The sequence below is a fragment of the Eschrichtius robustus genome, chromosome 17 (assembly GCF_028021215.1).
Source record: "Eschrichtius robustus isolate mEscRob2 chromosome 17, mEscRob2.pri, whole genome shotgun sequence".
NCBI classification, from domain to species: Eukaryota; Metazoa; Chordata; class Mammalia; order Artiodactyla; family Eschrichtiidae; genus Eschrichtius; species Eschrichtius robustus.
In genome coordinates this window covers 45,888,465-45,960,553 of record NC_090840.1, presented here as the reverse complement: position 1 = coordinate 45,960,553, position 72,089 = coordinate 45,888,465, and the positions used below count along the sequence as shown (strand labels likewise).

General features: G+C 37.1%; 1 pseudogene; it reads left to right on the top strand.

Moving 5' to 3' along the window:
- The first annotated feature begins 32,203 nt into the window (after window positions 1-32,203).
- Window positions 32,204-59,025, top strand: LOC137751045 (protein Z-dependent protease inhibitor pseudogene; annotated as a pseudogene).
- The last annotated feature ends 13,064 nt before the right edge of the window (window positions 59,026-72,089 follow it).

Sequence of the window (72,089 nt, the reverse complement as noted above, 5' to 3'; positions counted from 1 at the left end):
GCAAACTCTACCTTCCTGCATGAAAGGGCACTTTGGACCATACGTTTCACACTTGGATGTTATTTTCAGCAGGTCTTAAGCAGGTGAGGGAAGTAATTAAGAGGGAGTGATGTTCACTTATCTAAATCTTGAATACAGTAGGGGAAGGGAGGCAACAAAAAGGAGATGCCTCTTTTTGGTTATGGGAGCTGTGATAGAACAAGGTGTAACAGATACCAGGGACAGAGTAGGTTGATAAAGGGGAGCAGGTGCCAGGATGAGGTGAGGTGAAGTGAGGCATGAGTCCCACAATAGACATGCACACGAGGGGACCTTGAGAGCCTTCAGAGGAAAAAGTGCAAAGATAAGGTTAATTTGAAGCCAGTGGGTGATTTGATATAGAACATGGAAGGAATCAGGTACCAGATAATTTTATCTGAATGTTTTGTTTCAGTGTCGGTGGGCTCCTATGAACCCAATACAGGATCCACAGCTCTTGCCATGAGGAGAAAACTAATAATTGACAATTTGTATACCTAATTAAGAAACATAGCTTTCAGCTACAAAGTGGGAGACAGAAGAGAAGTAGACTCAAAATAGTAGTTTCTGAGGTCAAGCAAAAATTTCATGTGCTAATACACATTGTTCATAACATCTTTTTTTTCAGAACAACACAGACATACATGAGCTCACATAAATTAACATCAGTATCTCCACATACTTAGAAACAAGAAGTTACATGACAGCGTAGGAGAAAGGCAAGAATGTCAGGAGATGTGCTTTTAGAACTTCTCAAGGTATAAATATCTGCCCTTCAGTATAATTTAGAAATTTTTTAAAGTATTTTACATTTTTATTTGCCAATTACACTTCAGTAAACTGGGAGGCCAGGAAAGGTACAGATTAAAGGGAGGAGTTGGGGCCAATTCAGGAAAGCTCTCTGAACTTTCCTGATGTGCCTTTGCCTTATTGGATTGATAAAGTCTGACTGGGGGCTTCCCTGGTGGCGCAGTGGTTGAGAATCTGCCTGCCAATGCAGGGGACACGGGTTCGAGCCCTGGTCTGGGAAGATCCCACATGCCACGGAGCAACTAGGCCCGTGAGCCACACCTACTGAGCCTGCGCGTCTGGAGTCTGTGCTCCGCAACAAGAGAGGCCGCGATAGTGAGAGGCCCGCGCACCGCGATGAAGAGTGGCCCCCGCTTGCTGCAACTAGAGAAAGCCCTTGCACAGAAACGAAGACCCAACACAGCCATAAATAAATAAATTAATTAATTAATTAAAAAAAAAAAACATATACGTCACATTTAAAAAAAAAAAAAAAAGTCTGACTGGGGCAGTTCCTTTTTCTTTTTTTTAAGTTGATTTTTCATTTTAAATTGGGGTATAGTAAAAGCACTCCATGTGATGAAACGTCAGTGGTGATTCTGAGATGTTGAAGAGAAACAATAGCAGGTTCTATGCAGATGAACAGTAGCACAGAATAGTGTTGAGAGAGGAAAATGAGGGAAGAACAAGAAGCAAACAGAACATAATAATGACATGTCTAAGGTCAGAAATAGGAGGAAATGTAAATGTATTATTAGCCACTGCTACTTTAGGGGTTCTGCTAAAGGTCACTGTGTAACAACTGTATTTGAAAAAATCACAAATGATAATATCCCTCATTGAAAAGTTTACTCATTTTAGTATCCCCCTCCTGTAACATTGATCACACTTTATTTAACTTACATGCTTAATGTCCTTCTTCTTTGCTAGGAGCTATGCTCTATGAGGCCAGGGTCCTTGTTGGTTTTGTTCACCACTGTATTTCTGGCCACTGGAACTTTGCCTGACACTGTAAGTGCTAAATAAATATTTTTGGAGGGAGGGAGGATGAAGGAAGGAAAATAGGAAGGAAGGGGGCAAAGAAGGGAAGAGATGAAGGAATGTCATGAAATTTTAAGTAGTAATCAAGGTGCTTAATGTCTAAATAGTATAATTTGATTTAAATAGAGTATGTGGGTTTTTTTCTTTCGCTCCACAAAGCATGCAGGATCTTAGTTCCCTGACCAGGGATCAGACTCATGCGCCCTTCAGTGGAAGTGCAGAGTCCTAACCACTGGATGGTCAGGGAATTCCCCAATAGAGTTATTTTTAAATAATGTAAAATGCATTGCAAAACTTTTGAAAAATAGAAGTTTGTAGGGGATATCAACTTATGATGAATAAGATTTGAATTCTAAGCACTGAGATGAATGAATCACCTGAGTGAATAAACTGCAATGATGTGAAATTTAATGACGATAAATATCAACTATTTTGGTATTCACCCATAATGTAATAGTACTTTCTTATACCTTTGAAGAGTTCTTATAAAAGAGTAAATTCCAATTAAGAATACAGGCCTTGGGACTTCCCTGGTGGTCCAGTGGTAAAGAATCCACCTTCCAATGCAGGGGACACGGGTTCAATCCCTGGTGGGGGAACTAAGATGCCACATGCCTCGGGGCAACTAATCCCACATGCCACAACTATTGAGCTCTCATGCCTCACTCAACTAGAGAGCCCACGTGTCACAAATTACAGAGCCCGTGCACAAAAACTAGAGAGAGAAAAACCCACACGCCTCAGCTAGAGAGAAGCCCGGGGACCACAACTAGAGAGAAACGAGCAGACCACGCACCATAACAAAAAAGATCCCACGTGCCTCAACAAATATCCCATATGCCGCAACTAAGACCTGACACAGCCAAAAAATTAAGGAAAATAAATAAATAAAATAAATATTAAAAAAAAAAAAGAATACAGGCCTTATTTACAATTATCAAGATATGGAAGCAACCGAAGTGTCCATCAACAGATGAATGGATAAAGATGTGAGATAATATATATATATATATATATATATATATATATATATATATATATATATATATATATATATATATGTATGTATATATATATATATATGTATATATATATATATATATATATATATATATATATATATAAAGGAATACTACTCAGCAATAAAAAGGAACAGAATTTTGCCATTTACAATAACATGGATGGACTTGCAGGGTATTATTCTAAGTGAAATAAGTCAGACAGAGATAGACAAATACTGTATGATATCACTTATACATGGAATCTGAAAAATAAAACAAACTAGTGAATATAACAAAACAAGAAATAGACACACAGATACAGAAAACACACTAGTGATTACCAGTGGGGAGAGAGAAGGGAGGAGGGGCAAGATGGGGAAGGGGATTAAGAAGTACAAACTATTATGTATAAAATAAATAAGCTACAAGAATATATTGCACAATACAGAAAATATAGCCAATATTTTATAACTATAAATGGAATATAACCTTTAAAAATTGTGAATCACTATGTTGTACATCTGTAACATATAATATTGTACATCAGCTATACTTATACAATTAAAAATGAAAAAATAAAAAAAGAATACAGGCGTTAGTAAACAATAACTAAAGTACCAGGTCTAGGGCAGTATGGTGTTAGGGTAAAATCATTTGATTCGAGACACTTGGAAGTTTAGTCCTAATAATCTAATATTCCAAATAGGTTTCAATTTCTTCACCTGTGAAATGAAAATAATGAATCTGATTATTTCTGAAGCAGTTTTTTATTTTTTTTTAAATTTTATTTATTTATTTTATTTATGGCTGTGTTGGGTCTTCGTTTCTGTGCCAGGGCTTTCTCCAGCTGTGGCAAGCGGGGGCCACTCTTCATCGCGGTGCACGGGCCTCTCACTATCGCGGCCTCTCTTGTTGCGGAGCACAGGTTCCAAACGCGCAGGCTCAGTAATTGTGGCTCACGGGCCCAGTTGCTCCGCGGCATGTGGGATCTTCCCAGACCAGGGCTCGAACCCGTGTCCCCTGCATTGGCAGGCAGATTCTCAACCACTGCGCCACCAGGGAAGCCCTCTGAAGCAGTTTTGAATTATAAATGTCTTTGATTTTAGGATTAAGTTTTATATTTTCGTGAGAATGCCAGTAAAACAGCTACAATAAATAGTATATTCTCAATGTATGGAGACATTTATAGTACTAATTCTCTGTGTCTGTTAAGGAAAGTTAGCTAGTTTGGTATTTAAAACATAAAAAATGGTTAAACAAAGGCTTTAGCCGTTTTTTTAACTCTTAGTTTTGTATAAATGGCATCACTTTGATTTTTTTCTCCGTATAATTTAAGTAATTTGTCTGCTCAACTACCCAATTGAACCAGAAGTATTAGCTCTGATGAAAGAACTATGTTATCTGATGTGCGGCCTCAGAAAGCAAAATCCCTTAGGCAAGATGGTCGCATGGATGCAGGGGGTTCTCCACGATTACCATAGATAGTACAGTTTGATACCCAGCAAAGAGCTAATGTAGAGTCACACATTATCTTATTTGATTCTCACCACAATCCTTTAGAGTAGAAATTCTTATTTTCATTTTAAGAATAAGAAAATAGAGATGTGGGGAGCTTAAGTGACTTGACTATGGATATGCAGCCAATAAATGGTGGAACTGGGCTGTGAATCCAGGTCTAAGCCTGTGCTCTTAACCAATACTGTATGCTGCCTCCATGCTCTCTCACATGCTCCAGCTTAATGAAGAGTAAAGGAAAAGCCAAAGTAATGGGATCAAATTGTTCTATAAGATCTTTTATGAACTGAATGCTTGTGCCCCCACCCCCAAATTCATATGTTGAAACCTAATCCCCAGTGTAATGGTATTAAGAGGTGGGGCTTTGGGGATGATTAGGTCATGAAGATGAAGTCTTCGTGAACAGGATTAGTGTCCTTATTAAAGAGACCCCAGAGAGGTCCCTCATCCATTCCTCCATGTGAAGACACAATGAGAAGATGTTCATCTATGAACCAGGAAGTAGTCCCACACCAGAGGCCAAATCTGCCAACACTTTGATCTTGGACTTCCAGACTTCAGAACCATGGGAAATAATGTATGTTTTTTAAGTCACCCCATCCATGTTATTTATTATAGTAGCCTGAACGGACTAAGACAAAATCCTTTAACCACTCATAGGCATTACTGATATCTCTAAGTAACATATGTCTATGGGCAGTAGGCATAAGGGCTCACAAAACCACCCCATCAATTGACCCTTCAGATTGAGGTCCGTCATCACTTTCCTGGATATAACCAAGTCACCACAGCAGATAGAAATAGGGTTCTATTAAACTTTCTGTCCTGAAAGTGGCACAGATGACTTTCACTCACAACTCATTGATAAAAATTGATCATATGACCACTAACACCAGGGGCCAAGAATTCAATCTTATCATGGAAGAGAGGAAACCAGAAACATTTGAGAAATCATACTAATGGTTACCGCAATAACTACAACACTGAGTCATGTGAGCTGCAGTCTAAGTGTGTAAAAGTGCTGTGGGAGCATAGAGAAGGAGGAGCAGAGAAGATTCCATACAAGAGGTGACAATTAGATTTGCCCTTAAAATACTGGAAGGATTCGCTTTTTAAAGAAAAGTGTATTCCAGGAGAGGGAAGAGAACTACAAAACAGGCTCCTGCTGTGAAGGTCTCCTGCACGTTCAGGACAGCAAGGAAGTAGTTGGGGAAGATAGAGTAGCAATGCTTAAATTGTATTATGCTTAGGAGTCTCCTGAGGAGCTTGGGGCCCCATCCTCAGATATACTGATTCTGCAGATTTTGAGCAGGACCTAGATACATCCATCTCTACCCTCTATATCTTTCTGTGATTCCAGGGAAGGAGGTCCAAGGACCACGCCATGAGATATACTAAAATAGAAAGTGCGAGGAGAAGGAACTAGTGAAGCTCTAGAAAGGAAGGGCTGGATCCAGAACCTGAAGGTCCCAGTTTTCCTAGCTAGAGAATTGTCCTCACACTTTTGGGAAGAGAAATAATTGGTACCTTTAACCAGTAGAGATTTTTAGAGCTGTTGGTGGCAGTATGAAGGACAGATTGGAATAAGAAGAGAATGAAATGAGAACAACTGCCTTTGGAAGCTACTGCATTAATCTAGCATATAGTTAGTGAAAGCCTGAACTACAGATGCTAACCTGAAGTTTGGATATATGTTATTTTAAAAATCAGTAGCAACAGCAACAATTGTTTAGAACTTAGACTAACAAAAGATTTTTTCAGAGAGAAGTATTTTATCATTGACACTGTTAGGATTGCCAATGCATAGAGATGATAAAAATCAGACTGACTTTTAGTCAGTTTTATTATTATTGTAAATTCTCTCCAGATTATAAATGCCCTTATTGTCTCTACTTTCCAGTGGAGCACTCCAATCAATCTACCTTTGGGATGCCTCTTGTGGACAACCAGATTGCAGTTCAAAAGGAGATTTGACAAATATATACATCCATGAAGCCACCACCACAATCAAAATATGAAACATATTCATCAGCAAATGGTTCTCTGTGCCCCTTCCCCAATCTCCACCCCTGGCCACTGATCAGTTTTCTATCACTATAGATTCGATTTGTCTTATCTAGAGTTTCATATAAATGGAATCATATATATCCTTTTTCGTCTGGCTTCTTTCACTCAGCATACTGTTCTTGAGATTCATCCACATTGTTGCACAAATCAGTAGTTCAACCATTTTAATCCTGAGCAGTATTCCATTGTATAGATGTGCCACAGTTGTTTATCTGTTCACCTGTTGATGAACATTTGAGATGATTCCAGTTTAATGCTATCGTAAATAAAGCTAATTTGAACAAATTTTTGTGTAACATGATTTTTACTTTTGGAGGGTAAAATCCTAGGGCTGCTAAAATTGATGTGTCATAAGCTAAGTGTATGTTGAACTTTACAAGAAACTGCTAAACTGTTTTCCAAAGTGGTACCATTCTGTATTCCCATTGGCAATGTATAAGAGTTCTAGTTGCTTCACGTTTTAGTAGGTACTTGGCATTGTTAGATTTTCTAATTTTAACCATTCTAGTGGATGTAATGATACTTCATTATGGATCCTTTCCTTTGGCTATAAATTTTTCATTAAATTAGGGATTGTACTAGATCATCCTAATTCTTTTTAAATTAGGGACTTGTACTAGATCATCCTAATTCTTTTCTTAACACTCTCTATCCCAGATGTAGCTAAAGGAAAAATTCAGCTGTGACCCTTTATAAGGATAACATATCTCTTCAATAATAATAGGTAGACTCAGGTTTTAATGCTGAAAGAAAAATAAAATTCTATAAACTTCTTTTTGGTCAACCCAACATTTTACTTATACTTATCCAAAAAGTGGATATTCCTGAAGTTCTGCAGCACTTCTTTTTCCTACCTCGTATGTATATGAGGTATATCCTATATAAAGCATTTGCTTTTCTCTATAGAGCTTATTTCTTTTCTGTATTCCACGTAAATTTCATTTTTTTTTGGTTTGAACTAAGAGTAATAGACTTAATTAAACTTAAAAGAAATTTCAGAGAAAAATGAAGAGACACACCACGCAATTATTTTAGATTACAAAGTGGTTTTTTAAGGAAGGCCCCAAACCCAACTGCTTCAGAGTGAGGCAGAAAGCAGAGCTGAAGTGATACTACTGTAAATCGGTTAAGAACATTTTACTTTACCTGGTAACTAACGTAACACCTTCGAATTGTTGAAGAATCACATCCTCAGTTGAAGATGATGATTTGGTTCCTGTGGGAAAACACACCCATGCACACACAAAAGCATGCTCAATACATTCTCAGCTGATGTCACTAAGGTCTAGGTATGGGTTTACACAATTCTGCATTTAAACATCTGGTGAGAGGGGCAAAAATTATTGGCATTGATAATAAAACAATAAGGATAAGCTAATTGGGATATTATTTAATAAGCAGTGTACATATGCAACAGCATCTTTCTTATTTTGCAGCATAAATGCAGGAACTCTTTCTATTCACATACACCTTTCTCCTACCTCTAAGCAGATATATATAATCTTACAAATTTAAAGCTGATGGTTCAGCTATCTAGTCCAACAACCTCATTTTCCAAATTGAAGAAATTGAGGTCAACACCAGTTAAGTGACCTGTCCCAAGTCCCTTCTGTAATTAGTGGCAGAGTTGGATCTAGAACCACTGATGGATATATCTCCACTGATCAATTTACCATATCACCCTGTGTCCCATAACGGTTAAAAGATAGAATTGGATTATTGACCATAGGTGCATGGGTTTATCTCTGGACTTTCTATCCTGTTCCATTCATCTATATTTCTGTTTTTGTGCCAGTACCATACTGTTTTGATTACTGCAGCTTTGTAGTATAGTCTGAAGTCAGGAAGCCTGATTCCTCCAGCTCCGTTTTTCTTTCTCAAGATTCCTTTGGCTATTTGGGGTCTTTTGTTTTTCCATATAGATTGTAAAATTTTTTGTTCTAATTCTGTGAAAAATGCCATTAATAATTTGATAGGGATTGCATTGGATCTGTAGATTGATTTGGGTAGTATAGTCATTTTGATAATATTGATTCTTCCAATCCAAGAACATGGTAGGTATATCTCACCATCTGTTTCTGTAAGCTTTGATTTCTTTCATCAGTATCTTATAGTATTCTGAGTACAGGTCTTTTGTCTCCTCAGGTAAATTTATTCCTATGTATTTTACTCTTTTTGATGTGATTGCAAATTGGATTGTTTCCTTAATTTCTCTTTCTGATCATTATGAAAAAGGAGGCAAGAATATACGTGGAGAAAAGACAGTCTCTTCAATAATTGGTGCTGGGAAAACTGGACAGCTACATGTAAAAGAATGAAATTAAAACACTCCCTAACACCATACACAAAAATAAACTCAAAGGGGACTAAAGACCTAAATGTAAGGTCGGATACTATAAAACTCTTAGAGGAAAACACAGGCAGAACACTCTCTGACATAAATCGCAGCAAGATCTTTTTTGACCCATCTCCTAGAGTAATGAAAATAAAAACAAAAATAAACAAGTGGGAACTAATTAAACTCAAAGCTTTTGCACAGCAAAGGAAACCATAAACAAAATGGAAAGACAACCCTCAGAATGGGAGAAAATATTTGCAAACGAAGCGACCAACAAAGCATTAATCTCCAAAATATACAAACAGCTCATGCCGCTCAATAACAAAAACACAAACAACCCAATCAAAAAGTGGACGGAAGACCTAGACATTTCTCCAAAGAAGACATACAGATGGCCAAAAAACACATGAAAATATGCTCAACATCACTAATTATTGGAGAAATGCAAATCAAACCTACAATGAGGTATCACCTCACACTGGTCAGAATAGCCATTATCAAAAAATCTACAAACAATAAATGCTGGAGACGGTGTGGAGAAAAGGGAAACCTCCCACATTGTTGGTGGGAATGTAAATTGGTACAGCCACTACTATGGACAGCAGTATGGAGGTTCCTTAAAGAACTAAAAAGAGAGCTACCATATGATCCAGCAATCCCACTCCTGGGCATATATCCAGAGAAAACCACAATTTAAAAAGATACATGCTCCCCAACATTCTTTGCAGCACTATTTACAACAGACAGGACATGGAAGCAACCTAAATGTCTACTGACAGGAATGGATAAAGAATATGTGGTACATCTATACAGTGGAATATTACTCAGCCATTAAAAAAGAACAAAATAATGCCATTTGCAGCAACATAGATGGACCTAGAGATTTTCATATTGAGTGAAGTAAGTCAGACAGAGAAGGAAAAATATCATGTGATATCGCTTATATGTGGAATCTAATAAAAATTGGACAAATGAACTTATTTACAAAACAGAAATAGATTTACAGATGTAGAAAACAATCATGGTTACCAGGGGGGAAACAGAGAGAGGGATAAACTGGGAGATTGGGATCAACATATACACACTACTATATATAAAATAGATAACTAATACGCACCTACTGTATAGCAAAGATAACTCTACTCAATACTCTGTAATGACCTATATGGGAAAAGAATCTTAAAAAGAGTGGGTATATGTATAACTGATTCACTTTGCTGTACAGCAGAAACTAACACAATATTGTAAATCAACTATACTCCAATAAAAAATGTTTTAAAAAAAGACAGAATTGGAGCATAAAGATAAAAAATTAGCATACATATTTGTAAAACATTTAAATAAATGTGATTTCCTAATGACTTAGCAAAATGTAAGTAAAATTTCTTTTTAAAATAGAGCTAAAGTTAATTCCAGATGGCATCAATTTATTCCTTTCCCAGTTTCCATGATAGAAAAATGAGGAAGTCAGGGTGAAGAGTTCCCTTTTCTCAAAAAATTACTTGGAAAGGAACTCTACACCATCTCCAACTTTCTAACACTCTTAGCTTAACAAGGAAATTAACTCTTCTTTGCAATCAACAATAGAAAAAAGGTATGATGTTGTTCTTTGCATTCTGGGTGAACTCATGGGTCTTGCCCTCTTGCATTCAAGAATATGTGAGGGTACAAACAGACCAATGTCTTGCAAAACCCTAGACTGACAGATAAAGCAGATATCGGGAAGATCTTGTTTGGGAGGAATTCTCATGAATTTATATATCCTAGACTGCTCCCGCTTTACAGTTTTGGATCAAACAAATGATTCTGAATTAAATGATTTTCTCATGTCTCCTACCTGACATTCCACAGAGTCCAGGTCTCTTCACAATTTGGCTCAAATTTCCTGTAAATTCTGCCAAAATTCAATCTTAGTTTGTGAGTCTTGGCAAAGGATTCTGCTGGCCGCTCCAAGCTACCCCCAGCCAGGAACATGCACTGCCTTCCCAAACTGGAGGATCTGGAGGGCCAGCCTTACTGTGTGTTTGTGTTGGTTATCCTCCCCAAGCCCAGGGTGATGTCTCCTTTCCTGAGTTCCAGGTCTACAATTCCCTAATGTTGATCACCACAACCCAGAGGGAAGATAAAAATCCTGGGGCCATACTAATGGTGAAAAGTTCCTCTGACATGGCCATTTTAGTCTTGGGCTCTGTCCATTGTCAGCCCCCCTGGATAGCACTCTTAACATGGTTCCACCATCCCTTGACATCCCTTTAGGGTGTCGTAAACACCCTTTTAACTACTCTTCCCTTTAACATGTGCCTCACAACACCATGGGTTGATGGAGTTATAGTGTATCACTCCTATTTTATCGTTTGGGGATTCTTGTAATAAGTTAAAATAGTTTTCTCTATAGTATCTCTCCTTGCATGAAGAATTTCAACCAGGGAAATTTCAAAACTTAAACCTAATTCTCTTTTCAAACTTTAAGCTGCTATCTCCTCAAATTAATAATTACATTTAGAGCAATCGCAATTGTAATTTTGTGATTGCATTAAATCCCAAAGTGTCTTTCTAAATGTAATGATTCTAAAATCCACGGTAAATTAAGCAAGTGAAAACACTCAATAAAATTTGGGGTGAGGGAAATACTGATATAACTTAAAAGCATAAAAAAGCTATAACAAGGAGAACATTTCTGTCTTAACATAGAATTCAGTAGATGGACTATGAAATTTTTTAAAAATCCAAGAAAACATAAGAATGTAATAAATATTAAGGGTTAAAACTCAAATTGGAATATTTGTTTATCCAAAGAAAAAGTTATCTCACAGCATACACTAAAATACTTTATAAAGTTAATTTTTTAAAAAACAATAAAAGGGATTTTTTTTTTTTGCTTAACTCAGTCTTTATAAGCAAAAATTATACTCAAAATATAAAAAAGATGAGCTGGTTATGTATGACTTCAAGAGGGTGAGAATAAATAAACTTATGGATGTCAAAATTACCACAAACAAAATATATTGACAAAAGACAAACCAACAAAAACAGAAGTATCTATAGCATATATAATGGCAATGGATATATGTATGTATACATTATAGTTAATATGTAAATGGTTTTTATAAATCAAACAGGAGAAAATTAACATACCAATCAAAAGCTGGTAAAGAATATCTATAGGAAATTCATAAGAAACCACATTAAATTGGTCCATAAACATACAAAATATGTATAACCTAAGAATCAGTGGGTATAGTCTAAAAACCAGTATTTCAAAGAAAAATTAAAATAAGATGCAATTTTTCACCTACTAAATTTACAAATATTAAAGAAAGTACAATGTTGATGGTGATGTAAAAATACTGTAAAAATACCATTCATTACTACTGATTGTTTAAATTGGTAATTTCTGAAAAGCAATCAGAAACATGTATCAAGAGCCTTACAAATGTCACATTTTTTGACCTAGATATTCAAATGTTGGACATTAGTCCTGGGACAATAAAAGAAATTATGCAGAGGTGTGGATACAAAGATGCTCATCATAATAGCATAATTTGTAGGAAAGGTTAGATTTTTTAATGGAAATATATAGGCAAGTCAGTGTCAGGACATAAAGTCAGTAGGTAAAGAATCTTGTTTCTTACAACTATTTTCATTCACACATTTCCACAGGAATGCTGGGGCCAGACATTCAAAGTTGTTAAAAAAACAAAACAAAAACATGTTATAAGGATGGCCCTGATTGAGGCTAGTTTATATGAAAGACCAATAAGGGATTAAGGTTTAAAGTCAATGAAAAAACCTTTACATTAAGATCATGTCAGTTCCAGATCTCTGAGACTTCACATGCCTGATTGGCTTCACAGAAACTGACTGCCTGGAAATATTGGTAGACATTCGCAACCAGGGAAACCTTCTGGGCTCACAAAGAAGTGTGTACCTGTAGTCTACTGAAACTAGGGTGATCATTCTCCCCATTCTGCCTGAGACAGTCTTGGTTTACTCTTATTGTCTGGGTATAAATGTTTAATTTGTTCTCAAAACTTCCCCATTATTTGGATGATAAATTATATGTCATCCTAATGACCCATTTATTTTAAGTAAATAAATTCCACTCATTTTAATTAAATGGTGTTTTAACACAATGGAACGTATTGAAGAGCATTAAATGAAATAGCTCTCCTCAGGTAGGTTTATTCCTAGGTATTTTATTCTTTTTGTTGAAATGGTAAATGGGAGTGTTTCCTTAATTTCTCTTTCAGATTTTTCATTGTTAGTGTATAGGAATGAAAGAGATTTCTGTGCATTAATTTTGCATCCTGCTACTTTATCAAATTCATTGATTTGCTCTAGTAGTTTTCTGGTAGCAACTTTAGGATTCTCTATGTATAGTATCATGTCACCTGCAAACAGTGACAGTTTTCTTCTTTTCCAATTTGGCTTCCTTTTATTTCTTTTTCTTCTCTGATTGCCGTGGCTAAAACTTCCAAAACTATGTTGAATAATAGTGGTGAGAGTGGGCACCCTTGTCTTGTTCCTGATCTTAGAGGAAATGGTTTCAGTTATTCACCATTGAGAATGATGTTGGCTGTGGGTTTGTCATATATGGCCTTTATTACAGTGCTTTGTGACCACGTAGAGGGGTGGGATAGGGAGGCTGGGAGGGAGGCTCAAGAGGGAAGGGATATGGGGATATATATATACATACAGATGACTCACTTTGTTATACAGCAGAAACTAACACATTGTAATTATACTCCAATAAAGATGTAAAAAAAATAATAAAATAAAATTAATAACAGATGTAGTCAAACTAATATACATTTTATTTTGGAATCAATACGTATACGCATTGCTTATGTCTAATTATCTCCCTCACCTAAATATATGTGTGTATGTGTGTGTGTTTTGTGTGTGTATGTACATATCCCCATACATGCTGTACATTTATTTCAAAGCTGTTTTATATTCTCCTATCTCATTACTGACTAAGGTCCTTTACCATAATACTTTGATTTACTTCTAGTAATGTCTGTTTGCCACAAGGCATTTAAGAATGTGAAACCTGAAAAGGAGATTAATTTGAAGTCATGTAATGCAGGCTAATAAAATGTACATGAAATTGCCTTGAAAACAATAGTGAAAAGATTTTCTATAGATGAGTACATACATGGAAAAAAAAAAAAAGAAATAGCTCAATGTAAGTCATTACAGTATTTGCCAAGGGTGCTGTCCATTATATTACGTTGTTCTTCTCTTTGAGAACTCGTGAGAGGTATTTCTCTCTGGACTCATTGACAGTGTAGCTATGTTTCTCCTGGGTATCTGGTGTAGTTTTGTCTTCTGGACTCAACTGTAGAACTGGTCCTGTTTCCCACTTTGCATTCAGACATTGCTAGATGCTTGGAGCCAACCATGATATTCACCTTCAGTCCAATCATGGCCCTAGAGTTCTGGGAGATAAATTATTAGGTCTAAAATTTAGACCTAATGTTTTACCTTCCCTTCAAACTGCAAATACTTGTTTTTCATTTTAAGGGTTTAAAAGTAGCAGAAATATCATTCCAACCACCCACCATTAAACAATGTTTTCCAAAAGATACATATTACCATAAGAATGTTATAGGTGTCAGCCAGCATACATTGTATTTGTCAGGTCACCCTTCAAACAGCCCATGTCTTACCATTGCTACATTAATGAGGTACTCCCAGAGTGCAGTTAAGAAAAAAAAAAAAAAAACACAATGGCTTATGCTATGATCAGGAGTTGATTGGGGAGTTTATTCCTGTAACTAGTATCTCCCTCCTGTTCCTTTATTTAGGTCAGTTTTATTGGTTCTGCAGCCACAGAAAGCTTTCACTCCAAATGGCATCTGGCAACTTAGTCTCTGGTCGGTGTAAGGATATGATATAATTCTTCCTCCAATATCTAGAAGGTAATAGAGGCAGCTATTGACAGAGCTTCAAGTAGCAGGGCAAGCCTAGAATTGACTACTGCCATTTTTAACACTGGTTGGCAGAATGTAGGGACTTAAAATAGAAAATAGAGGGTTTAGGCAACAACATGCTCAGATTTTGTTTTCCTTCCTGGTATCTTTGGACTAAGCATCATCATTTCCTCAGCTATAAAGACATATTTTTAAAAAGACATGGTCGTACTATCTTTGCAACTTTTCTGCAAATCTAAAACTATTCTAAAGTAAAAAGTTTATTTTAAAAAAAGGACAGTTGCCAACTACAAATTGGTACTCGCCATCTACCTCTACAAGGATTAAATCATGAGCTGCTGCAGCTGCTGACCTTCAACACCCCCTGAAAAAAGTTCAGGGTGGAGATCAGGAATGAGGCGCTCTATGCCCGGGGAAAACTGGCAGAACAGGTTTTCAGATAGTTCGATATTTTCAGAAGATGTTATGAGCCCAATTCTTGCATCTCCTCTTATCTAGAAAAGCACTAAAATCCTTCGTGGTGACCTCTGCTCCTCGTGACTAGCAGTAACCTTCTGCAAAAAATATGTGCTTGGTTGCATGTACTCCCCCTTCACCAAAATCACACATATACTGACCTTCCCCCCTACGTCTTTGGAGCAGTTTCTCAGAGCTAACTGAAATGCTGTCTCTGGGCTATAGTCCTCATTTTGCCCCAAATAAAACTTAACCCACAACTCTAATGTCAACACAGTGTATTTTTTTAAAAAATTATAAACACTCTCTGTGTTAGCTATAATGCTGCTAAACAAATATTTGCAGTTCTTCAAACTCCAGGCACATGGTAAGATTGCACTTTCTGGACTCCTGAAGTTACTAGGGCCATATGACCACCTCTTGTCAATGAATTGGGGCCAGAAGTACCTCCTGGCATTGCAGTTAGGTGCTGTTATAAGACACTGCTTTCTCTCTGGCACAGTGATTGAGAATGTTCTAGCTAGGGGATGTTCCACCACCCTGGGTCTTGAGCAATGATGACAAAGGAGCAGAGCAAAGTCCCAGCTGACCATCGATGGACATGCAGTGTGATATGAACCTTTATCTTTCAAGCCACTGAAATTTGAGGGCTGCTTTTTCCCACAGCATAATTGAGCATTTACTGATGCAACATGCCAGGACTTTAGATAGAATGGCGGAATCCAAGTTTATTTGACTGTACTGTGTGTGTGTGTGTGTATGTGAAGTTTATTAAATGCGTCCTTAAGCACTATTTAGTATAATTATGTTCTTGTTTGTCCAGCAGAGTTCAGGTTAACATCTATTGCCCTGGAGTATCACAAAGTTGCCTTTCATTGTCAGAAGTGTCTCAGTTTACACAACAAATTGTACAGTCATAACAGAGCAACTGCATGTTTCTAGCAAATATATGAGACTTCATAGTATGCATTTGGCACACAAACCTCAATAAAAGCCTCCATTTTATTTTCCTATCTTTATTTTTAATTTCCTTTATTTTTCCAATTTATTTAAAATTTTCTCCATTTTGCTCTAATGTAGTATTTTTAATTTTCCATTGGGAAACAAACTGATATAGTAATGTGTGTAAACAATTTACTTTAATTACTTAGTTTTAAATTAATTTATTAAAAATAATTTTTATTTTTAAACGTGTTTGAAGAATTGTAAATGGCTTTCCTTCTTGGATGGATTCACAGTGTTACATGTTACATGTCCTTCATCTAATATCATTTCCCTTCACATTCCAGTAAAGCAGCCCATTCTGGTGACTGATTAGCCCTGAGATTAACTACATGATGTGCTATGACAGTTGCATCAGTCAGAGCTTTTAACTGCAAGCAACGGAGGTAGATTCTGGCTGAGTTAAGAAGAAAAAGGAATTAAGAAGATATCAGGTAACTCCCAGAATCATTGGAAGATCTTGAAGCTAAGCAGCCATGGAAAATCCCCCCAAATCTAGAACCTTATTCAGTGAGGAAACAGCTTTAGCTGATTGGCCCTGCAGCCATGAAGAGAAGGTTCTTATTCTTTACTTCTTGAGTTACGAGTTCCTGAATCAAATTCTGATGTAGATATCCCTGACTGATATTCTGGGTGCTTGTGTTCTACTGCAGAGAAGGTTGGAAAAGCAAACATCTGGCATTTTCAGCAACTACAGTAAAAGACAGTCTTTGTTCTGTACAAAGATACGTAGTATGGGGAATTAAGTAACTATTCCCTTGGCCTTTTGTTAAGGGTTTAGGTGCTGAATCGGAATAATTGGAGAACCAAAATAAATGGCAAATGTCTGTTTTAGGCAATGAAATTCAATACAGAATTACAAGTGGTCGTTATAGTGTACACACATGTGGCTTTGATCTACTGTTTGGCCAAATATCCACAGTCCTATTTATTCCCATGCACTGAGACCACAGCCACTATTTGAAAAGCCAGATGCATTCATCCACTTTACACCAATTAGAACGTTCTTTCTTCATTAATGACTGCATAGAAAAAAACTAAAAGGAAGGCAAATATCCTTTTCTCTTACCGCAAAAAAGTCTTCAATAACATCTTCATCCACATATTTAGGTGAAGTAACAGCAATTCTTAAGAGAAGAGCTTGCCCCAGAGTTAGGAACAAGCCTACTTGCCCACTGTGAATCCATTTACCCAAGGTCCTAGCTAAATAAACTACCAACATTAAATAAAATGTTACTCTTCAAACTGAAGTTAGAAAACCAGCTCTGCTACTCAGTTACAACATGTCTTTAGATATCCACTGGTGTCATTTTTACCACCCATGAAATGAGGCATCTGAGGGCAATAAGATCCCCAAAGTGTTTCCAGATCTCAAATTCTATGATTCAGTAAATATAAGACAAATAAGCAGGATTGTGGCCAGGTATAGTCTCTGGACCTAAGCATGATATTAATATATGGCAGATACTTACTGAAGGTTGGTTGAATGAATGAATAAATTATGAATGGATGAATTAAGTTAATTAATTATGAATGAACAAATATTTCTTTAATTCTTTGTTGAATGAAACATAACCAGATCAAGGACTACCACTCAATTGAACTCCCTCTGATTATGTTTCCTCTTTTCAACTGATCCATAAGTTTTCTCCTTTTTCTAAACCAACACTTTCACTAAGAACTGCTCAGCTAAAATGCTCTAATTGCACCTTTATTTCTATTTACTTTTTTAAAGTTTAGTTGAGTTATATTTTATACACTATACTATTTACCCACTTAAAGTGTACAGTTCAATGCTTTTTAGTATATCCACATTAGCTGTAAAACCATTACCACAATCCAATTTTAGAACTTTTTAAAATTCTTCCTCCAAAACCCTGATACCCATTAGCAATCACTCTCCATCCACCTCCTACCCCCAGCCGTGGGCCAACACTAATCTACTTTTGGTCCCAATAAATTTGTCTCTTCTGGACATTTCATATAAATGGAATCATAAAATAAGTGCTCTTTATAACTGGCTTCTTTCAGTTAGCATAATATTTTCAAGGTTTGTCCATGTTGTAGCACTAGTCAATGAATCATTCCTTTCTTTGGCCAAATGACATTTACTTGTATGAGTATATCATATTTTATTTATTCATTCATCAGGTGATGAATATTTGAGTCGTTTCCACTTTTTTTGCTATTATGAATAATGCCACTGTGAATATTTAGGTAAGAGTTTGTTTTGTTTTGTTTTTTATGAATGGATGTTTTCATTTCTCTTGAGCATATACCTAGGAATGGAATTGCTGGGTCTTACGGCAACTCTATGTTTAACCTTTTGCAGAACTATGAGACTATTTTCCAAAGTGGCTGCACCATTCTACATTCCCAGAAGCAATTTATGAGGGTTCTGATTTCTCCATCCCCTCACCAACACTTGTTACTATGCCTTTTGATCATAGGCTTCCTAGTGGATGTGAAGCTACATCTCATTGTGGTTTTGATTTACATTTCTTTGATAGCTAATGATGTTGAGAATCTTTTCATATGTGTATTGCCCATTTGTATATCTTCCTTGGAGAAATGTCTATTAAAATCCTTTCACCATTTTTAATTGGGTTGTCTTTTTATTGTTGAGTTGTGCAAGCTCTTTATATATTCTGTGTACAGGTCACTTAGCCGATATATGATTTGAAAATATTTTCTCTCATTCTGTGGATTGTTTTTTGCACTTCTCTATGGTGTCATCTGAAGCACAATTTTTTAAAAATTTTGATGAATATCAGTTAATCTATTTTTTCTTTTGTCAATTATACTATTTCTTCTTTAGCAGTTCCAGAAAATTATGGGTTTCTAGGAATTTAATTTTTGGCATAGAGTTGCTCAAAATTCTCTTTATTTGTGCAAGATCAGTAGTGATGTCCTTCTTCCATTCTTGATTTTTTTGATTTGATTCTTCTCTTTCTGGTATCATTGATTTTCTCTATTGTTTTTGAATAGATCAATGACAATGTCATTGCCTTCTGGCCGGCAAAGTTTCTGCTAAAAGTCAGCTGATAGTCTTATAGGAGTTCCCTTGTATGTATCTAGTTGCTTTTCTCTTGCTGCTTTTAAGATTCTATCTTTATCTAACTTTTGCCATTTTAATTATAATCTGTCTTGGTGTGGACCTCTTTTGGGGTTCATTGTGTCCAAACAGAGGAAGGCTCTCTGTGTTTCCTGGACCTGGATATCTGTTTGCTTTCCCAGGTCAGGGAAGTTTTCATTTATTATTTCTTCAGATAAGTTCTCTTCCCTTTCTCTCTCTCTCTTCTCCTTTTGGGATTCCTATAATGGGAATGTTAGTATGCTTGATGTTGTCTCAGAGATCTCTTAAAGTATCCTCTTTTTTAAAATTCTTTTTTCTTTTTCCTCTTCAGCTTGGGTGATCTCCACTACTCTGTCTTCCAGTTCAGTCATCCATTCCTCTGTATCATCTAATCTACTGTTAATTTCTTCTAGTGTAGTTTTATTTCAGTTATTGTATTCTTCAGCTGTTTGATTCTTCTTTATATTTTCTAACTCTCTGTTAAACTTCTCATTGTGTTTATCTATTCTTCTCCCAAGTTCATTGAGCATCTTTATGATCATTAACTTGAACTCTTTATCCGGTAAATTGTTTATCTCCATTTTGCTTAGTTCTTTTTCTGGGATTTTGTCTTGTTCCTTCTTTTGTAGCATGTTTCTCTATGTCATCACTGTACTTAAGTCTCTGTTTATTTTTATTTTTATATATTAGTTAGGTCAGTTGTATTTCCTGATCGCAGAGAAGTGGCTTTATGTAGGAGACATCCTATGGAGCCCAACAGCACATTTCTCTCTGGTCACCAGAGCTGTATGTTCTAGAGCTAGCCCCTACGTAAACTGTGTGGGCCCTTCTGTTATGGTAAGGCCAACTACTGTGGGTGTGCTGGTGGGCAGGGCTTGGTCCCAGCATGGCTTGTTGCATAGCCCTGCACATCCTGGGGCTTGTGCTGAGCTGCCAGTGGGCAGGGCTGGCCCCAGCCCATTAGCTGCCAGTCTGTGTCTCATGCAGTGGCTGCTGGCCCACTGGTGAACAGGGTCAGGTTTGAGAGATCTTTTTAATTTTTTCTTTCCTTGATTCTCTCTGGTGAGCTTCTAACTGGCTTACAGTTTAGCTTGATGCTTTCATGGAGCTACCAAATTTCTTTTAATTGGTTACCACCACAACCTCCATTGTTTATGAGAGTACAGTTAGGCATGAATTTCCCCATTCTCTGTGTTAAATAGAGTCAGTTACTTTGGGGAGAACTCATAGCTCTCTGCTCTATGGCCTGTCCTCTCCCTGACACAACCTCTGCACCACTGTTCCAGATTGGGTGTGGGGGAACAGTGACCCACTTCTTTAAAATGACACCACTGCCTCATGAGCAGTATCCTAGCCTAAGGAAGCAGCCTCTAGTCTTCTCAGCATGCCTTTTCTAGTGTGTAACCTCCACTCTATAAGCAAGATTGGACAAGGTTCGTCAGGACCCCAGTATTCTTTGCCTGCCATGCCTAGGGTAATTTCCACCTTATGGGCAAGGGATGGGTAGAGGAGGAGAGATTCAAAACCCTCAGTCACTCTTTCTGGGAAAAGAGGCTCTGTAAAGTAGATTCAGGAAGCGGACTGTATCCTTTGAGGCGTGAAATGAGAGACTGCACAGTGTGGGAGGTGCAGGGTCATAGCACAGCCCTCAACTGGGAGCTGAGGGGGCAAGGGAGACCTGTGCTCTTGGCTGTACCCACCTGGAGTACAGCTTCCATCATGATGAGCTGGGAGCAGGGAAGAAGGACGTGGGTTGTGGCTCAAATGCCACAAACTCTTGCTCTTCTTATTGAGGTATAGTTTCTTGAATAAATGTTTATTTATTCATTAAATATAAATGTACTTCTTTCAAATACATTTCTAATTGTATGCCCTTAAGTGAGTTTCCAAACAGATTAACTTTTTTCCATGACTTTTTCCAGTTATGGTTGTTTCATTGGGCAGAGAAAGTTTACAAAGCTCATTATTTCACTGTTCCAGAAATCATCTCTCATTTAGCTTAAATTGTTGTTTAAAGTTCAAGAAGTTTTGATTAGCATGTCATACAGTTTATATTATAAAAACTTCCTGAAGTTAAAGTGTGCTGCCTCCCTTGACATCTTCTTTACTCTCATGCTTTTCATTCTATCAAATAATCAAGTTGGAAGAACCAGAAAAATCAATGAAGATTTTGAAAGGAAAGCCTAAATATATCAAGTAATGACGATGAATAGAATAAAAGTGATTCCTGGGGCATAATGTGTCTGTACATGCCAATTTTGTGCCCATGTAGTTTTCCATTCACATATCTAAATTCAGGAATAACTGGGGTGGGGACAGGCAACCAGTCCATATTACTGTAAGTGGTCAACTTGAGGAATAATTTTCATTCATTTGAAAGGATCTGTAAATTAGTGTCATTCTGTAGACTCTCAAGATGCACACTCAGATCTCATAACAGTATTTTTTTAGTCTGTTTCTGTCAAGCTCATATAAACCACTTTTCCACTTTCATTTAGTTTAGTGCTTTGGTGATAAAGGGTTTTGAGGCCAAAATATTAGTTATTCTGATTTAAAAGCAGCTGAGAACACATAAATGACTAAATTTTCTTTCGAGTCTTAGAACTGGTAAATGTTTTAGCCTTGGAAACCTTCAAATTTAATGTGGTCTAAATCAATGCTACACAAAACATGGTCTGCAGACCAGCCCTGGCTCATGGACTGTTTGTTATAGATCTGTAAAAAGCATAAAAATTGAGAATAAATGTTTATAAACATTTATACCAACTTGACAATGTAGCTTTATTTGAATCTAGTAATAGCAAATTTGGGATTAATGTTTGTATGTCTTTGTGTTTTTGTTTCACTTTTATACTTATTCATTTTCATCATACTTTGTAAAAGAATCAGTCCATGATAGATTGAAAATAAACAAAACAGTGCTTCATGGCAAGTAGTTTGAGATATTTGAGCACACGTCTATGCCTTCTCCTATCTTCTCACCAATTCTCCTATGAGGAATGATGATGCATAATAAATGTAAATGTTCCCATTTACATTTTCCATAAAATATAATCTTATGCTCTGTATCAGTTTTGTATTTTGTATAGCAAATTGCCACAAGCTTAGCAGTTTAAAACAATGTCCATTTATCACTCACAGTTCTTTAGGTCAAAAGGCTGACACACATGGCTGTGTTCTTTACTTAGGGTATCCCATGGCCAAAATCAAGGTGTTGGCTAGACTGAGTTCTTGGCTGGAGGCTAAAGGGAAGAGTAAACTCCTAAGCTCATTCTTGTTGTTAGCAGAATTTAGCTCTTTGCAATGGCAGGACTAAGGTCCCTGTTTCCTTACTGGCTATCAGCCAGAGCCTGCTTTCAGCTCCGAGACTCTGCTCATAATTTTTTGTCACTTGGTCTCTTTCATCTTTAAGCTAGTAACAATACATGGAATCCTTCTGCTTCAAATCTCTGACTTCCTCTTCTGTGACCTAAGCCATGTGGTTAGGTCAAGCCCACACGGATAATCTCTCTACATTAAGGGCAACTATGCCATGTAATATAACCTAATCACAGAGTAAAATCTCTCTTGTTCACATACTCAGGGATTATGTGGCCATGTCCATGGGGAGTTGGGGAGGAAGGGAATATTTGAGGCCATCTTAGAATTCTGCCTACCACGTGCTCTGCTGAATTTCATATCTGAATTTGGCAATTGTTTCCCTTGAATTCTGGCCAATAAAGACTCTTGACAATTAAATAACATTCTTTACATAAATCTACCCTTTGTTTGGAGGAGGTCTTTTTCTGTATAAAATAGGTTAAAATTGTTTCATTTCAATGATCCAAATGATATTCACTAAATACCTCCTATTTAAAAATAAATAGCAACTGCACCTGTGTACTATATATCATAATGTTTAATTTCAATGTCTCAGATTTCACAGAGAGTGAATAAAATAAAATTACTTCTTTAAAAGTTCATTTTTTGTAAACTTTATTCTTTTAAAAAACATTTCCCATTAAGAGTTATTTCGAAGGAACGCCTGTGGTTTCTGCTAACTTATTATAGATCCATCCTTTTATGACATAAACCACGGACTGTGTGATAAAGCATACCAGTTAGAACTATAAACAGATATGTTATAGATAACTTAAGTAATGTTTTTCTCTCCTGTGAATACAATTTGTGTCACTTAAAAGCTGGAATCAAAGGAAGTTTATTTTTAGAGATATTTAGAGTTAGGAGATGTAGCAAGCAATAGCAACACTAGCTAATTAAATCAAATACCATCCATGGTCTCTGTTACCATTTTAGGGTTCAAGATGAAACAAGATGGAAAAAGCGTAGGATCCCTTGATAAGTATAACTTGCAACAAGCTGGCAAACTGCTAGGAATTAAAAGCCAAAAATAGCAGTTTTGCTGTGTAATTTTTTTTTTTTTGCAATGACATTATAGCTCCACATCCCAGCTTGCATTACTCATTTTGTAAAATAAAGAGAAAACTATATTTTTTAAAAAACTTATTTTAAATAAATTACCCCACAAAATTGACCAGTTAAAAAGAAAATATTCCATGGGCTGATGGCATCTGAGGTTCTATACAGGAAAAAAGAGAACCAAATATTCTTTGACACTGAGAATAATACAGCCAAATATAAAGTAATAATTGCAGTCGGTGCAACTTAACCTCTGATTAGTATTATGGCTGTTTTTATTAACAGGAAAACATCTAAACCAGTACCTCATTTCTGAATTGTAGTTTAATTTAATTAACATTTTCATTGTTTTTCCATGTTGATGTTTCTATATTAAATTCATCTTAAGCAATGCAATCAAGAGACCAAGGACTATATTTCCCAGACGTAAAAAGCCGACTTCAGAATATGGTAATTCTTAAAGATCGTGCTTCACCATGGAGAAAGATAGATGTGTAAAGACAAAGTAAGATAGCGTCCATTTTTCATTGGATAAGTTCAGGTTCATGATCTTTGCCTGGTGTCTGGATCATGAAGCTTGCTCCAAGAATCAAATGATCAAGTCAGTTCTATGCTTACTAATTCCTTATTCTAATTATGTTTTGTCTTCCCATGCATCTGCAGGTGGGTGGTCCCCAGGAATTTGAATAAACATTTGACCACAGGATGAGCCAAGTACTGGCCAGTAAACAAGAGTTATGAATGTACAAGTTCTGATAACCTCCTATTAACCTTTAAAAAGGGTACTGCACCCGATTTCAATATGTCTGTGTGTAGTGGGGGGCAGGGTGGGGGTTTCCCAACTATCAACAAGCAATGCTCCAACACCAGCTGAGTCTCTCTAAATTCAACTCAATTCTGACGCTATTTACTAGAAAATAGCATCAGATCCCACAGGTTAAGTAAGGGCTCAGTCCTACAAGATTGCCCCCTGCTTCAGATGTCATTCACAAGTCCAGGTTGTTACCTGTGCTTCTGCTTCACTGGCTACCTATTGGAGGTTCCCATGACCCCTTCCTTGGACTTCAGACACAAGTCACAAGTCCAAGTTTTACCTGTATGGACCAGCTATAAATCAGAGGTTCCCACAACCCCCTCTTAGGGTTTAATTAATTTGCTAAAGTGGCTCACAGAACTCAGGAAACCCATTTAGTCACTAGATTACCAATTTATTACATACGTTATTAAAGGATACAAATCAATAGCCAGATGAAGAGATACATTGGGTGTGGTCCTGAGGGTGGAGTTTGGAACCCTGCACAGTGACACATGGAAGCATTCTGGTTCCCCAACCTGGAAGCTCTTCAAATCCCCTCCTTTTGGGTTTGTATGGAGGCTTCATTACATAGGTATAGCTGATTTAATCATTGCCGATGGTGATTGATTCAACCTCCAGCCCCCTTCTCCCCACCCCAGAAGTCAAGGGAGGGGGTGGGACTGAAAGTTCCAACCCTCTATTTGTGGTTGGTTGCCCTGGTGACCAGCCCCCATCCTTAGATGCTCTCCAAAAGTCACTCCATTAACATAAACCCAGTTGTGGTGGAAAGGGACTTGTTATGAATAACCAGACACTTGTTTCACCTTTATGGTTCTAAAGCAATTTCAGGAATTGAAGACAAGAGACCAATTATTATAATAAGAGATGTTCCCTTTGCTCTTATTGCTCAGGAAATTCCAAGGGTTTGGGGAGCTGTAAACCAGGAACTGTGGATGAAGACCAAATATATATGAGAAATATATTTTGGTCATCTGAATGACCAAATACATTTCTTATAAATCACAGTATTGCCACCCTGTTGGTGAAGAAGGTGTGAGATGGCATAACATACAACAATTCTTGGCATTGGATAGATGAGATCAACACCTTAAATGGTGTGAGATGGCTGAACATACAACAATTCTTGGCATTGGATAGATGAGATCAACAGCAGTTGATTAATCACTTGTACTCACAGCCTGGGGGAGGACACTGCATGCCAGGTGGGGCCACGCAGGAGTTGCACTTGGTAATAGGCTAAAGAACCAGGGGCTGTGGGAGACAGGCTATGTAGTATCAAGAGGGTGAGGTGCCCCCTGGTTCCCATGGTCTATTAGAATAATTTTCCCAACTAGCAGGGAAGCAAAGCCTGTTAGGTTGAGGACTGAGTGCACCGCAACTGATATGGCTGATGGAAGAATGAGCTAGGTGAGGAGTCTTTTCCGCTGGGTGGGGGGCATATCTGGTGAAAGCAGGAGAACTCACAGTGAGGCCTTTGGGGCCTTGTCAGTTTCAAATATTTCAAGATAGCCCTTGAAATATCGTCTTACAATACAGCTCAAGTGAAGAAAGAGTTTGAACAAATCAAAACCCCAACCAGCCTTATCAGGACAAGGAGCATACCTTGGCTGCTGCAAATTTTCTCTGAAAATGATAATAATAATAACAACAATAATTCCACAACCTTATCTTAAAGTTCTAGGAGGAAGGACATTCCTTAACCTCCTCCTGCCTAGCTGCTTTATCAACCCTTATGATAACTCTTGATTATAGTTCTCATTATGATATTTATTCAAATATTTGTCTTCCTCACTTTTCCTGCATAAATAATCCCACATTTTTGTCCATGGGCAAGACCAGGCTACTCCAGGAAGTGACTTGGTTCATGTTCAAACTGCTCCTTACTCACTTCCCTCTTGGCACAGAGACTGTCATTTCTATGATGGTTTTTTTTCTGTTTTTTTCCCAGAAAAGTACTATTGAAGTTTTATTTACATGAAGTGATTCATTTCCACCTTTTTTGTCCCCCCTCCCCGGTAGCTTAGAAATTGCCAAAAAACCCAAAGTACCTCATGCTGATGCTGAATCATCTTTAGATGTCCTTGGAGTATGACTCTGAGTTCATGAATGTGCCTGTCACAGGAGAAACTGGCCCTCCACCTCAGCAGACCCTAAATGAAGCTGTCTTCTCTAAACCTGTCCATCACCACCATGGAAAGATGGAGAGTGTGTGCAAGAAATGGAGGGAGGGAAAATGAAAGGGAAAGTGAGAGAGTGGGGTGGGGGGGAGAAAAGGAGAGAGACAGAAAGACAGAGAGAGAATTTTGCAAGAATCAAGTAGATTCCAGAAGGCAGTGCCATTAATAACATGTGTCACCTTTGATGACATTAGGAGCCAAATTCTAGACTTCACAGCCAGCCACCAGGGGAACATTTTACCGGTACAGTCACTACATAAACTCCCACTTGGTCTTTTTTGGTACCCCCTACCCCGCAGGCATCCTGTAAATTTTCTTGACTTTATTTCATAAAATTTCTGAACTTGCACGTCCTCCCTGTACAGTAAGTGCCAGCAAGGCTGAGGTCACAGCAACACCCACTGCTGGAGTTTGGGGGAAGGTGATGGGAAGCAGCTGTTCTGTTCTTGGCTCCTGCAAATCACCTGCTGCCTTATAGAGGATAAAACCCACTCCATAAGAATTCAGCTTCCTTGCTTTTGTGCTACCTTCATTCACTCATCCATTCATTTATGTATTCAAAAACTACTTACTGAGCACCAACTATAGGCCAGGTATTCCTACCACACTGTTTTATCTTGTCTGGATCTGCTAAGGGAAAGAGGAAGAGAGGAAAGATGGAAACACATGTGCACTAATTCCATCCCACCCTCTTTCTTTGCCAATTCAAGTACTGGAGAAAATGGAACATAAATTTTAAAATAGCAGAAGGTTGAGGTTAAATAATTTTTAGAGTGAAGAGTTTTCTTCAGGGCACTATCTATTTAAGTCAACACTAGGTCAAATGGATTCCGGGTTGGAAAATTAACCTTAAATTACAGAAGTCAATTTGGTCATCTCACTTTGATCAGATAGTAGTACTTACCCCTGTGAATCTTATCTTTTAATATATGCAAGTATTTGCTATGGTTTTTCTAAGAACTCTTTCTCCAAGATTGCTATTGATTTTCAAGGTACTGGATCAGATTCTAACTTCCAGCAAACGTATTATTTTTCAAATCTTACACAGGCAAACTATTGGATTCTAAAAGAGGCTGAGGGGAATTTTTTTTCCTAAAATACTAAGAAATAAATAGGTACTAACTGCAAGCCCATATTAAGAAAAGATAACAGAGTCCCCATTGGTTTGAAAGAAAATTGAGTGTTGTTTTCTTCTTCTGAGCAGTATGTTAATGAATGTCCACTTCCATGGTTGATATAATCACATAGCCTGTTGAAAATCCTTATTTTCACACCCTAACCTCAGAAATAAACATTACAATTAGCAAACTCCTGAGTCTTTTGAGAAAAAGTGGTCAGTAAGAGAGCCTGGGAAGTATATGATGAGTCTAATTGTAGGAGATTTATTTTTTATAATTTTTGTAAACTAAGTAAGAAAAACCTTCTTGAAAACCAATTAGATAGTTCATTGTTGATGTGATCATGTATGAAATACACTAAATATTTCAGATGACCCTGAGATCAATGAGAAAAGGCAAGGGTCTTAGCATCTCAATCTTCAGTGGGGTGAGGTCATGAAGTTACAAGAATTTAATTTAAATAAAAACACATGTTCACACACACGCAAAGCATTAGTCTTTTCAAACCTATAAAAAAATTGTGTGTGTGTGTGTTTTCATAAACAGAGGGCATGAGCTTTTAAGTAAGAAGATTAAACCATTGTTCAAGCTGAGGAAAAAGGGAGAAGGATTATGTCTGTTGTTAGGATCAATGCCACAGTGAAGAAAACTGCAGAGAGACTAGAAATCATCCCCATCATTTGAAGATGGTATTTTTCTCTATTTGATAGCCTGAGAGGGGTTATAGAAATGAAGGCTGATTTCCCCAGCCTCCAAATAAGACCCCTGGTGGCCATTAGCTGTACATGAGCCTTGTGAGACCCTGAGCAGAGAACACAGCCAAGCTGCCTGGACTTCTGACCTGCAAAACTGTGAAATAATAAAAGAATTTTGTTTGAAGCTGTGAAATTTGCAGTAATTTGATACATGGCAATTAGGTAAAGCAGGCAATCAAACACTGATTCTCTGCTTCCAAACGAAGTTCCAAATGGACCAAAAAGAGTCACTCCTCCAACCTGCCCTATCTCACTCCCAAAACTCCTGGTCACATCTTTACGTCCTTTTTGCCCATTCCCTACTTGCCATGCCTGTCATATGGGATGCATGGTACTGTTTTTCAAGCTCCTTCCCCCGTGCTCTTGTGTCTCCATCCTGACATCGTATCCTTGGACCCACTTCATATGAAGCCTCTCCCGGCAAAACATTGGACTCCAGACCCTTGGAGCTCTTCTAACTCCCTCTCAGTTTGCCCCAACTGAGAAGGCAGGACCCTTGTAAATTCTTACACAGTTCATCACAATCACAGTTTCTTCATTACAGAAAAATGCTTTCCTGGAGGAAAAAAAATAGATGGATATAGAAAACACTTCAGAAGACAAATAGTCAGGTTTGGAACTGACAGGATGAAGAAAAAGAGTCAGTAGTGTGGAGCTTGGGAAGCATGAAGAATGGTGAGGTCACCATCAGACTTCAGAAACTTAGAGCTGGCCTTTTAGGATGAGATTGATTTTATCATGCTGAGTGTGAAGTGTTCGAGGGACATCCAAGCTGGCCATATACCCCTTGGAACTGTAAGATCCTTGTGGCCAAGGACCCTATCTTACCGTGGTAGCTCCAGAACCTTTCATAATGGTGAGTGCATTTTAAGTGCTCGCTCCTCGAGTGAATTAATAGAGGTAGAAATTATTCAGTTAACAATTATAAGTGCTCAATTGGAGTTTGAAGGGAAAGGTGTTAGAGGTAACCATGAAGAGTAGGAAAGCACCAGTCTTAAGCCACAAATTAACATTTAATAAAAAAATCTTACAGGAAGCCTAGAAGAGATAAAAGCCAAACACAAGTTAACTATTAGATGGCATTACAGACTGATTATTAATTTGGGGGGAGGGGCTTGTGTGTGATTGTTTTTGTAGATTTTTAAAACGTCTTCTGTTGGAGAGACATACTAAAATAATGGTGGGTGGAGTAATTTGGGGTGAAATGTCTTGGTTTTGATTTAAAATACTTCCAAAAAACTGTGAAGAAAGAGGGGGTTGAGAATAACGAAGCAGAAAATTGGATGGTTATTAAAGCTGGGTGATACGTGCATGGGGATTCAATAGACAACTCTCTTTACTTGGTGCTTGAAAATTGCTGTGATGAAAGGAAAGAAAGAAAGAGAAAAAGAGAGAGAAAGAAGGGAGGGAAGGAGGAAGGAAGGCCACTCAGAAAACAAGTGAAGAGTTGCAACAGGTTGCCAACTATTTTTCATTGACATTACTCACTGAACCTTCTTAGTCTACTCTAAATCCAATTTGTCATACTCTAGGGATTTACATCTGCTCCTAAGTCTTTAGAGTTTTCATTCTTCTATTCATCGAATGTTTACTACATGGTGACCCTGGGTGAGACCCTATGCTAGGATTGGGTTGATTGAGTAACAGATAACCACGTTGTGTGGTAAACCCACAAAGATGTTATTTTTGCCATAAAATATAATTACTCTGCAATTCACCATGGGAACAGCCTCATTGAACAACTGTAAAATACATGGGCACAATGCTCCTTTCTCCATTTTCCAATGTCCTGAAAACAAAAATTCACCATTATTACTCTATTGTGTCACTACCTAAAACCAAGGCGTCCAATCAACCTGACTCCATCAGAGGAAGGCAGGTTTGGAAGAAGAGACTACCTGCTCCAGAGGGGGAGCTGCAAGGGGATGGGCAATACCCACCCAGGCAGAAAAGATACCAGACAGACCCAAGCAGCCTCCTGACCTAGTCCTATAACAACCCCAACAGAGAAGTGAACCTCCTTAATGGAAAATAGATATGTTTCTTACTTACACCTATTACAGTTCTACTCTTAAACATTTCCTGACCCCTAAATACTCTGCTCAGCTAAAGGGAGGTAAAGGAGTGGGGAATCCCTGATGTCTCCAAGTGCAGTCAGGATGAAGCACACAGACAAGATTACCTGGAAAATGCCTTCTTCTCTACTCATCCCTTCCTACTCAGGCAGTGCAAGAGAAAGAAAGGAGCTTGGGGTGGGAAAATGTGGTGAGTAGGCAAAGAATACCTCGTTCTTTGTTTCTGATTAATTCTGTTTCTCTGGTGGCACAGGACTGTGACCCAAAAAGGATGAATTCTGCAGGCTTTATTAGATTTCAGTATCATATTTGGAGAAGACATGCAGCATTTCGGACATGTGCACAGAATCCTCTTTTAGGTCTAACAGAAGAGGAAAACGACATCATGCTAAGGACAGGAGCTCAGAAAAAATGATCTAGAAAGTCTAATTTAGTAATCATCTGGCTCTAGCCTCTTGAGAATAAATCACAGTGTAATGTTTTGAAAGGCTTCAGGGCTTTAGGCAAACCTAAGACTCAAGATTGGATATTGGCTCTGCCACTTACTGGTGTGAAAAATTCTCTTAACTTCCTTGACCCGTAGCTTCCTAACTTTCAAGTCAGGTTAGTGGGCTAATAATGCAGTCCAGGGTGGTTGTGATGATTAAACGGCATATTCATGTGCACAGGCAAGGTATTGTTATTCATGTGACTGAATGATGTAGATAGGAACTCCTCAGACCAAAGCTCAGGTGTGTGAAAATGTAAGCTTACCTTTTTCTATGGTTGAATTTAGACAGTATAATTAAATCTAGTCGGTTCCAGGTAAATCAGGTTGATTCAAAGTATTCTCAGTCAAAAGTGGTGGACGTGGTCATATTTGACAGTATGAGTGTGAACCTTTTTCCTTTGAGTGGGGCAGGGGGTGGGGGATGCTACAATAAATGGGAATGGGGACCATTCCCTCTGGATCAAACCCAAGCAGCAGGAGATGGGCACATGGCTGATGTTGGCCAACAGGCTAGCCTCACCCAGTACGTCAAATCAGCAGTGAACAGGAAGTGAGGGACACTAGAGAATTTATCCTGGCAGCAGCGACAGCAATGGCGTCCAAAGTCCTATTCTGGGAGTGGCAGAGGTGGACAGCAGTGATGTCCTGGGCCCATTTCTGACAGGGGTGATGCAGTGGTGGTGTCATCCACATCTCACCAGAAACTTCCTGTGCTGTGGTTTTGGCTGGAGGTAATTCACCCTTTTTCTTGAGCCCACTGATTCTGAGAACTCTCTGGTATCCTTGCTGTAAATTCCTTTAATGCTTATATTAACCAGAGTTGTTTCTTTGTTTCTAACCAAGGATTCTGACAATTCACTTAAGCATCTCTCCTGGAATCTCCATGAGAGGGTTGTGGGGTGAGGCACCCAAGATCCACAGGGATTTACATGGCAGCAGCTCATCCAGAGGGGTCTCCTGGATGTCGTTCATGATCAGTTCCACACAGGCATCTGCAGAGATGCATGTGGTTCTATCTAGTCTTTAGTCATCATCCCCTCTCCACAGCAGCCACACCTGAGATGTCCTTGTTCCTATCCGGCCCCTCGTCTTATGGTTCACACCACATCTACTATGGGCAACTCCATCCTGCAGGTCTTCCAGCCTCATTCTCAGATGCTGGACAATGTCAGTCCCATGGAAAGAATCTGCTGTCCCTGCACCGCATTAAGGGATAAGGAGGATCTGTGGTTTTGCCTCAAGTCAGTCTGCCTTGGTGCTTCTGTTTGTCTAATCCGTAGTGGCACAAGGAACTATGGGGTCTTGCTGCCTCCCAAGACCCTGACAAGAAATGGAACATAGAACTCCTCGATATTTGGATCCCCAAATCTGTCTGGGGCTTCTATGGCCGTCCCCTGGGATTCAGTCCAGCGTAGGAGGAGGGCAGGTTGCAAGGACTGGTTCTTGAGGACATTCACCAGATCCTAGTGTTTTCCAACTCTCCCCCACTCCCAGATCCTAGGATTGTATGCTTCTTGGAGAGGGGGGGAAAGAGCGGCCCAGATGTACCACATATTCATCCAATTTTATTCCATGTTTATTGTCTAGACCAGGACTTTGGCACATATATCACTGTTTATTTAAAAAATGTATGCACATGGCTACTTTATAAATCATATTAAAATGTATGTAGTGCAAAACAGTAGCTTTTATCTCACCTTTACCATCCCCCAAGTTATTACTTTTAAATACTTTAGCCGTTTCTTTTACAATAAGATTATATTGCTATTTATTGATTTATCTATTACCTTTCTCTTATGAAATATGTATATTTAGCTCTATTACATTTCCCTCTTCTTCTGACCACCCTTCCATTAAAAATGTTATGAAAACACATTAAAAGACAAAGATATAGCACTGAAAGTTAGGACAGTGATTTGACTGTCAAGCAGCTTAATGCCAGAATATGGAAGAAACAGCTCTATATTTACATAGGTGAACTAAGAATTGCAGCTGATAAAATTTGATGTGAATATCAAAAATGATTATTAAAAGAGAATAGAGATAAAACAAATATACTCATAAAATTATACAAACTTAAGAGGAGGCAAAGGAAGATGTGGGGTGGTGATAGGAGGAAACACGTTAAAATATTCATTTTACACAGAAAAGAATCAAAGTACAGTACACACATTTTCTGCTTTGTTTAACAGAAAAGATACTTTTGAATAACTTAAGGATAAACACAAGCAGAATTAAATCAGGATTATTATTTCCTAAATGAATAGAGAAAAGAAAAAAAAGAAGAAATCCCAGAAAATAAGGAAGGGTAGTTGACATGAGTGCATAAAGATAACATAAGAAAAGGCCTATTTTTACTTGTTTTTTTTTTTTTAATGTTCTAGAGTTTTCCCCCCAGCTTTATTGAGGTATAATTAACAAATAAAAATTGTATCTATTTAGGTTATACAACATGACGTTTTAAGGTGTACAATGTGATGACTTAATATATGTATACATTGTGAAATTATTACCACACGCAAGTTAATTAACACCTCCATCACCTCACATGGTTACCATTTGTGTGTGTATGTGTTTGGTGAGAACACTTAAGATCTACTGTCTTGGCAAATTTCAAGTATATAATACAGTATAATTAACTATAGATCCATGATGTACATTAGCTCCATACAACTTATTCATCTTACAGCCAAAAGTTTGTACCCTTTGACTGACATTTCCCCATTTCCCTGGGCCCCAGCCCCTGGTAACTACCATTCTATTCTCTCTTCTATGAGTTTTATACTTTTAGATTTCACATATAAATGAGATCATACAGTATTTGTCTTTTGGTGTCTGGCTAATATCATTTAGCATAACACCTTCCAGGTTCATCCATGTTGCTCCAGATGGCAAACTTCCTTCTTTTTATGGCTAAATAATATTCCATTGTATGTATATGCCACATTTTCTTTATCCATTCATCCATCCATAGACAGTTAGGTTGTTTACATATCTCAGCTCTCATGAATAATGCTTCAGTGAACATGGGAGTGCAGATAACCTCTTCTAGATCCTGATTTCACTTCCTTTGGATGTATACCCAGAAGTAGGATTGCTAGATTGTACGGATTGTATGGAGGTTCTATTTTTAATTTTTTGAGGAACCTCCCTCCTATTTTCCATAATGGCTGTACCAATTTACATTCCCACCAAGTGTACAAGGGTTCCCTTTCTTCACACCCTTGCCAACGCTTGTTATCTCCTGTCTTTCTAATACTGGAAACAAACTTATTTTAAAATCCAAGCTCTGCATAGTCTAGCTGTGTGGTTTAGCCAAGTCTCTGAACATCTGTAACTCAGTCTTCTCATCTGTATAATGAAAATAAAATGCCCACTTCATATGGTTATTGCAAGATTGAATGAGATCAAACATGCCTCCTATTGCATGGAGTCAGTAAAATTTCACATTCAAAGTAGCATAGTCCAGGCATCTCTTGAAGAACATAAAGGAAGTTCAATTCAAAACTTAAAGTATGACTTCATAAAATACAGTTTTCTCATAGCACATAGCTTCTCGAGAATCCCCATTCAAGTCCCCCATTAGTTTACACATCACCAAGCTCTCCTTGGTCCATATAAGCTCTTGTTCTCATAGTCCTTTCCATCTTCCTCCTGAACCATCCAGTCTTTTCTCTCTCTACCCACTTTCCTGATGCTCTATTTAAAAATCATAAGAAAATGACCACAAATTCAGATCTCTTCTTACAGGAGAGAGGATGAGAGAAGTTGCAAAACTCAGGCAGAGAAAAGAAGGAAGTGAAATTGGAATTATGCTTTAATAAATTTTATCCCCATAACATATGTAAAGTGCCTTACACATAATAAATACTTAATACATAATTATTTCCTTTCTCAATGGCTCCCAACATTTCATAAATGCTTAGTCTTTGTTTTTGATATGTCGTCCATAAATAAAAATAATTATTTAATCCTTGAACACTAAATTTCTCAACACTCTCTCTCCAACTCTACCAAATTAGCAATATGAAAATGGGCACTGCTTCACAGGAGAGTGACTGCTGTTTTAAAGCAAACCTATGATTCAGATAAAATTAAAAACCTATATTACAATATGAATAATCACCTCCTCAAGTCTCTAATCTATGCTTGATATTTTTTTTCATTGCATTTTCTTAAAGCAAGGCACACCTGCACCCCATACCATCCCCGAGGGGGCCTAGAGTGAAACTAGACTCTGCAAAAGACCCCCTTGGTGATTCCAACTTTTTTAAAAGTAAGAGTTTTTTCTCCTGACATTTTAGAAGTGTTATTAAAACTCACTGGATTCTTGGGATTTGGAGAGGGAAGAAAAGAAACAACTGAAACCTTGATTTTCCTCCCCTGGATATCATGTTTGTTTTGACATGTGGGTGTGGTGTGCTTTTCTGGCAATGACTGCACAAATTCAACCCTGGGTGTCTACAGGACACAGCACAGCCATGTCTATGTTGCTTGGACAAGGAGTATTGCTTTTCTGTCTGCAGGTCATTCACCCACAGCTGCTGGGTTCAGGTGTCATAGCACCAAGTTGCTCTGCTCTTTCATTAAGATCTTAAGCTACATACTTATGTGTCTGATAACAAACAGGGAGAGGGACTGTCGAAAAGTTTAATGTAGTGGTGGATGGAGATGGGTTTTGGGGTCATGGATCTGTAGGAAAGGTACAGGTTGCAAGTTTCTGACCCTTTGGGACAAGACACCATTGTCTTTTGTACGACACGTTTCTAACTGAGTGTCAGGATGCCATCATTTCTGCCCCATCTCTTTTTCATTCTGCAGTTCTTTCTGCCGCTTATCTCAGTGGAAGGTCTTCTCAGATGTCTTTGAAAGTTTGAGGTAGCATCTCCCTTATATATCTTGGCACTTATGTAGAGAGTGATAGATGGGTTTTTTTGCAGAATTTCTTCTGCTGAAATGAGTTCTAATATTTTATTTGCTTCAGTCATCATCTTTCCCTTCCTCCGGCCATGGATTATTCTGCTTCAGCCATACACAGTGGACTACTTGGGGTTCATGCATTCATCATATTATTTCACACCTCCATACCTTTGCATGTGCTGCCCCCTCTACTTAGAATTCCTTTTCCTTAGAGCCACAGACATAGAAAACAAACTTATCGTTGCCAAAGGGGGAAAGGGGGGGATGGATAAATTAGGAATTTGGGATTAACATATACACTCTACTGTATATAAAATAGATAACCAACAAGGGCCTACTGTATGGCACAGAGAACTATACTAAATAATTTGTAATAACCTATAAGAGAAAAGAATCTGAAAAAGTATATATAAAACTGAATATGTGTATATATGTATAACTGAATCACTTTGCTGTACACCTGAAACTAATACAACATTGTAAATCAACTATACTTCAATTTAAAAACATTTTTTTAAAGAATTACTTTTCTTCACTTCATTTAGCTATCACCAGTGCTTGTCTCTCAAAACTCAAGTCATGTCACTTCTTCCTGGAAATCTTCCTTGACTCTCCCATTGTGCTCCCCTAGCAGCCTGTAAATACCACATAAAACCAATATTTCCTGAGCACTTATTAAGAGTTAAGCATTGGGTTAAGCACATAACCTCTATTAATTCATTTAATCCTCATGACAATCTTATGTTGAAAGAACTGTTAGAATCCTTTTACAGACAAGAGGAAGAGATGATGAAACATTAAGGAACATGCCCCAGCCCAAGCTGGTGGTGAGGTCCAAATTCAAGTGCAGGTCTGCCTGACTTCAAAGCCTGTCCTCTTTAGCAATAGATTATTTTACCTTTTCTAATAATTAAGGTATATTTGCTGATATACTTTAATTATGGGAATGCTTTCCTGGCTCTTCCATTAATTTGAAAGTTCCTTGGGGTCAGACCTAAAATCTTACTTCAGCATATACTAGTAAGGTGCCTGGCTTAGATCAAGGGCTCAACACAAAGAGCTGTTGAATAAATAAGAGTGGAGGTCTCTGTTCTGTCACTCTCTGTGTTCAGTTTACATTAGAGTACGTCTTTTCTCAGTAAAACTGAAACTCAACTTCACCAGGTCAAACCATACCATATGCTAGTGAGGAAAAGCAGAAGGAATCCGAGGCAACTGCCATATTGGCAGCTCTGAGTTGAGTGAACAGGAAAAACAATGTGTAAGTGCCCATGGATGCCAAGCTCCAGGGATGAATTAGTTTGTGCAGCTGGGAGTCAGTGGCAGCCAGCCCACCAATTTCACACAGGAAGCAATCATCAATAGAGGAACACAGACAAAGGGCAGGAGAAAGATACCCTGTGAAACCAAAAACTGATTGAGAGAAATCCACATAAGTCCAGATAAAGAACAAGATGGTGTAGACAAGATTAAATGTAGTGTCTATTTCAGTAGTGATCTTACAGGGTGGACTACAGGATGTGCCTGAGCATTTGCGGTAACCAAATCACCTATAGTTAGGACTTAGTAGTGACTCCCAGAGAAACAGAGATCCAGGATTTGCTTAGAGAATTGTACCAAGGAGAGAAAGGATCTGCACTCATAGAAATAACTATGTGGTAGTTTTCTAGGCAGTTTTGAATCCCAAGCTCACTTACTTAAAGAATGAATGAGAGTGAATAAAAGTAAATATGTGGCATAATTAAACAGATAAGGTGATGAATGAACAGTCCCACTGAAAGTAACAGACTAGGAATTTGCATGAGAAAAAATATGATTGTGGATGAGATCTGTGATGAGGATAGGAGAGAGTTAGGTATTTTCCAGGAATTTTGAATGTAGGAATTTTAGGTGGTCATGTGTTATATGCATAGCTGGAGAAGTCATACAAGTGTAACAAACAGGGAAGAAGAGTTATGTAGTTAAGTAAGATTGAAAGGTGACCGCAGAATGGGTTTCAGATGAGACAAAAGGGAGAATATAGATGAATGTGTATTTCAAGTTTTGAAATTAAGAAGAAAATATAAAATTATTGGGAATAAACAACATGCAGCAAGAGAACAGTGAAGAAAATCAGGAAACTATTTCTTTTTGGATATCAAAACCATGGAGATAAAAATCCTGGCTTCAAAAGAAGGAATTTCAATAAAAGAAAAGGGGGCAGGAGAGTTCTGGGAAAATGAATGTAAGAGGCAAAAATTAAAATGATAAAAATAAAACAGCAGCCCACTGTAGGAAACCTAAATTCCAAATCTATAGAAAGAGAGCAGTGATATTAAGCTTGAGACAGCAAAGTACAAAAGGAAGGGGGCCACTCAAAGCGGAGCCAAAAAGATTAAATAAAATGTGAAGAGCACAGATATGGAGAAAATGTGCCTTCAAGTTGGAAATGGGATTTAAATAGCGCACATGTACAGAGCCCAAGAGGAGAAAAGAAGACTCAATGTTTCAGAACAAGAAAAAATGTTGAAAAGACACTGCTTTAGGGGCTCTCCGTACAGATCGGTCTAGGAATACAGGTATATGGGGTATAGTGGTTAATGAAAGTTTGAAAATCATGTCATTTCTGGTCAAATTATGGCTTTGAATTGTAGGAAAAGAGCTAGTATATAAAATATTACTGTCCCAAAAGAAACGGGAAAGAGGACAATTATGGAAGGAAATTATACTTATCCTATAAACCAGTGGTTCTCCATGGCAGCATGTTAGAATCCTATGGGAGCTTTTTTTAACTGTACCTGTCTAGACCCTGGCTCCAGATATTCTAAATTAATTTGTTTGGGGTGGGGTCCCAGCATCAGTATTTTTAAAAGCCCCCTTCAGGGGAATCCACTATGGGGTCAAGGTTGAAACCACTGCTACGTGCCCATGAGTCACTTGATGGTAAGAAGGAATTGCATCTGTGTTAGCAAGGAAACATGAAAGGTGACTGTCTGAAATATAAGATTTAGGATCAATCTGTAAGAGAAGTCTAATTGAAGAATGCTTATTTATATAAAACTATTTACCATGTAGAATGACAAATCTAAAAGAGAATCAATAGAGGACATATTTATGTGTAAATAAAAATAAGTGAAATTTAAAGTTGAAAAATATCTAAAATAAAAAATGAGAAATTTGGCAGGGGTATTTAAGGAACCAGCAAATCTTCTTAGAATATGAAGATATTTACAATAAAGTGAAAGGAAATAGCAAAGAGAAGGAAGACTATGATCTTATAGAAATGATTTATGTCTTTGTCTCCCCAGTAGATAGAGCAGGGCCTGGCATGAAATTGGAATTCATAAATTTTGCTGAATAAAGGAAATCTGCATAAGGGTAGGCATGAGAAAACTGTGTAGGAAATCAGGGAGGCAGTGTAATGGATAATGAAAAGCAATGAACTGGCAGTCAGTGCTGGGCTCCACCCACCAGCAGGTCGTTATGTGAGAGGACAAATCAATACATCTCTGTGGCTTACTGTTGGACTATGTGGGCTCAAAGCTCACCTAGCTCTGAAAGTCTATGATCATATCATAGCTTAAAAAATAAATAGACCATCAAAGGGAAAGAAGAAGTCAAAAACATTAAAAAAGAAAAATGGAGTGTGCCAGATGCACATAATAGAATTCATAGATAGATAAACTGAAGGTGAGGAAATGAAAGCCAAAACACCAAAAACAGGAGTAAATAAAATGAGTTTAGAGGTGCACTAAGATGTAAGCTCCCTGAGGGCAGGAGCTTTGTCCATCTTGCTTCTCACTCTATCCCCAATACCTAGAACAATGTTTGGCTCATAGTGGGTGTTGACTTGACTAGAAAGATGAGGAAGGCCAGGTTTTTATAGAGATCCAAGCAGGGCACTGACCTGGAAAGTGTCATGGAGGAAATGGTCAAAAGAAAAAGATGTCCAATAAGCATAAGCACAAAGTATTCACAAGTCATCAACATCATGTATCTGTATGACTGATGTCTTACATGGGGATTGCCATCAACTTACCTTGGTCATACCACATGCAGTAAGTGCACCAGGACATGGGCCACATGAAACATGGGCTTGAAGCTAAGTGTGGTGACATGGAATTAATTCAGATATTGAAAGGATTTTAAAGCAGTACAGTACTTGCCAAGTTCGTTTTCTTTTTTTTTTTTTTTCTTCAGCCAAAAGCATGTGCTTTTCCACAGAAGAACACCAAGGGACCTTGATCATGAATCCATTTTTGTACTGCAGGACAATTCCTGAGGGAATACCTCAATTATCCTAAAAACCTCCAAATAACTCCAGTGTCTTCAAGGTTTAGCCCCAATTATTTTTTCTCCAAGTAAAGCAGGTCCTCTAATTTACAACTCACAGCTTTCCAAAGAGTAGGAACTTTAACAAGGAGTCTACATTTACCTATCTTAAGTTCAAAGACTATATGGACTTACTTAAGCTTTCCTGTCTCATTTCATCACCCACAAATCAAGAGCTTGGATACAATAATGAGGTAAACCAAACCAGAGGTTCACAGGCATTGTCAGAGTACGCTGGCCAATAAGTTGGGCCAAGTTTTCCAGGGTTCAACATGGCATTCCTTTCATCCAGCAGCCAACACACTTGCATTGAACACCTGGATTGGACACTGTACTAGGTGCTAGAAAGATTCATAAGTCAAAGTGTCTCCCCAGAAGGCTTTGTGGTCTAGTGGGAGAGACAGACAGGTCCACATCTAAACAGGAAGGGAAAAGAAAGAGAACTGATTTTTGTTAAATATCTGCTGGAGGCCAGGTTCTGTGATATAGGCATTATCTTCTCTTCTTTATTTAATCCTACAGTCTCTTTTACAGACAAGAAAACTGAGGTTCAAAGAGGGTATTTACTTACCCAAAGTCACAAACCTGAGTGTAGCATAATACAATGGGCATCCACAGTTTTTTCTCCTTGAAAATCCATTCTCTCATCCCTCTACCATACTCAAATGCAATTTTCAAAAAGTTAAAATAACAGTGGTGATAAATGCTATACTAGTAGTTTGAACAAAGGGCTATGGGAGTGCAAAGGGCACAGTGAAACTGTGACTAGGAGAGGAAAGGTGTCAAGGAAGGCATCACCGAGGATGTGACATTTGAGCTGGGCCATGTTAAACAGCTGGAGTTAGTCCTGCTGGATTACTAATGTGTTGATTTTTTGACTACACCTCTTGGGCACTTACCAGAGACACAAAGTGAAGGAAGCAATAATTCTTCTCTGGTCACCAAAACTGCTGAAATGGAGTCACCTGCTATTTCTACACCCACTGGTTTCACACAGACAGTTTCTCAAATAGGGTTACAGTTAGAGGATGTTAGCTTAGGGAGTAGCAGGTGTGTGGATGGAGAGGGATGTGGGCCATGTCTGTTGGGAAGGGAAGCGTCATGGTGCTTTTGAGCCCTTCTTGTTTGCATGCTGGGACTAGAGGTACCAAGAATAGGTAAATGGAAGCTCCAAAGAGGATCTGCAAAGGCACATGGTACAATTTTCGTCTGAGAGTTGTTTTACAAAGAAAGATCTCCAGCATGGATTTTTTTTTTAGAAGCAGAGTTTCTGTTTACTTATTGATGATAAATCAACAGGGTTGCATGGCAGCCAAATGGGTCTTTGAATGTGCTGCTTCATTTTTCCCATTAAGTCTAAGGAGTGTCCCAGAAATGGAAAAAATAAGGCATTAAACTTCAGTGAAGCAAAATTTGGAAAAATGTGTGTGATCCACTGAACAAAAGACACTGGGTTGGACATTAATGGAAAGAAACTTAAATTATGGAAAGTTTAGTGACTATGTACTCTGAAAATTAAGGAAAATAATGGAATGCCCACATAAAGCACATAGAGTCACCAAGTGGGGAGGGAAAGGGAAAAAAATTGAAAAGGTTTTTAAAGCACTATGATGTTTCTCTATAGGAGAAGGTGCACAAAGGCAATAGCTGAATAACTACAAGCCAAGTGGCTGAAGCAGAGAATGACTGAGCATTTCCCAGGTAATCTTCCCCCCCAGGTTAACTCCCCTCTTATAAATGATTCCTCCCACTGTGACCAGTGATCTCTCTAAAATTCAGATCTGATTATATCACTCCTCTGCTTAAATGCCTTCAATGACCTAGTCTCAAGAAAAAGTCCAAATTCCATGGTGTGCCATGCAAGAACTACCATAATGTAGCCATTCTTACTATCCAGCTTTGTCTCTCCCCTTTCCCAACTCACACTTTATCCTCTAATTGCACTGAACTATCTGAAGATACCCCCAAATCAACCTTTGAAATGTTGAAAATATTATTTCTCCTACCTGGAATGCTATGCTTCACCACTATCTTCTTTTTTCAAATACTTGAAAATAATGTTTGAAATAAATGTTTCAAATATTTTGGGTGTTTCAAACATTTTGTTTCAAACATTTTGTATGAACAAACCTTTCAATTCTCACAAGAACTCGGAGGTAGAAGACAATTCTTATTATCATCCCTATTTTATTGTGAGAAAACTGAGATTAAGTCTTTTGCTCATTACTTAAATCCAGCCAATCTTGTTTCCCAGTTCATGATCTTAACATCTTAATAGGCAAAGTATGTGCTGTAGTGGAGTTATGTATAAAGTGCTCTTTCAAATCAAAGACAAGAACTGAGCCCAGAACTGAAATTCAGGAAAACTTTCTTGGAGGAGCTGAGCCCTTTCTTGTGCTAACCTCAGGGTCAATACATTGAATCACTGCCTTAGCTAGTTGAATGAGCAGACCCACTTACCTCAAATTAGGTAGAAAGAAACCAGGGTGGCAGTCAGATGATTCACACAGGTGTGACATACTCTTTGTTAAATATTAATATTTTTATACCATTTGGGAAATAACTATTGCCCCCAATATCCCCAAGTCCCACTCTTGTCATCCTGGCCATCCTAGCTGCAATGCCAGCTTTATAAGATTTAAGCTTCCAAACAGGTGTGAATCAGCTTCTATTTTTGCTATTCTATTCCATTGACCTAATTCTCTACACAAAAAACACACTGCTGTAATTAACTATAGGTTTGTAATAAATCTTGATATCAGCTAGGCTAAGTCTTCCTACTTTGTTTTTCTTCAGAAGTGTCTCAGCTATTCATGGCCCTTTGTTATTCTGTTTATGTATTTTTTATGTTTATCAATGTACTTTGTTTTAGGTATCTATTGCTATAGAACAAATTATTCCATTAGTGGCTGGAAACAACTCATACTTATCTCACAGTTTTTGTGGGTCAGGAATCCTGGAGTGGCTTAGCTGGGGGCCTCTGGCTCAGGGTCTCTCATGCTCAAGCTGTGGGCAAGAGCTGGATAGTCATCTCAAAACTTGACCTGAGGAGGAGTCACCTTCAATTTCCCTCAAGTGGCTGTTGACAAGCCTCAGAAGATCCATGTCCAAGTTCGGTCACTCCGGCCTCTCCACAGGGCTGCCTGGAGACGTAGAAGCTGGCTTCCTCCAGAGCAAGCAATCCAGAGAGAGTGAGAGTCAGCACCTGAGGCAGAAGCCACAGAAGTGACATCCCGTCATGTCTTCCATATTCTATCCATCAGAAAAGAGTCATTAAGTCCAGTCCACCCCAAGGGGAGGGGATCACACAAGATATGAGGAAGTGGGGATCATTGGCAGCCATCTTAGAGGCTGTCTACTACAATTTATTTTAACTGTAAATTTTTAAAATAGAAAATACCTTCTCATAGTTAAAAATTTTACATGTACCAGAGGCCATATAGTAAGAAGTGTCCCTCACACCTCATTTGTCAAGTTCTATGAAAAATATTACTGAAATTTTGACTGTAATTGCATTGGATCTAGAGATTTGAGAATTGGTATTTTTGTGATATTGAGTCTTTCTCTCTCCATGAAAAGATGAAGTGTCTTTTGTCTAGATCTTGTTAATATCTTTCAGTATATTGTCATAATATTTTTAATTTATTTAGATCTTATTAATATCGTTCAATAGATTATCATAATCTTCTCTTTAACGATTCTGCACATCTATTAGATTTATTTCAAGTACTTTATTTTTGTTGCCATTGTAAATAACACCTTTTAAATATATATACTTTCTGACTACTTGTTGCTGATTGTATATATGCAATTGACTCATATATTGACATATATCCAGCACCTTTGCTAAACTCTCTTATTAATTCAAAAGAAATTGTCAGTGTATCTTCTATGTGGATAATTTTGTCAACCTCAGTGATGACAGTTTTGTTTCTTCCTTTCCAAATTGTATACCTTTTATTTATTTTTCTTCTTTTACAGTGTTGGTTAGGGCTGACAGTGAACTACCGTTTTGTTTCTGATTTTAAAGGGAATGTTTTGACGTGTCATGATTTAAATAAATCTTATGTAGTTCTTTTGTAGATACCACTTAGCAGATCAAAGATGTTCTTTTTTATTTCTAGTTTACTGAGATATTTTAAAATAGTTAATGGACTGGGAATTTTAATTTTTCTTTTATTTTCCATATATTAAGATGATTATACCATTTTCTTCTTTAATCTGTTTATATGGTGATTTTCTATTATTGAATTAACTTCATAATTAGGAAACCATCTTAGTAATGATGTATATTTCATTGGATTTTATTTGCCTATTATTTCCTTTAGAATTTTTGTATCTATATTAGTGAATGAGATTGTCCTGTAATTGACCTTTTTCATACCATCATTGTCTGGTTTTGATAATTAGGTTTAATAGCCTCATAAAATAAGGTGGGAATATTCTCTCTTTTCTTATTTCCTAGAAAATTTTGTAGAAATATCTGTTATTTAAATATTTGAAAGTATATGAAAGAATTTGCTTGTAAAATCATCTGACCCTAGCATTCTCTTTGTGAGAAGATTTTAAACTTACACTGATTAAAATTATTTTATGGTAATGTGACTATTCAGGCTTTCTCTTTTCTGTTGATTTTGATATGTTATATTTTTTCAAGTAATTTGCCCATTTCATCTAATCTTTTAATGGATTGGCATAAGTTGTATATAATATCCCGTTATCTTTTTAAGTTCTTCTGCATCTGAAGTTACATCCTCCTTTTTTATTTATTTAAAATATAGGTTTTTTGATGCCTATCTCATTTTTTAATCAATCTTACTGGACATTGAGCAATTTTGTCACTTCACAAAAACCCAACTTAGTTGATTCTCCTTGCTTTCTATTTCATTTATTTCTTTCATTTCTACATTTATCCTGATTATTTCTTTTTCTCCACTTCTGACTTTATTGCTATTTTTAGTTTCTTTTTTACATACAATGTTATGTTAGTTTCAGGTGTACAACATAGTGATTTGACATTTATATACATTATGAGATGATCACCATTGTAAGTCTAGTTACCATCTGTCACCATTTTAAGTTATTACAATATTATTGACTATATTCCCTATCCTGTATATTAAATCCCCTTGACTTATTTACTTTATAACTGGAAGTTTGTGCCTCTTAATGCCCTTCACCTATTTTGCCCATCTTCCCTCCATCTCCATCTCAGTTTGTTCTCTCTATGAATCTGTTTCTGTTTTGTTTTATTTATTAATTTGTTTTGTTTTTTAAGATACCACATATAAGTGATATATGGTATTTGCCTTTCTCTGTCTGACTCATTTCAATTAGCATAATACCCTTTAGGTCTATTCATGTTTTCACAAATGTTTATAGTGGCTGACTAATATTTCATTATTTTATATACATGTACCATATCTTCTTTATCCATTCACCTATTGATGGACACTTAGGTTGTTTTCATATCTTTGCTATTGTAAATAATGGGGCAATAAACATAGCATTGCATATTAGCATTTTCATTTTCTTCGAATAAATTAGCATTTTCAAATTAGCATTCTCATTTTCTTTTTCAAATTAACATTTTCGTTTTCTTCAAATAAATACCCAGAAGTGGAATTGCTGGATCATATGATAGTTCTATTTTTAATTTTTTGAGGAATCTCCGTACTGTTTTCCATAGTGGCTGCACCAATTTCCATTCTCACCAACAGTGACTGCGGGTTCATTTTTCTCCACATCCTCTCCAACACTTGTTTTTTGTTTTTGTCTTTTTGATAGCAGCCATTCTCACAGCTGTGAGGTGATATCTCATTGTGATTTTGATATGCATTTCCCTGATGATTAATAATGTTGAGGACCTTTTCATGTACCTGTTGGCCAGCTGTATGTCTTCTTTGGAAAAATTTCTGTTCAGATCTTTTGACAATTTTTTAAATTGGATTGTTTGGGTTTTTTGATATTAAGTTGTATAAGTTCTTTATATATTCCAGATATTAACCTCTTATCAGACATGTGATTTGCAAATATTTTCTCCCATTCATGAGGTTGCCTCTTTGTTTTGCTGCTGGTTTCCTTTGCTTAAAAAAAAAAAAATTCAGTTTGATGTAGTCCCATTGCTTATTTTTGCTTTTGTTGCCCTTGCCTAAGGAGATAGATCTCCAAAAATATGCTAAGACCAAAGTCAAAGATCTGACTGCCTATGTTTTCTTCTAGAAGTTTAGTAGTTTCTGGTTTTCCATTCAAGTCTTTATTCCATTTTGAGTTAATTTTTGTATATGGTGTAAAATAGTGGTCCAGATTCATTCTTTTGCATGTAGCTATCCTATTTTCCCAACATCATTTATTAAAGAGACTATATTTTCCCCATTGTATAGTCTTACCACCTTTGCTGTAGATTAATTTTCCATATGTGAATGGGTTTGTTTCTGTTGTATTGATCTATGTGTCTGCTTTTATGCCAGTGCCATACTGTTTTGATTACTATAGTTTTGCAGTATAGTTCAAAGCCAGGGAGTGTGATACCTCCAATTTTGTACTTTTTTCTCAAGATTGCCTTAGCAATTCAGAGTCTTTTGTGGTTCCATACAAATTTTAGGTCTATTTGTGTTTTTTCTATGAAAAATGCAGTTGGTATCTTGATAGGGATTGCATTGAATCTTTATATTGCTTTTGGTAGTATAGGCATTTTAACAATATTAATTCTTCCAATCCATGAGAACAGTATAAATTTCCAACTATTTTTGTCATCTTTAATTTTTTTCATCAATGCCATAGCTTTCAGAGTACAGGTCTTTCACCTCCTTGGTTAAATTTACTCTGAGGTATTTAAATTGGTGCAATTGTAAGTGGAATTGTTTTCTTAATTTCTATTTTTGAGAGTTCATTGTTAGTGTATACAAATGCAACAGATTTCTGTATGCTAATCTGTATCCTGCAACTTTGCTGAATTCATTTATTAGTTCCAATAGTTTTTGGTGGAGTCTTTGGGGTTTCCTGTTTATAGTATCATGTCATCTGCAAATATTGACAGTTTTACTTCTTTCTTTCCAATTTGGATGCCGTTTCTTTTTCTTGTCTGACTGCTGTGTCTAGGACTTCTATAATAAAAGTGGTGAGAGTGGGCATCTTTGTCTTGTTTCTGACCTTACAGGAAATGCTTTTAGCTTTTTGTCATTGAGTATGATGTTAGTCATTGATTGTTGAGTGCAGTCTTTATTTTGTTGCAGTATGTTCCCACTATACCCACTTTGTTAAGAGTTTTTATCATGAATTATGTTAAATTTTGACAAATGCTTTTTCTGCATCTATTGAGATGATCAATGATATTTATCCTTTGTTTTGTTAATATTGTGTATTATGTTGATTCATTTGTGGTTGTTGAACCATCCTTGCATTCCTCATTCCTGGAATAAATCCCATTTGATCATGATGTATGATCCTTTTAATGTACTGTTAAATTCTGTTTGCTAATATTTTGTTGAGGATTTTTGTACCTATGGCCTGTAATTTTCTCTGTGTGTGGTGTCCTTCTGGTTTTGCTATCAGGGTAATTCTGACCTCATGGAATGATTTTGGAACTGTTCCCTCCTCTTCAATTATTTTTAGAATAGTTTGAGAAGGATAGGTATTAACTCTTCTTTAAATGTTTGGTAGAATTCACCTGTGAAGCCATCTGCTCCTGGACTTTTGTTTATTGGGATTTTTTGAGTTACTGACTCAGTTTCATTACTAGTAATTGGTCTATTTAGATTTTCTGTCTCTTCCTGATTCAGTCTTGGTAGGTTGTATGTTTCCAGGAATTTATTCATTTCTTCTAGGTTTTCCAATTTGTTGGTGTATAACTGCTCATAGTAGTCTCTTATGATACTTTGTTTTTCTATGGTAAACTGTAACTTTTCATCTTTCATTTCTGATTTTATTTGGGCTCTGACTCTTTTTTCTTGATAAGTCTGGCCAGAGGTTTGAAAATTTTGTTTATCTTTTCAAAGAACAAGCTTTTAGTTCTATTGATCTTTTCTAGTTTTTTTTAGTCTCTATTTTTTATTTCTACTCTGAGCTTTTTTATTTCCTTCCTTCTGCTAACTTTGGGCTTTGTTTATTCTTTTTTTTTTTCTAGTTCCCTTAGGGGTAAGGTTAGATTTTTTGAGATTTTTCATGCTTCTTGAGGTCAGCCTGCATTGTTATAAACTTCCCTCTTAGAACTGCTTTTGCTGCATCCCATAGGTTTTGGAAGGGTATATTTTCTCTTCTTGTTTGTTTCAAAGTTATTTTAATTTCCTCCTGATTTCTTCATTGACCATTAATTGTCTAGTAGCATATTGTTTAGACTCCACATATTTTTATTTCATCCAGTTTTCTTTTTCTAGTTGATTTCTAGTTTCTACCATTGTAATTGGAAAAGATTCTTGATGTGATTTCAATCTTCTTCAATTTAATGAGACTTGTTTTGTGGCCTAACTTGTGATCTCTTCTGGAGAATGTTCCCTGTGGACTTGAAAAGAATGTGTATTCTGCTGGTTGGGGATGGAATGTTCTGTATGTATCTATTAAGTCTATCTAATCTAATATGGTACTTAAGGCCAGTGTTTTCTTAGTGATTTTCTGTCTGGATCCATTACCATAAGTGGAGTATTAAAGTCTCCACTCTTACTGTCAATTTATCTTTTTTTATTTCTGTTAATATTTGCTCTATATATTTAGGTGCTCCTATGTTGGGTGCATAAATGTTTACAAGTGTTATATTCTCTTGTTGGATTGTCATAATTATGTAATACCCTTTGTCTCTCTGTTGCTATTTTTAATTTAATTTTTGAGTTGTAGTGTTAGCTTATTAATCTTCAATCATTCTTTTCTAATACAAATATTTAAGTACTGCTTTATCTGCATTCCAAAAACTTAATATGTAATATTTTCATTTTCAATCAATTATAAGTATTTCCCAAATTTCTTTATGATCTTTATTTGACCCATGAGTTATTTAGACTTTACATTTTCAAATGTATGCTGTGGTTTAGTAATCTTTCTGTAAAATATTTCTAACTTAATTGCATTGTTATCACAGAACATAGTCTGCATGATAAGAATTCTCTAAAATTTGATGAGTCTAAATTCTGTTTAGTTTTCATAAATGTTCAATGAATGCTTGAAAAGAATGGTTTTCTCTAATTGTTTGGTGTGGGAGTCAATATATCAAGTTTGTTGATAGTGGTGGACAAATGTCCTTTAATCTAAGTTATTGATTGTTCTGCTTGATTTATCAATTGCTGAGAATTGTTTTCATATTGGTTATAATAATGGTGGATTTTTCTCTTTTTCTTATTGTTTTTAGTATTTACTTTATATGTTTTGAAGGTATGTAATTATGTGCATGTGTGTTTTGAACTGTTATTCCAAGGGAATTCAACCTTTTACCATTATATAGTGGATATTTTTATTTCTAGTAGTGATTCTTGTCTTAAAGTCTTGTTTTGTCTGAAGTTCCCATAACCACACCAATTTACTTTTCATTATTTTTTTCTGGTATATCTTCTTCCAGCATTTTACTTTCAATTTTTATATCCTTATATTTTGGTCAAGTCTCTTATAAACAACATGGAGTTAGATCTTTTTTTAACACAGTCAGACAAACTTAACCTTCTAACTGAAAAGTTTAGTTCATTGATATTTACTGAGATTGTTGATGTATTGAATTTCTCTTTACCACCTTATTTTTGCCCTTTTATTTGCCCTGCTTTTTTTGTTTATATTTTTCATTGCCATCTTTTGGATTGCTTAAGGTTTTTGTTATTTTTCTTTTTTTAACCTTTATTCATTTGGAAGTTTACACTGTATTTCTATTATTTCAGTAGCTGTTTAGAAATTTTAACATGTAAACATATTAAAGTCTAAAATGCTTTAATATTAGTTGTTCCAACTTACATGTTATTATCAGGAAATATTTTACTTGTATTCAAAATTCTTTTCATATTCCACAAATGAAACATTATTATTGTCATTGTTGTTTTAAATATTGTTTTATACAATAAATATTTATCTAGATTTACCCACATGTTCACTCCTTTCTTCACTATCCTCTCTTTCTTCCTTCTCAGACCTTCCCTCTGGGATCATTTTCATTCTTCTTGAAGTGTATTCTTCAGTAGTTACTCTACTGATGGTAATAAACACCATAATTGATGGTAAACAGTTTTTTGTGTTCCGAGAATGTCTTCATTATACTCACATTCTTAAAAGACAGTTTTGCTGTGTGCTTACGTTTATTTTCTCTCAGACTTTGAAAACAGTATAACACTATATGCTATTTTTTCATTTTTGTCTTTAATTGTTATTTGTTTCTAATCTGCTTTTTCTCTCTGACTACTCATTAAATTTGTTTTCCTTTGTTATTTTGCAGCTTCACTGCAATGTAACTAGACATATAGATATAGATATAGATATAATGTTTGCATCTTTCCTGCTTGGAACTTAGTGATTCCTAAATCATAAGATGTGTGTCTTTTATCAGTTTTGGAAATTTTTCACTGTTATCTCTTAGAATATTATCCATTTTTCATTTTCATGGCCACTCCTTCTGTAACCCTGATTACATGTATGTTGGACATTTGCTTTCATTTTATGATCCATGATTTTTGATGTCTCCTTCATGGTTACCATATCTTTGACATTGGTATGCATCTGGTCATTTCTGTAGGGTCATCCTATAATTCAGTCCTTCTCTTGAGTTGTATGGAATCTGCTTTTAAAACTAACCGAGTTTATTTCAATTATGCTTTTCAAGTCTATAATTTCTTCTTCAAATGTGCCTTATCATCACTGAGAGTCTCTAAACTCATACTTTCAGTACTGTTTTATGTTCCTTTAAACTTATAAAATATGCTCTTTTTCTATTATATATTTGAATATTTGAATATCATAAGTCTTTGTATGTTTGATATTTGTTTATTTATTTCAACTATTGGGTATTTCTGCTGATTCTCAGCCATGTTTCTTGTTCCCACATCTGTTTTGTAATGTTTAACTGTTGAGTTGTTTATCTGATATACTTTTATCTGAATGAATTCTTAGAGGCATGAAGTTGAGAGTTCTTTCACCCACATAAGATTTATACCTGCTTATGGAATCTACCTTTAAACCTATTATTTTCTAATAATTTTGTTTTAAGATAAAATAAGCAAATTTCCCATGTAAATTAGGATTTACCTCTAGTTCACTGTTCACTGAAGATGTGGCCCTTTTTGTTAGGTAGGGTCTTGGCTTCACATGCAGGTCTTTTATGTGACTCCTTACATTATATGGACACCAATATTTGTTCCCTGCTACCTATGAGGCCATTAAAACATAATCTCTGGATCACCAGAAATCCACAGGTGCCCAGAAAGCAGTCATGGACTTTTCTCCCAGGATATACGCTTTTGTTTCATGTTTGAGTGCTGGGGATTTCCTTACTCTGTTGCCAGCTCAACCATGTAATGAATAGTTTTTCCAAACACTTTATATAGTATCTGGGATTATTCTGTAGTGTAAGGCTTTGCAGAATATCAAGTTTGTAAAACTGCCAGAAATGGAAACCTAATTTATTCTTTTTAAATTTTGCCTAAATTAGAACAGTTCCTTTTTTAGATGACTAAGTCATTTTCTATTAAAAATTCCTTATAATAAAAATATGTTTCTGTAAAACAGAAAATTACAAAAACTTCATAGAAAGAGAATATTGCTAAAAATTGTACCACTTCCCCAAAATATCTATGTATTAGGTTAAACCATTCAACATAGTCCTTCTATAGGTCAAAACTAACTTTACATGGTTCAAATAAATATTTCCTTCCAGTGTTTTTTTCAATAACTGTGTTATATAGTTAAAATAATAATTTATATATAATCTTATATATTTTTCCCTTTGTAGAAACATTTCCCCATTAAACTTCTCACAATAGCTTGCTTATACAATACTTATATACATGGTATTTAGCCTAATTGTTTTAATCATTTCCATATTTTCAGACATTTAAATTGTTTCCACATTTTTATATAGCTAATACTATCGTGAACATCTTTATGCCTAGAGCAATTTTCTGAATTTTGTATTTTCTCTTAGAATGGAGAAATGGAAATGAAATTGCTGATTTAGAAGCTTAAAGTTTTTAAGAATCTTATTATCTACCAGCAAATTACACTCCCACTTGCAGATGTAAAATATCAGAATAGAATATTTGGAGTCTCTCTCAGTTTCCAATTTGGTATTTCAACACCTCATTAGAAAAGTCATGTGATGCTTTAGCTCTAACCTACATCTCACCTATTGCGATGTGTTCTCATTTTCATATTATCTGTTCTTGGTTTAAATATCTCCCAGATACTCACCCATTTTGTGTAATTACTGAAAGAATCTCATCCAACTTCCCTTAGGAATTTTTTCAAAAGTACTATAAAAGTCAAATTACTTAAATCTACCTAAATTAACTCTTCAAAGAGGTATGCCAATTCTCACCAAAGGCCTAAAATTTAATTCCAAGCAAGTGTCGAGATTTCATTTCATTTCCATTTGTGGAAACCCCATTTTGTTCCTCTCTCCCAAATTCTTCTCTATGTAACAAAAAAGGCAATAACTCATACATTTTTTTCTCACTAGATTGTTTCAATAACAATAATAAGAGATACTTTTTATTGGGCACCTAATCTATGCCAGGAATCATGTTAGGCACTTTACATGATCTCTAATTCCCATAATAAACTTGCAAAGTATCATCATGCCCTCTTGATATCTGAGGAAAACTGAGTCTCAGAGAGGTTAAAGAGCCATGGAAAATAAAGGGTGGCCAAATAAATTTGGCCAAAGTCAAGCCTTCCTCTACAGAAATATAAACACACACACACTAGTCAAAGTTATGGCTCAAAAAAGCTGGAGAGGGGGTCTCTTTTGTGCAGATGTCTTGGGACAACAAAAGGAGTCATGGACATAATGGTTCACCCTTTATGTCATAGATAGAATCTAAAGGCCACTATAAAGAAACCTAGCTAACCAACCTTGTTAAATAGCTGCTGAGAAACAAACAAAACAGTTGAGAAAATGAATGCATAGTCTGAAGATGGTTTTCCCTGTGGCTTAGTTTAATCAGCTAACACCCAAGAACAGCACAGCTAAGCTAGTTTTTTCATTCAATGCCATATTCAAGCGATGTTTCACAGCTTTAATAGCCCTGTCAACATTCATCAGGGAATCAGTGCAGCCCTCCAGAATCCTGCCATAAAAACACAGTGGCTTTTTTTAATTAGAGTTATGCAACCTTCAGCACACCCCAACTCTATGTTGAATTGATGTGTCTCACTCTCACCTTAAACTCACCAAGATTCAGATGAGTCCAAGGGAAGCAGAGAGGGGTCAACATGGGCCCAGATGAACAAATGTATTTTCATAGGTTTCACAGTAAGCTTTTAACTCTTGATGCCATGGCTTTTTAAAAAATGAATAAATTATGGTAGGAAAATCTAACTCTCACCAACATGACAGTTGTTAGGTAATCTATATGCTGGACAGAAGTTCTGTGAAACATAGAAAAGTAGATGTAAATTCAAGATTCTGGTGGCATCAAGGTTGCTATATGCATGTATACCTGCACAGAGAATGTTATTCAGGCAGGAAATTGGGAGCCTAATTTAATTTGTTTTATTATTTTTTTTTAAAATGATATTATTTACCAAAAGTCTTGCATCCATGTTATTTTTAAAAATATAATGAGTCTTCTATGATTATCATCCCTGGTTTTTGAATGGATCTGTGTACTCACTGAAAATCTATAGCTGGAGGTATTAGGAAAGAGGAGGGTATTCAACAGTAAAGTATAGACACTTGCTGCTTTTCCTAAAAATCGGATTGCAGAATCCTAGATACTTTGCTATTAAAACCACAATACATTGGGCTTCCCTGGTGGTGCAATGGTTAAGAATCTGCCTGCTAGTGCAGGGGGCACGGGTTCAAGCCCTGGTCCGGGAATATCCCACATGCCACGGAGCAGCTAAGCCCATGTGCCACAGCTACTGAGCCTGTGCTCTAGAGCGCATAAGCCACAACTACTGAGCCCGTAAGCCACAACTACTGAAACGCATGCGCCTAGAGCCCTGTGCTCTGCAACAAGAGAAGCCACCGCAATGAGAAGCCCGCGCACCACAATGAAGAGTAGCCCCTGCTCACGACGACTAGAGAAAGCCCGTGCACAGCAACAAAGACCCAATGCAGCCAAAAATAAATAAATAAAATAAATAAATTTGTAAAAAAAAAAAAAATCATAAAACCACAATACATTATGGTGATGGTCACTTCTGGGCTTGAAGCTTCCATTGTCCATGAATTAAATGGAAAAAGTTTGTTCTTTTTATTTTTGCAATTCACTACTCAGGAGCTGTATTCAAAAATAAATAGCTCTAGGCAACTATAGGAAGAAAACTTCCAGTTGAACTGATATGAAACCCATTTGCTAAATACGGGGGTAAATTAAGTTTTTAAATTATACAATTTAAAAATAAATAGCTCTTACAATGGCAAGAAATAGAAAAATGCATACTCTGAATCTCCACCTATTAGCGATCTTTTTGCCACAGCTCTCATTTTCTCTAAGATTAAATAATATGTTAAACATGATTTGATCTTTTTTTTAAGTGTATATTTACTATAAATCAATTATCTTGAATTTGATCTCAAATTTAATTTTTCTTCAAATAAACATATACAGCATCAAGTAGTATAGATATAAAAAAAAACTTTCCTCACTTACCTACTCAGAGTATGCCAATCATGAAATCAAAATTCTGTTTCATTTTTTAAAATAAACCAAAACTTTTTATAAAATGTTGCTTTCCAAAAATTCATGTACAAATTTTGACCTCACTTTTGTAATTTTCCTTGGCAAAATTTCTGGAATAAATTAATCAAATGCAACCCTCCACAGGAAAACACTTCCAAAAAATAACTTCCTCCACTGAAATGGAGTCTACAGAATGACAAGTGACTTCTCCACTTGACAATGTAAAATTTAATGCTTATTTGCCAAAATATTCATTTTTATTGATAAAAGGAGACTTTGATTGGCAATTCATTAGATATGTGAAATAATTTATTTCCTGTTATATCCCAAATATTCAGGTACAAATATATCTGAATATCTAGAATAGATGCGTTGGAAAGAGAAGAGAAAATCTGGGGTCATATTTTTATCCAGGGTAGTAATCTAAGAATATTCTTACCTTTTGATAAATTAGCTTTGAGGCCAAAGTGGAATAAAACAGGTAAGGAAATTAAACTTGTCAAATTTTTTGTAATCGTTGTAATGGGAAGTAACATCTCATAAACTTGTCTAGGAAGAAAATTCTGACCTCCTGTAATAAAGTCAATATGTGCAGAGAAATGGCATGAGTGTCAAATTAAGGGTTGATCTGTCTTCCCTGGAAGAAATACCAGGCCACCTTTGGTCAAGGACTAACTTCATAAATGAGTCTAGCAGGTAGTTACCTAACCTGTATGTTCTGAAAACTCTAGCAATGCTGCCTTTCTCAAAACATCTTTCCAGTGTCTGTTACTGGTACCTGAAATTCCACCATTAGAAGATTATTATCCTCCTTTCATGTTTTGTCCCATGCTAAAATGTAAATACTACAGAGAGTAATAATATATGAAGCTTATCAGTCATTTCTGTCTTCATGGTGATGAGTTGTTAATTGAAGAGATAAATAAAGTTTGAAATAATCATCTGTCATGGGAAAGGAAACGCTAGTAAAGAGAGAAGGCCCTGGAAGATTCTGGAAGGCACTGAGAATTATGGGAGGTCACGGGGAGAGAAGGGAAGGCAATTTTTTAAAACTTTTTATTTTATATTGGAGTATAGTTGATTAACAATGTTGTGTTGGTTTCAGGTGTACAGCAAAGTGATTCAGTTATACATATACATGAATCTATTCTTTTTCAACTTCTTTTCCCATTTAGATTATTACATAATATTGACCAGAGTTCCCTGTACTATACAGTAGGTCCTTGTCAGTTATCAATTTTAAATATAGGGAAGGCAATTAAGCCAATGGAAGCTTCACAGTTTCTAATTAAATGGAGTTATAATCCTCCTGGGGCATAGCTGCATGGGGGGAAATGTTGCTGGTTGGGTCAAACTCTGCTTCTAAGAGCTAGGAAAATAACACAAGTAAGGTCTTTGAAACAGAAAATAAAGTATAAAATAACTAAGAAAACAAACCGTCTTTTGATTTGAAAATATGATCCTCAAAGAGTCAGGATCTACAGACATCTGTAACTGCAGCATTTCTTTTTTTGTGTCTTCAACATGGTTAGAAGGCAAAAAACCCAACAGCAACTCTTTCAGAGGAGGATCCAAGGGAACATAACGTAAGTATTTCTCTAAGTGTGTTCCATGGAATACTTAAGTGGATAGATGCTAGAGTGATGAGTGGGAGGGAGTTCTTTAGATAAGTAAGTTTGAGAAAAGCTTTATACCATAGGTCTCTCTTAAAGGGTTAAAACATGTGTATGGCAGAGACTATTGCGTGTTCATGAAAATCCATCTCCTTGTTCTCCAGATCACATTTCCCAGCATTCATTTGCAGTTAGGTGTGGCCATGTGCTGGGTTCCAGACAATGGGATGTGCTTTCTGGGTAGAAGTCATGTGTTCTACTCTCTGGATTGGCTCATAAAACCTCCCATGCACCATCTTCCTTGCTCTTTGCTCCTTCCAAATGTCTGGAATGGAATAAATCTGGGGTGATTTGAGGACCTCTTCGTTGAGGATGATGAAATTGATGGACAGTGAGTGGCTTTATGAATTACCTTTTGGAGGCAGCCACCTAATCAAGAGCTCTACTGTTGGACCACGTCATGAGCCAGAAATATGTCTTATAATGTTAAGCCACTGAGATTTCAGTATTTTTTCCTATTACAACACTTTAGGTATTTATCCTAACTAATAAAATGCTTTGCATCTTAAACATTTGAAAGGTATTGCAGTTAAAAAATCATATTTACTTTTATTAAACCCAATTTTTTCCACTGATTTAATCACAGTACCTTTATGGTTTTGTTTTGTTTTTACTTTAACAACTATTAGCTAGTAGAACTATTAGTTTTTTTATTGGGGAAAAACTATGTCTTTCTTTAGGGAAGACTCACTAAGCCTTTCTTCACTCCCTCTAGCCTTCTAGAAGTTTATTCTAGCTAGAAGAGAAGTTTATTCTAGGTAAAAGAGGAGAGGACTAAGAAACAAACTATGGCCAGGATTATGGGGATGTACAGCACCAGGGATTTTAATTATAAACTCACCCACAGAGCCATGTTAGATATTCCAATGCAGAATTAACTAGGTGAGTGCAGAGAACAGAGGCATATGGTCTCTGAGGAAGCATCTCAGAGACAGCCTCTCCCACAACTGGGAGCTGGGCCTGGCCCAGGAGAGCTTTGCCCTCATCCACGAGGACTTTGGTGTCAAAGAGACCTTCTTCAAATTCTCCAAGAGGGAAGTGACTGACCCCTTTTGACCCTGTTCTCATCAAGGTGAAAATTTTCCACCTGGACAAGTACAAAGAAGTCAAGGTGCCCATGATGTACTGGGAAGGCAAGTTTGCCTCCACAGTTGATAAGAATTTTCATTGCCACATCCTCAAACTGCCTTACTGAGGAAATGCCACCATGCTGGTGGTCCTCATGGAGAAGATAGGTGACCATCTTGCCCTTGAAGACTACCTGACCACAGACCCGGTGGACACACAGCTCAAAAACATGAAAACCAGAAAAACGGAAGTTTTCTTTCCAAAGTTCAAATTAGATCGGAAGTATGAGGTACATCTACAGGGACTGAGGAATATGTAAAACACAGCATGGAAAGGCGATCAGCACAATCCAGGTGGTGGGGAATAATTTGCAAGAGAAAAATATTCCATTTCTTTGACAAATTAGTTATAAGGGAAAAAGGGAAGTGGGAGTGGTCTACATATTGAAAAAGCCTTAAGAAATATATCTGCCATTTGCAATGTGTCGTCTTTATCTAGACCATGATTCAAACAAACTATAGTGAAATATGACATTTGTGAGAGAATAATTTAACAGTGGATACTATTAAGTATTCTTAATAATATCTGACAATTGTATTGAATTTATGATCATAAAAAGTCTTTAGGGACTTCCCTGGTGGCACAGTGGTTAAGATTCCGTGCTCCCAATGCAGGTTCCTGGGTTCAATCCCTGGTCAGGGAACTAGATCCCGCCTGCAGCAACTAAGAGTTCGCATGCCACAACTAAGGAGCCAGCGAGCTGCAACTAAGAAGCCCGCCTGCCACAACTAAGACCCAGTGCAACCAAATAAATAAATATATATATAATTTAAAAAAAGAGTCATTATCTTCTAAAAAAGGATGAGGTACATGAACTGCTGAAGGAGATGGGAATCAGCAGAATCTTCTCACCGTGGGCTGACCTGAGTGAACTCTCAGTTACTGCGAGAAATATTAAAATAACCAAGGTTTTACAAAGAGCAATGATTGAGGTTAGTAAGGAACTGAAGCAGTGGTGGGAAACCTGTCAGAAATCACTGCTTATTCCATGCCTCCCATCATCAAAGTGGACCGACCATTTCATTTCATGATCTGTGAAGAAACCTCTAGAATGCTGCTATTTCTGGGCAGGATGGTGAATCCAACTCTCCTGTGACCTATGACATGCGTGAGTATTTAGAACTATAGCAGATGTTGAATCCGAGGTGTTTGAACCTACACAGGACAGTGGCACTGGGTGTCGAAAAGAGAGAGTGTCCCCCCTTGTCCTCAAATGCTAGTTTGAGTCGTTCTGAGATAAATCTGTGTATTAAATTCAAACTTATTTTAAGGAGAAAAAAATAAAGTAAAAGGAGGGGAAAAAGCGAGAATCATATATAGAAGCTAAGGATTAGTGAGAAGAGACAAGTGTGGTGACAAGGTTCTAATTTTTTTTAAATTTTGCCTTACTTTCCTCTTTTCATATAAGGAATCATTATACAGGAATAGTAATTACTAATAATGGCCTTGTTCAGTTACTTTAATAAAAATACCTATTGTGATCTTGTATCTATTAGGACTCTATCAGAACGAGCAACTCAAATGAAGGCGATTTATTGGTCTCAGAGGCAGGACAAACCTTAGTACTGGTTTGCTCCAACTGCTCTATGATGTCCTCAAGGACAGGCCTTTTGGCCTTGCTGTTCTTCCTCCTGTGATATTAGCAGCATTTTCAGTTTGCTTTCCATTGTGGTAGCAAGAACTGCAGTGGTTCTAGGGTTTGCGTCCGTACATCAGAGGAGAACTTATTTCCCCCAAGAAAACTTCACCCACATTTTGTTGATCTAATGTAGGTCAACACCCCTTCTTTTTTTTTCTTTTTTAACATCTTTATTGGAGTATAATTGCTTTACAATGCTGTGTTAGTTTCTGCTTTATAACAAAGTGAATCAGTTATATATATACATATGTCCCCATATCTCTGCCCTCTTGCATCTCCCTCCCTCCCACCCTCCAAATCCCACCCCTCTAGGTGGTCACAAAGCACCGAGCTGATCTCCCTGTGCTATGTGGCTGCTTCTCACTAGCTATCTATTTTACGTTTGGCAGTGTATATATGTCCATGCAACTCTTTCACTTTGTCCCAGCTTACCATTCCCCCTCCCCGTATCCTCAAGTCCATTTTCTAGTAGGTCTGCGTCTTTATTCTCATCTTGCCCCTAGGTTCTTCATGACCATTTTTTTTTTTTTTTTAGATTCCATATATATGTGTTAGCATACGGTATTTGTTTTTCTCTTTCTGACTTACTTCACTCTGTAGGACAGACTCTAGGTCCATCCACCTCACTACAAATAACTCAATTTCATTTCTTTTTATGGCTGAGTAATATTCCATTGTATATATGTGCCACATCTTCTTTATCCATTCATCTGTTGATGGGCACTTAGGTTGCTTCCATGTCCTGGCTATTGTAAATAGAGCTGCAATGAACATTTTGGTACATGACTCTTTTTGAATTATGGTTTTCTCAGGGTATATGCCCAGTAGTGGGATTGCTGGGTCGTATGGTAGTTCTATTTGGAGTTTTTTAAGGAACCTCCGTACTGTTCTCCATAGTGGCTGTATCAATTTACATTCCCACCAACAGTGCAAGAGGGTTCCCTTTTCTCCACACCCTCTCCAGCATTTATTGTTTGTAGATTTTTTGATGATGGCCATTCTGACCGAACACCCCTTCTTGTACCTGCACAAATTCCAGTGTTTGGGAAAATGCCATATACTGATAGACTTGTGTTTGCATAACCTGGACCAGTCACTATGGCAAAAGGGACCATCTGATTAAATTACACAAGTCAGGCCCCTCACTTATAGCTGGTGGTAGGTTAAATCCTTCCCCACACCATATGGCTGTCCCACAACAGGGGAGAGGTGGAATTATTGATGAAGGGACAGTCACAGATCAAATTTTGAATAAATTATATAATAATAAGAGTTAACACTTACACACCAGACACTTACTATATACCAGGCACTATTCTAAGTGTTTAAATATAAAATAAAAATATAATTAACTCATTAAATTAGTTAACTCACAGCAACACCATAAAATAGGCACTATATTAACCTCACTTTACAAATGAGGAAACTGAGGCATAGGCAGGTTTGTTTTTTTGTTTTTTTTTTTTTGCCCAAAATCAAAGCACGTAGGTAACAGAGCTTGGCTTTGATTCTAGACAGTCAAGATTTACATATACACATGTAAATATACAGTTAATAATATGTATAAATACATTTATACTTTTACACACACATATATACTTATACACATATTTATACCACATGCACACACTCACTGACCCACACACACTCACATATTGGATAAGTCCAGCTCTTCAAATCTTATGATTATAACAAAGGTGCCATCTGGTGTTAGAACCCTCTAATTGCAGAAAAAGCACCCAAGTGGAAATGAAGACCCTCAAACAATAGAAACTTAACTTCAAAGTAGTCTAAAATCCTAACATCAGAGCTCTGCCTCTCTCTTTGAGGCATCCTTATCATGCCTGAAAACACATTTAACCTTTCAGTGTTGCTTCCAGCTGGCCCTGCATACTTATTCTCTATATGACCTGTGAAAACCACTCCTGAATGAGAATCATTTCATTCTCATGTCCATGGAAAGAGCATAACATGGAATTTTTAAATTTGGGGATAAAATGAGTTGTCCTATATTACACACCAAGTCCTCCCATCTTTAGCACCCAGTCCAGCCCTGTGCATACATCTGCCTGTCCCAAGTGGCTGACTTTGGAGGCAACATGGTACTTTTCTTCCTCTTCCAGTTAGTGGATAAAATGTGATGACTGCAAATCTTTTCCAGGATATGGGAGTACATTGTGGCAGAATCCCTGTTTAATTTCTCTAACTGCTTTGTTAAACTTGGGACTTGATATTGGTCTGACATAGTGAGGGAGCTCTCCAGGGATGATACCTTGGATGGAAACCCAACCCTGTGTTTTCTCTTCTCTTTCAGTACAATTAATTCTAGATTTTTGAAACTACTTCCATAATTAACTTTGAATTGAAACAAGGTCGCCAGGAGTAGTACCCTCTAGCCCACACCTTCTTGTCAGTCCACTGTAACTTACCCAGTCAGAATTCCCTCCAGTTAATGATTTAATAAGCCTTCTGGTAAACCAAAGGAGCAACTTAACATGCTCACACTGACTCCTCTCCTTAAAAGTGTTATTAAATATAGAGTGCCTGCCTCACTCTCAAGGGAGCACCCTGTTAAAATAAATGATTAGTTACTATACACACACACATACTCATTCACACAGACTCACACACAAGAGTCCAACCCTGTAGGCTTAACCTTTGGGCTGCTGAACATCAAGTTTCTCATAGCACGTAAGGTGTTAATAATGTGGTGCTATTTCAATGCATTTAAGTGAGCTGAAAGTTTTTGGCAAAATAGAACATTCTCTTAGTTCATATTCAAGTAACAAAGGTTGCATAAATGCAGATTACACAATTTCACAGCTGTATAACATCAGCATGTTTTTAAAAAGACATGAAAGAGAAGGTGCTGAGCAGAAGTTCACTGATACATGGCAAGCAGTGTGGTTTTCAAAGGTTTTCCCTTGAATCAGTATCTCATTAAATAGTTTGGCAATAAGGATTTATCATAATCAGTGTGAACTGCAAATGTTCCAAGGTCATGAGCTTTTCAGTGGGTAACAAGTGTCATTAAAGGAGCCCCCGTTCTACTCAAAAGCTGCTTCTGCACCTTTGGTCTGTTGGTAGACCCCAAATCCTTGCTTCCGGGAACTTAGGTCCAGAGTTCTATACACAAGTCAGGGATAAAGAAGTAATGATATTTACATACTCTTTCTTTACATAATCTGGAAGACTCAGAGTTCAAACTACCTATTCTAACAAGAGACTATGAAAATATTTCTTCAACACCAGTGAAAATTCTGCACCTAATTAACATTTTTATTTCTTAATCTTTTCAGTTCAGCTGAGTTTTCTTTTTGAAATAAACTCTTCCCCTTGATTACAAGGGCCATTCATGAACCTACCTGTCAGGGAGTCTTCAGTGTTCTTCTGTGGGCTAAGATACCATATCACCCCACTACTCCTCCTACCAGACCCAGTCCTACCATCTCCCTTCTGCCCTAGACTCCTTGTACAATAGCCAAGGTCTGAAGACCTGGATTCAAGTTCTAAAATGAACAAATAATGAGGGAACTTTCTGCCATGATGGAAATATTCAATTTCTTGCTTTGAGCAGTAGATAGAAGAGTTTATAGACTTTTCAAAACTCATTGAAATAAATACTTAATACCTATGCTCTCTTTGTATATAAATTAGACCTCAATTTTTTTAAATGAGCAAATAGCCTCTATACACATTAGGAAATTCTCTTTGGGGGACATGATTTTATTGCCCTCTATGGAACACCCATCTACCTGGGCAAAACTGAAAGAAGCACAGGCCTTATTTTCAAGTTGGGCTCTGTGACTATGTGTTGATGATGGAGGTTCCTAAAGAGAAACCTTAGTGACTCATGACCCAAGTCCAGAGATGACACCACCTTCAGGATAAGAATGTCCAATGTGAAGGCTTGCAAGGTCTCCCCTCCAAAATGCCTCGTATTCACACACAGAATGTTATGACTCCTTAGACATGGTAGAAAAAGTAACTTCTGCTGAAGGCTCAGTCTTGTAACACCCAAAAAAGTCCTGTGAGGAGAAGGTATAAGGAAGGGTCTAACTCTAATTATGCTGCCATTCCAGGACCTGCCAGCCTGCCTCTCATTCTGGTTACCTCCAAGTAATGGCAAGCATCTATTGAGCACTATGTACTAGATGTATTTCTAGATACTTGACTTGTATTAACTCACCTAATCATCACATCTTCTTTAGTTGGTACAGAGGAGAAGAGTAGAAGGACGGAAGGTGCTATGGTATGACTGCCTTACTTACCTCGACAACTTGATCTTCTTTCTCCTTTCCCACCATTTCCTCATGAAATCAAAGAAATGGGGATAAGCATGATCTCTGAAGTGCAAGTCAAGAATGGAAACAGGAGGACAAAGGCAGCCAGGAGCATAGGTCACTTCCACAGTTAGAATCAGAAGAAACCCCAGGAGTGGCATGTGAAGGGCAGAGAAGTATACTCTACTTTGTGGGCACATTTCCTGCAGAGAATTTAAAAACAATAATAAAGCTGATCTGCTTTTTATTATCACCATGTGATGATAACTCTAAATAATATCAATGAGAAGCTACTGTTTCCCCCCAAAATCTTTTGTCTAAGTTCTAAACAATTAGTATAGTTTCCATTGAGTTTTACCATTAATATGCAAACCTGAAATTAGTACATTTTTGTTAGTCTTTAGTAGTTATTGTATTATGCATAAAGTTAATTCTGAAAACTCCTAGTTATATAGTCAGCCCTCAACACATGTGGATTAAGCTACACACATTTGAGAGTAAGTTGGTAATAGTTCAGAATCAATCTTTCAAGCTCACTTTGGGCACAGTTCACCTCTCCAACCCCATGGTACTACATATTCCTGTGTTTATGCAGTAAATAAAAATAAACAATGACATCACAGTGGTTGTAAAGGCAAAGAAAGAGAACTTGAAATACTTTAATTTGGCATTCGGTGTGGGAACTTGAAGTTTTTACTTTTTGGAACTTTCAGAAAAAGTCAATTCATTCATTCCAGTATTACTTCCTTGTTGGAAAATGCTGCAGAATGTAAGTATAACAGTGAAAAGGTTTTCCCAGGGAAGAGCAAGCTATGTCCACAGAAAGACACAAAAGAAAATATGGTACAAGAGAATCAGTTCAAATTTTATTTTCTCTTTGATGCAGTTTTTCTTCTCTGTTATTTTTTTTCTGATGTAAAGCTTTAGATGAGATTAACCAAACACAAAAATATTTGCAAACAACCAGCATCAGCTTTGAACAATGCATAGTGAGACATCAAGCTTTAAAATGGATTCTTTTAGACAGCTAACACAGATTGTGTAAGGATATTAACCACGCAACAAAAAATATAGGGAAAGGGACATTTCTTAGAAAACAGAATGAAATTTCAAAGAATGCCAGGAGAAACCACAAAAAATGCAGCTCTTACATTGCCAGAAGCAATTAAACAATAATATATGAATCCCACAATCATTTTCACCAAGAACTAGACACTTATTCTAAAGCCATTGGTCAAAAAACATCCATTTCCTTTGTCACTTAGCTACTTTTAAATGATTTTTGCAGAAGAATTAAAACTTTGGAAGTTCTTACCAGAAATAATAGAGATTTCTTTTTTTTTTTTAACATCTTTATTGGAGTATAATTGCTTTACAATGGTGTGTTAGTTTCTGCTTTATAACAAAGTGAATCAGTTATACATATACGTATGTTCCCATATCTCTTCCCTCTTGTGTCTCCCTCCCTCTCACCCTCCCTATCCCACCCCTCTAGGTGGTCACAAAGCACCGAGCTGATCTCCCTGTGCTATGCGGCTGCTTCCCACTAGCTATCTATTTTATGTTTGGTAGTGTATATATGTCCTCTGATAAATTTTCTAGTGAAGATATTTTAGTGGAGATATTTCTGCTGAGAGGTATTTGAAAGGCATATACTCAGAGAAAACCATAATTCAAAAAGACATATGCACCCCAATGTTCATTGCAGCACTATTTATAATAGCCAGGTCATGGAAGCAACCTAAATGCCCATTGACAGATGAATGGATAAAGAAGATGTGGTACATATGTACAATGGAATATTACTCAGCCATAAAAAGGAATGAAATTGGGTCATTTGTAGAGACTTAGATGGATCTAGAGACTGTCATACAGAGTGAAGTTAAGTTAGAAAGAGAAAAACAAATATTGTATATTAACGTATATATGTGCAAACTAGAAAAATGGTACAGATGAACCTGTTTGCAAGGCAGGAATAGAGACACAGACTTAGAGAACAAACATATGGATGCCAAGGAGGGAAATGGGGGGTGGGAGGAATGGGAGATTGGGATTGACATATATACACTAATATGTATGAAATAGATAACTAATGAGAACCTGCTGTATAGCACAGGGAACTCTACTTAGTGCTCTGTGGTGACCTAAATGGGAAGGAAATCCAGAAAAGAGGAGATATATGTATACAAATGGCTGATTCACTTCACTGTACAGTAGAAGCTAACACAACATTGTAAAACAACTATACTCCAATAGAAAAAAAAAAAAAAAAAAGAAAGCCACTAGAAATGTGTCTGAATGAAAAAAAAATGAACAGTATTGCAATTTCTAGAATATTGTGATTGGGGTTTTTATGAATTTCTAACAAATTTATCCTTATGTGTGAGACTTTTCCATTTGTATACATGTTGTTTCACATGAAAAAAAATTGAAATTGAAATTAATAAAGTGTTCTTTCCTAAGATAGGATGGCAAATCTGGTCATACTATTTTTGGAGCGTGAATATGCAAAGAAGATAAGCTTGTCATTGACAAATTTGCAGAAGTAGCTCAGAAATAGAAATCGTAATACTATTATTCATTACAGTTTCAGAAAAACACAGGTATAAGGATTTTCCCTTCCCTTCCCTTTTCCCTTCCCCCAAAAAATATATTACTATAGTTAAAAGTATTACTCCATTACTTTTTCCTTTTTGTACTGTATGTAATATTTATTTTCACTAGTATGATTATATACATATACATCAAGAGAATTAAATTTTCACGGTGTTTCTTTTCTGGCTAGTATTATTATTTAGTTCATTAATTAGTTTAGCGTAGAGAAGGAAGATTTTTTTTTTTAAATAATCCTCTGTGAGTCTTAAACATACTACAAACATCACTGAAGCCAGTTATAAAAAGCCAGGTATAAAACTGGAAGTGAATTGTGGACAGCCCTGTGGTCTGACGTCCTTTTTTATTATCTAATATCTAGTGTATTATAATAGCTTCCAACATTTTAAAATATTTCCCTTCACTCCATATTTACCCTTTATATTCCTGTCAGACCCGTCAACCAAATGTTCATGGTGAAAGTCAGCAGTGACTCTAAAATTTGTATATAAGAGGAGCTTTCTTAGAAGTATCCATCTGCTTGGAGGGGACATCAGAGGCCTTGTCTAAGGACGAATTTGCTTAGCAAGGGCAAGGGTTTAACTAATATGTTTATTTAGAGGCATAGGAGGTAGGGAGGAACAGGTGAGGAGGAGTCAAAAGCCAGCTTTCCTGACTACTGCTGAGTGATAGCATGGAGGTGTACTAACTCCACAAGTCCGGAGATCAGGAAACCCAGGTGAAATCCAGTATATCAGCTAATCATGTGATGGTGGACAAGTTTTTACTCTCAGTCTCCTCATCTGAAAAATGAGGGGGTGGGCCTAGATGGTCTTTAAAGCCCCTTCCAACCATAACATTCAATGGTTATGACTCATTTGCCATGGCAGTCTTCAACAATGGATGGCCCTAGATTTATGCCAAATTTACATTGCATCAAAGTGGAGAGACAAACAGCCATGGAGCCAGAGACTATGAGTTAATCGGCAAGCCACAGTTGGATAAATGAGAAAGTATCAGGTTCCTGTTTAAGAGACCAGGTGTTTTACATAGTGTGTGTTGTTCTTCCATAAACTTTGGCTTCTTAGATCATGTCTACGTTCACAAGTCCTTCTGTAAACCGTGTCACTATCAACTGAGACAAACACTTAAGTTTTCTATTTCTGTGTCACCTGGAACTCCTTTAATCCCACTGGACAAAAATTGGGTAGAAGTAATTTTAAAAATTGCTGCATATCAGTCTAGTTTACACAACAAATATTTCCATATGGGCAGGAGCCAGTTTTCTGGTATTTGGAGGACAGGCCAGATCTCAGAGTGGTCTTTTAACTCAAAAACCAAATGTGGGTGAGCTCATTCACTGGAACTTTGTTAAGGAGAATTCATTTCATTTCCTTGGCATAAATTAAGCTGTAGTGAGCGAATGAAAGATTCCACCACCTTTCACTGAGATGGTAAATTGAGCTCTGCAGTGGAGGTCAGAAAGAGACCTGGGCCCTCTGGAGAATGTGGAGGAAGTGGGACCCGATGGCGTGTGTTGGTTTCCTGGCTGGAAGCCAGGGAGAATCAAACAAGTGGCCAGTGAAACTGCAGGCCTACATCCTTCAGTGGGAGAAGAGCTAGTGAGAATCTCTGGATCCTGCCCAGGCTGCAGTGGGGGAAAGAGGAGAAGGGAGAGACTTGTCTACAGGAGAAGGAGGTGTGCCTACATCACAGCCCTCTTCTCGGACTGGAGACACCCCTACCAAGGGCAAGGAGTAGTCCTGGGGGCCCCTCTGTCCCTGGTGAGTGCAGGCTGGCTTCTGGGGCCTCCAGGCAAGGAAGAGCCTCCATTGCCAGCTCCTCTGCTTGTTGAACCCTTTGAATGTGGATGTGCCATGGGCTTTCTCCTCAGACTTCTGGGCTCCTCAGAGCAGCTTCCAACTCCCACATCTGTAGTCAGTTGCCATCTGTGTATCGCCAAAACTCCTCACCAGCTGCTCAGCCCAGACCATTCTCCTGTGGGCTATACTCCAAACCCCAGCAGCTTACTGTACCTCTCCACACTTTTAGGTACCCCCCAAATCCTATCTGAATCCAAACTAGATGTCTGCACACTCACACAAGCCCTGTGTCCTCTCAGAATATGCCACCAACACCCTCTCACTCACCTGCCTCCGAAACCAGAAATTCAACCTCATCACAACCCCATCCAATTAGTCACATCATCATATAGACTTCATTTCCTTACAGTCGCAAATTTATTTTTCCCTCTCCGTTCCCACCACCACTGAATTAATTCAGTCCCTCACCATTCATTTCCTGGAGTAGTGCACCACCTCCAACTCCCAAGAGTTACCCTGCTGCCAATCTTGTTCCTTCCAATCAGTTCTCCATATGCTCGCAGAATGAGCTTTCAGAAATGCATATATAATCCCGTTACTCCCCTGCTTAAAACCCTTTGATGATGCCTAAAACAAAGTCAAAAGGCAAATGATAAAATGGGAGGAGATATATGCATCACATATGATAAAGAGTTAACATCCCTAATATATTCAGAGTACCCATATACTGGTGAGAAGACAAACAGAAAAATGGGCAAAGGCTATAACAGGCCTTTCATCCACTAGGAATGAAATGATCAACAAACCTATGAGAAGAACCTGCTGTAGCATAGGGAACTCTACTCAATACTCTATAATGGCCTATATGGGAAAAGAATCTAAAAAAAAAAAAAAAAAGAGTGGACATATGTATATGTATAACTGATTCACTTTGCTGTACACCTGAAACTAACACAATATTGTAAATCAACTATACTCCAATAAAAATAATAATAAAAATAAAAACCTGTGAAAATGTGTGAGCTCTCATTGTCAAGCAAACGCAAATCAAAAGAACAATGAGATTCTACTTTTTCACCTCATAAGATTGGCACAAATTATGTTTGAGAACATCCAGGAAGATGTGAAGAGGGTGTGAGGACTTATGCATTCTCATATATTTCCACAACCGTTATGAAAAGTAGTCTGCCGGGATACGTTCAAATTTAAAAAGGAATGGAACATTCGGGGCAGCTATCACACCTAGAACTCTTTCCAACAAAAAGAAAAGTATCAATATGTAAGAATATTGGTATATGAATGTTTATTACAGCACTGTTTGTAACAGCAGAAAAACTAGAAACAACCTGAAAAAAAAGAAAAAAAAGTTAAATAAAATACATTCATATTATGGAACAATATTACGCAACCATCTAAAAGAAATGAATGATCAAAATGTATTATCATGGAAGGGTACCCATAATATACTATTAAGTTTAAAAAAGGAAGGTTACAAAGCAATGTGTATAGCCTTGTCTTGTATTTGTGAAAATTAAGCAGTCATATATTTGCACATATTTATTTCATAATCAAGATGTGAAAGAATGTATACCACGGGGGAAACAGAGGTGGAGGCTAGAAGAAGAGATTTTTTAAATATAGCTCTGATTGTTGAACACTCATTTCTCCTCATCCCAGGACCCTGTGTATTTTCTTCACAGCATGCCATCATCACGGTCCATAACGAATTTCTTATGTTTATTTCTAACATGGGCTTTGTCTATCTCTTTCCAATAGAATATAAATTTTGTGAGAACAGAGACACATACCCATCTTGGTAACCACTAACTCCTCAGCGTCTTACAGGGCCTGGCACTTAAAAATACTCATTGATTCCATATATATATATATATATGTGTTGGCATACGGTATTTGTTTTTCTCTTTCTGATACGCCAATAAAGATTTTAAAACTAAATAAAATAAAGTTAATAAGCTAAAAAAAATACTTATTGAATTGGTTTATTAATTAATAATTCAATGGTTTCTGTAATTAAAAACAGAAATTAAAAGGTCAAACTCCTCTAATGGCTATTTACAGTTTCTGGAATAAAAGCTTGGAGCACATTCATTCATTATCAGCTTCCTGGCTTTCTCCGCAGCTTCATCTCCCCGCTCCCCTCACCATGGCCCCCCATTCTGCCCCAGGAGTTCTTCTCTTCAAGGCTAAGATTCCTTGAGGGCAGGGACCATGTCTTACTAGATTTTGGATCCCTGTGCCTTATACAGTGCCCAATATGTTATAGTTCCTCAGGGAATGTTTGTTAAATGATCACTTCAATTGCAGACAGGGGAGGAGGGGAATGAATGAAATGGCTTAGACCTGAAGGAGGGGATCCCCTCTCAATGGGAGCTGCCTTGCCTTACAAGCTCTGGGACCTTGGGAAAATCACTTATAAAATGGATATAACTAAACATTAACCCCTTTACAGGGTTATTAGTACCCAATGAGATAGCAGCCGTGAATGTATAGTGTAAACTTCAAAGAACTGTACATATATTGTTATTTTTATTAGATAGATAGATAGGCTTAATGTCACATTTATTTCTCGAAATCAAATTTAATCTGTACCAGCTGCCACTGAAGAGCAAGAAATTCAATTTCATTATTGTTGGCGTTTCCTTCCACTGCCCCCAGCATCATTCAGAAGTGCCGAGCGCCTTTCCCTGGTCTCCATATTTAAAGAGGACCCTCTCGTCTTCAGCTCCTACCGCTCACTGTGAATATGCTTATGGTCCAAGCCCAGGAGGTCCCCATGTAGACAGGAGGCTCTGTGCTTCCATGCCAATCTGGGACATGCAGTTTTGCCCCGGCTGGGAGCTCTGGCATCTGGAGGCCAACCTGACCAGGTGGACCATGAAGCTTTCCCTTCTAGGGTCCTGGCAGCACCGTGAAGAGCCAGGATGCTGGTCATAGCTCAAGAACCCATAGGCTTGCACCCATTGGCAGATTCGGAAATAGTTCTTCCTTTCCCAAGTTGACCACCATCTCCACCCTGCCAGCATGCTTCTCTCCCTCTCTGAACAAATGTAGCACAATCTCCTCACAGAGAAGTCTCCAAGCAACTTCTAAGATCCCTGAGACAAGGGAACGCAAAGATCTGGTTACCTTCCTAAAGCTAAAAGAAGGACAGAGCAAACATTAACAGCCCTTGAAATTAGTCTGACACCTTATCATTATTAAAACAATAATCAGGATAGAGGAATAATAGGAAACCTACTATAATGCAGTTGACTACAATTCCTGTGAAAGCTTTCTCTTAAATGACTCCCAAAACTATAGCTTAAGAATTTGAAAAGGACCCTTGAGAGGGCTCACCTAGTTCAAAACGTAAAGTAACTCTTTCCAACATTCTTGCTACAGTCATCATGGTAGAAAAAAAACCCCTCATGCAATTCTGACTAGATGATTCTGTTCTTAAAATAAGATTTAAATTCACTGAAGAAATCTGTTGTCTTGGGTGCTCCCTGTTCAAAAGAAGGACTTTTGCTCCAAAAGAATGCACTTTTCTTTACCCCTCACTTATACTTAAGCTTGCTGTGCCAGCTTTTCTGTAGGCGATTCTGTGATACGTCTCTGCTCTCAGTGAATTGTGGTACCTTCATCAGCACCCCAAGAATTCTCAGGCAAGATGTGCTATCTTTGAGAGTAGAGGCCCCTGCTTAATGAATGAGTTATCCAGTGGCTCCCCTGCCTTGGGATCTCATGCAAAGCTGTGTCACCTGCTTTAGTGCATAGAATTCCTTTCACGATGATGTATCACCGTTTTTCTGATATCCAGGGT